Raw genomic sequence first — 72089 nt, 5'->3', positions numbered from 1 at the left:
CATTTGAAATGACCCATATTGCTCATGAGGTAAGGAATTAAGTATAAATTGTACTAAAAAGTACTCATCCACGTTCATTCCCAAAGTCCTTAATTTTGCTGCTAAATTGGTCATCTCAAGTATATGCTCATGCATGGTACGCGAACCATCATATTTCATGATGGTCAGTGTGCTCATCAGTGTACCAGCAAGTGACTTATCAGCAGTTTGAGAATGCTCTTCCACAAATTTCATAAATTCCTTAGCATTATTAGTCTTGGGAAGAGAAGTCTTTAAGTTGTTTGCAACTGTCATTCGCATGAACATTAAGCTCAGTATGTTCGATCTTTCCCAAGCTTTATGGAAAGAATTTTCATCATCGCTACTTTCATCAGTAATAGCAGCTGGTTTCTCAGCTTGAAGCGCTAAATCAAGATCCAGGACACCTAAGTGAAACTGGACTTGTTCACTCCAATCAGGAAAATTTATCCCATTAAATAAGGGAACAGATGAGGCGCGCGAATGGAGTGAAACATGTACAGATACTGCAAATGTGCAAGAAAATACTCATACATTAATGCTTTGAGAATATCACATAATCAGATTCAAACTAAATGACACAAGTACATCATAGTTCTCTTTTGGGCGATCCTATGATATACAAATATATATAAATCATAATGATGCTAATAACTTTTATTTGATAATTGTAAATATATCTTATTAAAATTTATTTGTTATCTTTGGATATACAAACAAATTTAACAAATCATATTAATTATCAACCATCATGTTCATGAATTATAAGAAAATAATTAACATTTGGGTTAATCCCTAAGTTCTTATAATAAATGAACTTCAATATACCCATAACTCCAATAATGATATAAAACATATCAATTTCATATATAGCATCAATTAATCATGGGTAATTGAATAAAATAATTTACAATATCAAAAAATTCAAAACAAAAAAAAACTTCAAGGTTTGGCCACTTTGGTGACTAAGGGTGCGTTTGGCTGGCACCTGTTTCTGTTCCCAGGAACAAAAATTTCTATTTTTTTGTTCTTTTGTTCCCAGAAACAAAAAAGAAACAGAAATAAGAAACAAGAAATTCTTGTTTCTTATTTCTCAAACATATTTGAGGAACAAAAAGAAACAAAATCGAACTTCTCCTGCGAGCCTCTCCTCCTGCAAGCGTCTCCACCGTCGTCTTCTCCGGCGCCTCCCACTCTCCGGCGCCGACAGCCGCCTCTGTCTCGAGACCATCCGGCTTCTCCACCGTCGTCCTCTCCGGCACCGACAGCCGCTGCGAGCGTCTCCACCTGTGAGCGGGTGACGGAGCTGGGTCGCGGGTCGCTGGGCGGCGGCGGCGGCGGCTACGGTGCAGGGCTCGGCTGTGGTGTCTCGAGCGGCGGACGTCTAGGAGCGGAGCGGCGAGGACGGCCGGTCGAGTCGTGGGCCGGCGCGGGGTCAACGATTGAGCGGATCTCGAAGTCGTGGGTCACGGCGCGGTGAGATCTGATGTGGCGGTGGCGAACGAAGGCTCGAGACCTGCAGATGCGTCGATCGGGCGTGAGGCGGAGGGGCGGTCGCCGATGCGGTGGCGGCGAGGAGGCGTCGAGCACGGTCGCCGATGCGGTGGAGGGAGACGACGGTGTGGCTTTGGGTCATCGTCGGCACGGCGCGGCGAGGCCGACCTCGCGCTTGGGCGGGCGAGCTCGATCTCGCCCGGATCCGGCGAGGCCGAGCTCACCCGGCGGCCGGCGAGCCTCGCCGGGGCCGGCGAACCTTGCCGTGGCTGGGCGAGGCCGCCGGCCCTCGTCGGCCGGTTGCCGGCCATGGCCGTGGCCGGCGACCGGCCAAAAGAAGGAAAAAGGAAAAAGAAAAAAAGAAAAAAAGACAAAAGAAAAAAAGGAAAAATAAATAAGAAAATAAGAAAGAAAATAGAAAATAAAAATAAAAATATTAAAAAATTAAAAGAAATAAAAAAAATTATAAAAACTTACCAAACGTGTTTCCATTCTTTTTATATTTCTAGAACAGATTTACCAAACGCGTTTTTTTATTCAAAAATTGTTCCCTGAAACAGAAATACTTTTTTTTATTTCTGTTCCCAGAAACAATTTTTAAATAGAAACGTTACCAAACGCACCCTAACAAACCATTCATAATATGAATTTTTAATATTGTAAAATATAAATATTTACCAAATTGCACAGAAGGATAAAATGCAATTAAAGCATAAGGGCAAAATTGTAAAATCCTAATTCCATAAGGGCAGAATCATAAAATTATAATCCAGGGGCAAAATGGTAAATAATCAGCAATGGCAGAATTTTAATTATTAATTAAACAAGGGCAGAACAGTAAATAAATTGCGAGAAGGACAAAATGAGAATTTTAAAATGACATAGGGGCAAAAACGTAAAAAGGGCGCGCGGGGACGTCAGGCGCGTGCCCCGCACGCGCGCGTCCAACGCACGGGCGCGTGTGTTGCATGCGCGTCCAACCCGCGGGCGCGTGCGTTGCACGCGCCTGCAACCGCGTGGGAAGCCCCGTGCGCGTGGAGCCCACGCGCCTTCTTCCTCGCGCACAGACGCGATTTTTCGCCGGTTTTTCGCCGTTCCGCCGCGGTTTCGCCGGCCGTTTCTTCTCTGGTAGCCCATCCCAGACACAAATAAAATAATGGGTTTTCTGGAGTATGCCGGCACGACCACATGGGTTTAAGTTTCGGCGAAAATGACCAAGAAATTGGCCCCAAATCAAAGCAAAATTTCCCCAAAACGCAAACCCTAAGCACCGCGACTTGCACCGCTCGATTAGCCTCCGGCGAACACCAATATACCGGAAAAACTCATAACTAATGTTCCTCATGGCAGTGCGACGGTGTGGGTCCGAAATCAAGTGGTGGGTTACCGGATTTTCCCCGGAACCGGCGAGTTTCTTACTTGCCCTCAAAATTCCGAATTTTTCCATTTTCGTCCTTTTCTTCGCCATTTTCGTCCATGAAGAATGTTCCATCATTCGGATTGTCTTTATCCATAATCATCCGAAAACATTTTAACAACAATAAATCATACGAACAGGATCATTCAACGAATCATCAAACATAAACTATAATCATACTTTAAATGGAAAAATCATGAGATCATAAACCAAATGCTCTGATACCGACTTAGACAATTCATATAAAACTTAATGCGGAAATTCATAACAAATCAGTGATCTTTTGATCTTCATGATTTTCACAATTAGATGAAGACATACATTTCTCCATAATGTTGCACTTGATGATGATCGTTGTAGAAAACTGAAAGAACTCGAACCAAATGAAGAAATCCGATTTCTCTCCCTTAACCCACTAAACCTTAATGTATTCAATTGATGGAGGAGAGAATACGTTCTTTTAGTTACTGTTGTTCGTTTTTGGTGGAGAGAGGACCGGACTCTTTTCTACGTTCGTTGAAAATGTGCCTTCCATCAAAGCGATATACCATTTCGTTTTATTAAAGTCGTACCTTCTCATAACCAATATTATTTATAGCATTTCAATAATTATTAAACCATATAATAAATCACATAATATGGGCCACAATAATTCTTACACTGCAATCCTAGGAGGTATTTGCTAAATACTTCATAAAGCTGCAGCAACCCTCTACATAATTGAAGCTGCTACGAAAATGTTGTATAAAAGAATCTCTAGATGGCAAAGAGGGATCTCGTACCACGCCTATGTCCTTCAAACTTTGTAAATTGCTTTGAAATGAACCTTTTCATATCTTAGTCAGCCCTCACGATGAATCTCGTGGGCAATAATCTTCGAATGCACACATAATTTAGAACTGTGCCTTTTTTGAATCATTTTTTTTTATTAATGAGTTGTAAATATGGGATAATTTGAAATATATTGAATTAAGATTTCATATTTATCGGTGACGTTTATATCTTGTCATCTATCAATAAAAAATGAGAGATATCGAAGGAAGTATCCTAAATCTTTGGAATATTTTCTCGTTAACCCTATATTTGATTCCAGTAAAGACAGAAGGGTAAAAACACGCGTGCTCGCCCTTGACGCGGAGAGAGAGAGAGAGAGGAGACGCGTCCAAGTAACGCTTGCCGCATGTATGGACGTCCTAGTCATCTATCGCATCGGATCTTCGATTATTTTATTTTCGTTATCTCCTCTCCCGCGCTCTGTTCATCCAATCAGAGCAGCAACACGCGACGCCATTCTCATCTCCCCTACCACTACGTACGATCTCTCTCTTTCTCTCTCATGAGATTGACATGGCTCGTCTCTTCTGATTTTGTACTTGGGTAATCCCTCTGTCGTGCTTTTTTTTTTTCCTTCCTGAGTTTGAATGGTTCGACCGTTGAACGTCGCTTCTGACAAATGGGTATTGCATTTTCACGTTGGTGAAACGGTGGGGAGTAATGGGGACGCGGTTGATTTCGCTTCGCTTGCAACACGTGCCAACCGATCAGTATCACGCGAGTCGTTTGCGCGATTGCCGTTTTGGAGTGTTTTTGACATTTTCCTACGAAAGTCGCAGAATCTTTATTCGTTTGTCTATCATATTCATCTCATGGTATCTTAGTCCAGGAACGAGTTCTGCTGTTTAGTCTCTGCTTTTTGTTGCCCAAGAAATAATTTTCTGTCTGTAGTCCTTATGTTGAATTAAGGGGTCTAGCCTTTGCTTAGTTACTAGATGATCTTTGTCAAGCAAACAGGTCTAACATCAAACTCATTTGACAGACTGCGGTGTCGCTCGTCTCAATATTGCTTGTGGTGGGCTTGCCTACTTGTAATTTTCTCGGCATCCTAAGGCATCATTTGTCATTGAATAAACATGAGTCAAATTGCCGAGCTCTCTGCTGACAAAGGGCTTTGCTCGAGCACTGCTGGGTACACTGCGGGGCGATACGTGCACCACGGGTCATATACTTCGCAAGGATATACCTCACATGGATGTCCTCTGCACGGTTATCCACCGACTGGGTATCCTCCGCCGGCTGGATTCTCGAGCCATGCTGGGTACGCTGCAGGGCAATACATGCACCAAGGGTCATATCCTCCACACGGATATGCTCCGCAGGGGTATCCCCCACCGGCTGGATTCTCGAGCCATGCTGGGTACGCTGCGGGGCAATACATGCACCAAGGGTCATATCCTCCACATGGATATGCTCCGCAGGGGTATCCTCCGCTGGCTGGATTCTCGAGCCATGCCGGGTACGCTGCGGGGCAATACATGCACCAAGGGTCATATCCTCGACATGGACATGCTCCGCAGGGGTATCCACCAGCTGGGTATCCTCGGCCGAGTGGAGCCTCGAGCCTTGCTGGGTGCGTTGCGGGGCAATACATGCACCGAGGGTCATATCCTCCACAGGGATATCTTCAGCAAGGGTATCCACCAGATGGGTATTCTCTGCTAGGTGGTTCCTCGAGCTATGCTGGGCACGCTGCGGGGCAATATCCTTCTCATGGATATCCTCCGCCAGGTGGATCCCCACCTGCCGGTAATCCTCCTCCGCCTCCACCACCTGGGTTCTATCCACAAGTTGCTTATCCCAGTCCTTCATGTCAATGAGGTATTGATTCTAACTGCGATTATCAGACCAGTAATTGTATTATGAACATCTTAGTTGCAACTTGTAGCTGTTCTTTCATTTTTTGTCCTTTTTCTTTTATAGAAAATGGTCCTGGTATGGTAACAATGGTAGCTGGGGGTTCGCTGCTTATGGGGCAGAGCACACGCAGCAAAAGCTCTGAGGGCATCATGATATATTTGAGTAAAATGTAATTGGTTTTCTTGATAAAAGGAAACTAGTAAAGACGTTTTTTTTTTTTCCTTAAATATGTACCTATAATTTGTGATCTTGACCAGTCTTGATCTAATGCTCCCCCATTTCTTAATCAGTTAAGGATTAGTTTTGCCAACCTTGACCAATATTATATATGTGTATTATACAAGAAAATGAATTGGTGTAACAAACTTATTTTACATAGTGTGCTACCAATAATCTCAGTTGACATAATATAATGACTCACGCTCTTAATACATTTTATAAAAGATAAATTGATTCCTTCAATATCCCAATTAGTTCTAACAAACTTATTTGTGCATTGTTGCCAATAACTTTGGCAACAATGCATCTTGAGGACTTTAAAGGCAGTGAATGGTATCCAGACACCGGTGCGATAGCCCACATCACTACAAATTCGGGTATTGTTTATAACTTCTCTAAGTACAATGGGACCGATACAATTATGATAGGAAATGGTTCATGCCTATTTATTGCTTACACTGGTGATGCTTTATTACATACCGAAATCGATTCATTGCCTCTAAATGATGTGCTGGTTGTTCCTGAAATCAAGTAAAACCTTCTTTCGGTTTCAAAACTGACAGATGATTATCCCTGCTTATTTGTTTTTGATAAAAATGGGGTCTATATAAAGGACAATCGCACCAACACAACAGTGATGCTCCGAAGGAAAGTTAGAGGACTCTATTGAGTGGATCCACAAACAACAGAGGCCCTCTTCACCCAAAGACATAAAGCTATAGGGAAAGATGTGTGGCACCAGCGATTAGCTCACACCAACTTCCAAACATTGAAGTATCTACAGAATCGGCAACTGATACACTACAATACAAGAACTCAAACTATGTGTAGAAGCTGTCAAGTTGCCAAGAGTACTTCATTACCAATTTTTTTTTATCAGAATATGCATTTGATGTTCCTTTTGAAAAGATTCATTGTGATATTTGGGGTCCTTCACCAGTTAATTCCTTTCAAAACTTCAAATTATATGTCATATTTGTGCACAGCTTTTCCCGTTATAGTTGGATTTATCCAATGAAGTTGAAGTCAGACTTTTATGATATCTTTGTCAATTTCCAGAAACAAGTAGAGAACCAATTTGATCACAAAATCAAAATATTTTAATGTGATGGTGGAGGAGAATTCACTAGCAACAAGTTTCAGAACCATTTACAGACTTGTGGCATCAAACAATATGTCTCTTGTCCTTACACACTAGAACATAATGGGATCTCCGAAAGAAAACATCGTCACATGGTTGAATTGGGGCTAGCTATGCTCTATCACACTAGAGTTCCATTAAAATACCAGGTGGATGCTTTCATGACACCTAACTACATTGTCAATATACTTCCCACACCAAAGTTACAGATGCATTCGCCTTACAGCAAACTTTATCGACAAAAGCCAAACTATAAGCATCTAAAAGTCTTTAGGTGTGCCTGTTACCCCTGTCTCGAACCATATGCACAACATAAATTTGATCCATGATCACTCACATGTGTATTTCTGGGATATAGTGAACGACACAAAGGATATCATTGTCTTGTGCTTATTGATGGTTGCATATATATTAGTTAACACGTGATGTTTGACAAAAGTTTCTTTCCTTTTGCCAAGAAACTAACAATAGAGTACACTCAGTATACTATACTGCTCTATATCGAAAATGGGCAGAAGAAGTTAATTTTCTAGACTCTATAAGTGCAGGACAAGTGAGATATCCCTCAAATGGACATATATGACATTTACAAGATAGTGGAGTCTTGGAAATTGGTCAGTTCAATATACCATATCCTATTGCAATGCCACAAAATTCATCTACCTTACAATTGCAGTCTGACTCAGCTCCTGAAGAACCAGCAGTTCTTACTCACAGCACTGAAGCACCAATTGAGATCATCATTGACCAAGCACAACAAAATCCTTCACTTAACCCACAAAGTACAATCTCTATCCACCCTATGCAAATTCGACTAAAATCCGGCATTGTGAAGCCAAATCCCAAATATGTATGCTTGGTTGAATACAAAGTTCCTCTTGAACCACGATCAGTTAAATTAGCCTTGGTAGATGAAGGCTGGTGTAAAGCAATGCAGGATGAAATGGATGCTCTGCATGAAAATTATACATGAATATTAGTTCCTCGAACTAACCAAATGAATGTCATAGGATGTAAATGGGTGTTTAAAACTAAATTAGCACCTGATGAAAGTTTTGATAGATTGAAGGCTTGGTTAGTGGCTAAGGGATTTTACAAAGAAGAGGGAGTTGATTTTACAAAAACATTTAATCCTGTTGTCAAACATGCCACAACCAATAGAGTACTCTCTATAGCAATGATGAAGCACTGGCTAATACATCAACTTGACATTAAAAGTGCTTTCTTACATGGAACATTAAATGAGATAGTATATATGGAGCAACCTTCTGGTTTTACACATCCCCAAATGTCTCAACATGTATGTCTTCTCAGGAAGTCTATGTATGGTCTTCGTCAAGCTCCACGTGCTTGGTTTGAAAAGTTTAGCAATTTCCTTCTTGAAGCTAGCTTCTTCTATAGCACAACTAATCCCTCACTCTTTGTGCTTCGTGATGGACTAGATACAATTCTTCTGTTGCTTTATGTAGATGACATTGTATTGACTGGCAGCTCATATTAGCTACTAGCTAAACTGATCAAGTCATTAAGTCTCCACTTCCTCATGAAAGGCCTAGGGTGTCTCCAATATTTCTTAGGTATTGAAGCCAAACGTACCTCTCAAGATCTTTTTCTATGTCAAACCAAATGTACTATTGATCTTCTTACAAGGGCTAACATGACAAAATGCAAGCCCATCTCAACTCCTCTATCATTGAGACCAGTCACCATGACAAATGATGATATCCTGCTCGCCAACCCACTTGAATACAGAGGTCTAGTTAGTGGTCTTCAATATCTAACAATAACTCGCCCTGATCTTGCTTATGCAACAAACCTCCTATGTCAGAAAATGCAGCAACCAACAATTGGAGATTTCCATAAGTTAAAAAGGGTTCTTCGATATGTTAAAGTAACTGTTCATCTTGGTTTTTTTTTTTTTTTAATCCATTCTAACAGTTCAATGACCTTATATGAGTTTTCAAATGCTGATTGGGCTGGTTGCATTGACACCAAATGCTCAACTATTGGCTTTTGCACCTATATTGGTTCTAATCTCATTTCATGGTCAACCAAGAGGCAACCTCTTGTGTCTTGTTCCTCCATAGAAGCTGAATATCGAGCTCTTGCATCTACTACTACTGATCTTACATGGATCAGCTTTGTTCCACGAGACATTGGCCTATGTCTCTCTTCACTAACAATTTTGTTTTGTCATAATCGGTTTGCCATTTCTCTTACTGCAAATCCTATCTTACATGCTCGAACCAAGCACATCGAAGTCAACTTCTACTTTGTTTGGGAAAAAGTTTTATCAGGCTCACTAAGGCTACGCATGACAACGCTTCTGTTCCGGGGAAGAGTTTTTTTTTTTTTTTCCAGAAATAGTTCTTTTCTATTTATGTTCCACGGAACAATTTCTGAGTAAAAAAACCCGTTTGGTAACTACACAAAATTTCTACTCTTAGAATAGAAAAAGAATATAAATGTGTTTGGTAATGCAACAATTTCTTTTTGTATTTGTTCATTTTTTATTCTTGCTCACGGATCACCGACCGTCGGTCATCACTCGCCGCCCAACGCCGCCCGCCGCCAACCGTCACCAGCAACTGTTGCCGCAGAGTCCGTCGGCCGCCAGTCGGCAGTCGCCGGTGACGGTTGGCGGTGGGCGGTCGTGTAGCGGCAGCGGCGGGAGGCAACGGGTGTCGTGCAACGGCGGCCGACGGTCGGCAGCGGCGGGGCGGCGATGGGCGATAGCGGCGACGGTGGCAACGGCAGTCGGCGGCAGCTCCGAGCTATTGGAGGTGGCCACGGCAAGAGAGAGAAACAAAAGAAAAAAAAAACTGGCTTATTTCTAGAAATTGTTCCCGGGAACAAGAAGTAACGTTTTTTGTTTCTCAAAACTATTCCGGGAACAAAAATTAGAGAAATTGTTCCCGGGAACAAATGTTTTACCAAACAAGTTTCTATTCTTTTTCGTTCCGAGGAGCGAAAAAACAGAAATTGGGAGAAACAAAAACGTTATCATGCTGTGCCTAAGTGTTTGTTATGTCCCTAGCACTCGTTAGCTTGCTGATATTTATACCAAATCGTTATCATGATTAGATCACTCTACTATCATAACCAAATTGGGTATGGGCTTCATACCCCTCCCCAATTTGCAGGGGGATGTTGAGACTCATCGAGCACAGTCAATTGCTGCTTCAACAAGGAAGAAAAGAAATAAAGATGCTACTGTTGTAACAAAGACGAGAAGAAATGGAGTGAGCAAATCATCAACTATGTTAGCTATGCGTATGCCTGGTGTTGCTGCTTCAACTAGGAAGAAAATAGATGAAGTCGGTGGTGAATCCTCCAACTCCATGTGTCAAACTATGAGTGGTGCCTTACATAACCATTTCTCTATTTTGTGCTCTTAATAGAATGAGAAGTTGAGCAACAAACCGGGCTCCATGATCCTTCTACTTTCATTTTGTTTCTTTGTTAGATGAACTGTAAAACTACCCTTGGTTGTTCTTTAGATCTAAGCATGTAATATAAATAGAGAATAGAGCAAGCGAGTGTGCAAGCTCTCAAATGAACATTTTCTTTAGAATATAGAGAGAAGAAATCATGAAAGCTCAAATTCTTCATCTACACTCATCACTCTTCCTCTCATTCTCTTCATAAATCTTCTTAGATAGCACTAGTATGAGTTTAAGAGAGTGGCTATTGGAAACTTGCTTTGAGTTTGAAAAAACAATGAAGTCAGACTTTCAAATGTGACATCACTTTCTTTAAAGAGATATTTGTCTCATAACTTTCCTAATTGTCACCGGCAAATTTCTTCGAGGATATAATAAAATCTCGATTGAGAATAGTAAATAGTAATTCTAGTACTTCTTTAGAGTCTCTTAAAGAAAAACAATGAAATGATAGTTGTAATTTTGGAAAGAAAACTCAAAAAGACTTAAACACATTAATTCCAAAACTAACGCACTTATCTCAATCTTAATAAATAGGGAAAAAGATACCAAAAACCCCAAACTTTGCCCAAAGTGACAAATTTAACCTAAACTATTTTTTTTGTGACATGAAAACCCCAAATTTTGCTAATAGTGACACATTTACCTCCACCAAGGGCATTTTCGTCTTTTTATTTTACATTTTTCCTTTTTTTTCTTCTCTTTTCCCTCTACCAGCCATGGCGGAGGGAAGCCAAACTCAAGCAACGGCAGCCCTCGCCGGCGTCAAGCGAGGGGTGACCTCACCAGATTTGGCGAGGGAGGCCCCCGGTCGACCTAGCCGAGGGCCGCCCTCGCTTGACGCTAGCGAGGGCGGCCCTAACTAGCCCAAGCGAGGGCGACCCTCGCCCGACACTGGTGAGGGCAGCCCCTGCCTAAGTCTGGCTTCCCTCCGCCATGGCCAATGAAGGGAAAAGAGAAGAAAAAGAAAAAAAAAGATTTAAAAAAAAATCAAAGATGAAATGCCCTATAGTTTAGGATAAATGTGTCACACGATACAAGTTCGGGGTTTTTTGTGTCTCAAATTTTTTTGGGTTAAATGTATCATGGTGAGCAAAATTTAGAGTTTTTCATGTCACAAAAAAAGGGGGAGTAAATTTGTCATTTTGGTAAAGTTGTGGGTTTTTGGTGGCATTTTCACTAATAAATAAAAACAATCCTTTGGGAAAGGTTGCAAAGTGAACAAGTACGTTTTCAAAGGTTACTTTGAAAAGATATATAAAATTCAGAATATAATAATAATAATAATAATAATAATAATAATAATAATAATAATAATAATAATAATAATAAATAAATAATAATAATAATAATTGTTAATATCACGGAAAACCCCAAACTGTATATTTGTGACAAATATACCAATTTTATTTTTTTTACCTCCAAGAATCCCTAAACTAGTACATTTGTAATGAATATATCCTCCATTAAAATGGATTAACATCACAAAAAATCACAAAACTAGTATAATTGTGATAAACGGAGAGTAAAATCTCAAACTAATATACTAGTAAACTGTCACTTGTCATTCAACTAAAAAATTTGACAATAAAATTTAACAAAATTAACAGAGAGTAATTTGTCACAAGTGTATTAGTTTCGGATAAATTTGTCAAAAATGTATTGATTTTGAATAAATTTGTAATAGGTATACTAATTTAGGGTTTTTCATGATATTAACCCTAATAATAATAATAACGATAGTATATTTTTTTTGAATTCAAATTTCATAACTTCTTAAAATACTAATAGAATAAATACAACCTTTCAACTAATAAAGATTATCAAGATTACCATACGAAATAAAAAATAAAATAGTAAACAGAGGATTAGTGGTCACCACCCATTATTCTTCTTTTGAACAAACTACAAGACTGATACTTATAAAGTAGCCCACTTCCTCCCGATTATTATCATATGTGAGATAAATAAATAAAAACACTATTTGTTTGTTTTACAAACAAACAAATAATAGTGATCGTTACTTGGGTCCAATTGTTGGAAGGAAAGATCAAAGGAGGAGATCATCACAAAAGCCATGAACTTTTTAGTAATGGCGCAGTAATTTCTTGGAATTTGTCTCAAAAAGCACAATGATTAATTCTTTTTTCTTGGTTTAGGATTCGTAACGTGGTTGTGAAGGGAGCGCAAAACTTGTGAGTAGATCTATGTGAATTCATCATTTGATATAAGAATGTCACAATCTTCCTAACACCCCTAAGATTGTACAATCAATATTAAAAATTGCATGATCCCGTGATCCGGCCATCCAATTTTGGTAAGTTCGGTGTTGCTAGAACGCTCTTATAGAGGGTGGCCAATTGTACCATTCGCTCCTAATTTCAACGAAGTTCATTTTTAATCAAAATTTAGTCAAGCCTTAGTAAAGAGTTAGGTGTCTACAAATGCTGCTCGTAAATTAATGGATGTAAGAACAATTCAAATCAATCGTAAATTAATGGATGTAAGAACAATTCAAATCAAGATGCATGATGCCATAGCGAGATTGATTGAGGTGAGAAATGTACAAAAATTGATAATAGACTTTATAGGTATGAGTAGTCGTTATGAAATTGGATATCAATTCTCTATATAAGGTGTAAGTTATGAAAGAATAGATGCTCACATGGTGATAGGATGGAATAAAGAAAATGGTCTGTACTTCCTCTAAGAATCATTGACTAATCACCTGCAACATCTTTAGGAGCTTTAGAGAATGATGCGATGCAACTGTGGCACATCGATCTAGCATTCCCTAACCCATGCAACCTTAGGAATTTCTTCCCAAGTCGGCCTCACCCACTCAACTCACAAGGATTTTAGAGAGAAAAATTATAAAGAGAAGTTTTAGAATGTATTTCACTTGTAAATAAGATACAAATGGAGAGGCCCTATACATACAAGTACAAGGCTTACCATAACCATAGATCTCCTATTGATCTAATGGTGGAGATTGCATCTCCCCAACTATTATTTTCTCGCATTTATTACAATTGTATATAATTATCATATCGCCCCTCGAAATAGTATATTAGAATACTCGAGAAATCCCTAGGATTTTAAGGGATAGGTTGAGGGCCGCTCATTCATGAATCAGTCACAATCTTTCGTACATAAATCTTTTGGGTCATGCCATCTCCTTGGACCGTGACATTTCCCCCCACCTAGTCAAGCACGTCTTCATCATATCTTCGGCATAGAAGGCATCGATGTGCTTCCTAAATTGCCAAAGTGCTTCAGTGGGTTTCCAACTGACTTCGCTCTCTAGAAGACCTTTTCATTGGACCAAATACTCTTACTTTGGTGCACAATACCGCTTCGTGTGACTTGATATGCCATGATGCACTCAACCTCTCAATCAAACAAGGTTTTTGCCCCAAGTGATGCCTAGTGTAACTCCTCTTGATTTGGATCTTTCTCATATATATGGAAAGGCTTAAGCATACTAACACAGAATATTATATGTACCTTGAGTTTCGATGGCAACTTCAGCTTGTATGTGATCTTCCCGACTCATTCCAACACTCGGGATGACCTATCATAGTGATGGATCAACCCCTTACGCACATCCTTGTATCGGAGGGTCAAGTGTAGTTTGGCTCACACTAAGTCCCCGACTTGAAATTTCACATCGTTTCTTATCAACCCACTTCTTTATGTGCTTTAAGGCCTTATGTCGATAGGTCCACACTAAGTTCACCTGCTGGTGCCAATCCTTGGCGAACTTGTACGTGGATTAGCTACTCCCTCGGTAGCCCATGGCAACCGCACTTGGAGTAAACAGTTGTTGCTCTATCGTGATCTCAAACAGACTCCAATTTATGGACTTGCTTAGTTGTAGGTTGTATGAGAATTAGGCTACATTGATCAACTTTGCCCAATTTGCTTGTCTCGTGCTCACATAATATTCGAGATATATCACCAAGTGTGCATTTACCCTCTCCATTTGATCGTTGGTTTGGGGATGCAAACTCTTAGATTAGTTGAGGTCTAACCCTAGCAACTTGAAGAGCTTGGTCTAGAAACGCCCTGTGAATTGAGGATCATAATTGCTCACAGATCACCCACGATACTCCCCAATACTTGATGATGTACTTGATGAATAGCTTGGCCGCCTCCTCGGCTGGACAATCCTTCGTCGTGTGCATGAACATCGCATACATGGAGATTTAGTCCACCATGACTATGAGAGTTCGATACCCTTCGGACTTTGATAAGTTCACTATAAAGTCCATGGAAATGCTCTCCCATGGACGCTCTGAGATAGGAAGTGACTCAAGGACCCCCGGTGATGAGCTGCTCTAGCCTGTCTTGTTGGCATGCAAGATAGGTCTTCACATACATCTTAATGTTGTCATGTAGGTGAGACCGGTAGTATTAATCCTTCACAAGCATCATGGTGGCAGGGGGTCCCTGCCCACTTCAACTGGTGGCATTTGCACAATACTTCCTTCCTCAACTTCCCATGGAGTGGCATGTACAATCACCACCCCTTGGTGTAAAAAAGATCATTATCACACCAAAAATGTCGAGTCTTGTTCTCCCGTGCATGCTCAAGGAGCGCCTTGACCATTGGGTCATGTTTCAGCCCCTTCTTGTTGCGATCAATCCATGAGCACTCGGGTCAACTTAGAGTGACCACAACGCCCTTTCAGACTCAACTTCTTTTGGATTTGAAAGTAGCTTGTGGCCATGTTGTATGTCCTCACAATAAACTTGAATCCCAAGAGATAATGCCTCAATGTATGAAGACAATGCACCACCGCGGTCAATTTCCTTCTCCTGGACAATATACCACTATTTGGTATTGTTAAGTTTTCGAGACTCAAATGCCACCAGATGCCCATCTTGCATAGGAACACCACCAATAGCATAATCTGAGGTGTTAATCTCTACCTTAGGAGGTTTGGAATAATCGGGCAACACGAGTATCGGCTCCTCGGTCATTGCTTACTTCAACCGATTAAACATATTTTGACATCGAGTCCTCCATCCTACAACTTCTCATTTTTTTAACATATCCATAAGTGACATAGTGGTGCTTGAATAATTTTAGATGAAACGCTAATAGTAGTTTGTGAGGCCAATGAATGACCTCTACTCCATCAAAACTAGTTGGTAGTTCCTAATCCACGATGGCTCGAATCTTGGCCATGTCCATCTGCACTCGTCCACCTCTAACGATATGCCTTAGGAATGGCTATTCCCTTTGAGCGAAGGTTCATTTCCTGCGCTTGACATATAAGTCATTCTCGCTCAAGACTTGGAAAATTTGTTTCAGGTGCTTGATGTGTTCCTCAAGTGTCTAGCTATATACTATGATATTATCAAGATAAACTTGGTAGAGTACCTTGTTCATCACTATGCAGAATGTGGCTAGAGAATTGGTTAGGCCAAATAACATAACGAGAAACTCATAGGATCCATAACGCGTCGGGCAAGCAGTATTTGGCTCATCCCCTTCGACGAATCAAACTTGGTAGTAGCCCAATCCAAGGTCAAGCTTGGTGAACCACTATACTCCTACAAGTTGATCAAATAGATCTGCAATGAGTGGGATTGGGTACATATTCTTGATCATGAGCTTGTTCAACATCCATAAATCTATGCACATCCGGAGTGATCCATTGTGCTTCTTTTGGAACAAAACCAAGGTGCTAAACAAAGCCTTTGACAACAAAATATAACTTGCATTAAGTAACTCCTTGAGTTTTTTTTTCTTTGGTAGTTCTTATAATTCAGGGGCCACCATGCAATAAGGCACCGTGGCGGGCAATCGAGCGTCAGGCATAAACTCAATCCGATAATCCACCTCCCTTCGAGGTGAAGACTTCTTCTAGCTTAAGAGGCATCATATCCTTGAATGAGTTGAGGACCTAACTACCTCTGTCAGGACATAACTCCCTTCACCTTTATGGACTTTAGCTTTCAAAGTTGCCAAGAAGATTACCTCCCATTTCCTTCCTCCCAAAGAAACTTGCATAGCTGATGGTATCTTTCGATCACAACTCGACTCATGCTAGATCAAGATCACACATTGGCAATGACCATCCAATATGCATATACAATCGGTGAATGTCATAACACCAGCATTTATCCTATCTAGGATTCCAAGACCCATGATAAAGTTATAATTGTTGGAAGGGATTACCACGATAGTCTCCTAGCTAGTCCATGGTCCAATGTGAAGTTCCACATCCCGAGCCACAATGCTAGTCAGGACCTCATTGGAGTTCACAGTCTTGAGCCACCCAACTCTTTTTTCGACTTGAAGATTCAACTTCTTTGCGACCTCTTCTAATATCAAGAGATCGGATACCCTAATGTCCATAAGTGCACTCATCGCAGTTCCTCTGATCTTCACATCCCTGAACATAAGTCCCTTAGGCTCCTTTGCCTTCTTGGACTTGATGATGCTTGGGATCCGCAACAAACCTAGTCAAGTCTCTTCCTTTGCCTTTTGTCCTCCTTGAAGAGGACCACAAGCTTGACCATATTCGGACAATCTCGAGTCATATGTGGGCCATCACAAAAGAAACACTTATAAGTGCGTACATTCTTTTGTCCTCGATCGCTCCACTCCAACAAAGCCTTAGGAGGGGGTGTTGATGTTTAGCCTTCACTCAAACGGTGGAATTTGTTTCTCCGACCATTGGCCTTGTCCTTCAAACGGGAGTTCGGCTTACTTGTAGAAGGTGGCTTGTACTCCACAAGGGTCTTAGCCACAATCATGGTAGTTGTGAGATCCCTTGTGTTGCGTTGCTTGAGCTCTTGCTTGACCTACAGTTTGAGGCCACCCATGAATTGATAATACTCCTCCATATCGCTCATCAATGGGATTTAGAGTAACAACTCCAAGTATGGCTTGATATACTAGTGAACTCTTTCCTTTTGCTCTAGGTGACAAAGCTCATTGTGAGCTTCTTCCTCCGCATAATCTCTGTTATGACCATGAACAGATGCTCCTGGAGTGGTCAAAAGCCCTAGAATTACACACGAGCAATCCTGAGCCAAATCTTGTTCGGGAGAGTAGTTTCGTCGAAATTCCTCACAAACATTACCCAAGTCATGATAGGGTCACCACTCCCATTATCGTGCCAATGATGCCACCACAACAATACATTATCAACCATGTGTATAGTTGTAGTGTTTACTCGAGATGTGACGTTGATTATTCCCATGGCTCGGAAGTATAATTCCATGCACCATAGGAAGTTGTTCACATCCTTGGCCACTTGCGGGCCCTTGAACTCCTTTGGCTTGGGCGTGTCCAATCATGGATTTGATTACATGGTGCTCACTCTAGTCACGCGTGCCACTTCAACTTCCGTGAACTTCCCCTTAAGCTTGGCTATCTCTATGCACATGACTGCCATCCTAGCATCCAAGGCATCATCTTGTTGTTGGACTTCTTAGGCCAAAATCCCCAGCACCTCTCCGCAAATTCTATAATGCATGTCTTGAGCCTCTTGCACCTCGGCCATGAGCTCCTCCCTTCTGGCCTCAACTCCTTCAATGGTCTAGGTCAAATCCTCAACCGATCCTTGGACTTTTGAGACAACAAGGTCCATGTTCACCACCCAGTGCTTCAAGTCACGCATTGGATCCCTCAAACTTGAGTAACCATGGCCCTTTTTTGCCTTGGTGCAAACCTTCTCAACGACCCTTCCACAATCCTCACCATGAATGATCAAGACATCATAACATGGATCAACCATTGCACCTTCGAACGACTTGCTCGAGTACCACTTATTACGGGTCAATCGATCTAGCATACTTATCACGAGTCAATCGATCTAGCATTCTCAACCTATGTAGTTTTAGGAATTTCTTACCAAGCCAGCCTTACCCACTCGACTCATAAGGATCTTAAAAAGAGAAACTCTTAAGAGAGAAGATTTCACTTGTAAATGAGTCGGAAGCGCCCGATACTCTACTGTTCATCTCTTTTCTCTCTAGCTGGTACGCACGCTACTATTCACCGGAACTAGCTGTTGTTGGCTCCGACCAGCTCAGCCATCCGTTTGAGCTCGTTTTTGGAGACGAACCCCACCTAGACCCGATCTACATCTCCACCGAAGGATTTCGCCTAGTATGGCCTCCTCTTTCGGATTTCATGGACTATGTGATTAGGTTTTCGGGTTCTGGTTTACGCCTGCTGTAATGGCGTCGTCCTCCTCGATCTCGGATGGAATCTTGGGTAAGCCTCTTCCTAAGGCTTTGAAGGAAGCCTCTGCCCCTCCCCCTTCTTCTCGCATCCCTCATGGCCGTCAATTTTCTGCATTGAGGGATGCCCGTGGCCAGAAAGGCCGATCGCGAAGCAGAGGTCGAAGCAGAGCAAGGAAAGCTCGATTTCAGCTTGGTGGGCTTCCTTTCTCTCAACCTAGTGGTGCGAGCCCCTCCACCTCCATGGCTCCGAATGGAAAGATTAAAGATTCAGCCATGAGTGGTACTCCCATGCCTTCCTATCGTCTTCCTCAGGCTCAGCGCACTGCTGTTCATCAAGGATCGCTTCTACTTATGGTAAGGCTTTTGTCACTCAACAGGGCCCTTTTACAGAAGCTCCTCAGCCACCCCCCACCCGTTCTTGGGCGGCGGTTACTCGGTCAAGTACAAAAGGATATAGCTTATCCTATTTTCCTCCTGCCGTTATTGATAATAAAATTGTTGTGCAAATCTCTGAGGAGATTATGCAAGCTGCTCACCCAAAATGGGAGGAATGCCTTGTTGGCCATTATATTGGGAAGAGACTCCCCTTGATATGACAAAGGCTGCTCTCGCTTTGCTTGGGGTCACCATCTAGTTGAAGTAATACCCGCGATCCGGGTTACTACTTCTTCCATATACCAGATCGTGCTTTTAGGCGGAAGGTTCTTGAAGGAGAACCGATTATGGTTTCCAAGATTCCCTTGGTCTTCCAACAATGGTATCCAACGATGGAACTCAAGAAGGCCAGCCACAGTTCAGTCCCTATTTGGGTCTGACTCAGAAATGTTCCGGTCTCTCTTTGGTCAGCCTCAGGTTTTAGTGCTCTTACTAGTGCTTTAGGTAAGCCTCTCTATGTGGATAGTCGAACTGAAGAAATGACTGTTGTGACTTTTGCCCGTATATGTGTGGAGATTGATGCTTCGAGCACTCTCCTAGAAGTGATTGAATTCACGTTAAATGATGAGCCCCGCTATGTGTCTGTTTATTACGAATGGGTTCCTTCCATTTGCCCATCCTGTGTTTGTTTTGGCCATCGATGTGTTGATCCTGCTATCCCGGTCTCTCCTAAAGCTGGCAATACACCCGCTAGAAAGCCTGTTCCTCTGCTTGCTAATGAATGGCATGAAGTTCGTGGTAAAAGAAGATTTCAAAATCCTGTCATTCATCAAAACTTGCCGGTTCATAATATTATCCCTCCCTCTCGTGGCAAGCAACCTCAAGATATGGTTCTAGTCGAGCCTGTTCCTAAGGTAATTGCTCCTCTAAAGATAAGAATTGATGATAACCCCCAAGCCGGTATTATTGGAGCACAAGGCGATGCTATGGTGGATCCCGCCTCCCCCTCGAATGTTGAAGTCCCAGATGAGATAAGTTCTAATGGAAGTGAATCGGATTCTCCCGATGTAGTTGCTTCATCCATCCTTGCGGATCCTGACCCTCCCCATCTTCCCCCTGAACCGACCCTTGCAGCCCTTGTGAGGCAGAAAGGAAATCTTCGACCTGCGTCAGCTGATGTGCGTTTCCCTTTGAATTCTAAACTGATGCCACCCTCGGAGAAAAAGCGAGGTGGCAAGAAAAGGTAACTTACTCTCCTTTTTGGGTCCCATGTTTTTTGGTGTTTGGAATATTATGGGTCTCGGCACCCCCCCTTAAATAGGCCGAAATTAGGAATTTTGTGAGAACCAATAACATTTGCTGTATTGGTATCTTGAAGACTAAGATCTCGTCTAATGTTTTTTCATCTTGTCTCTCGTTTGCTTTCTTTCTAATTGGAATTGGTGCTTCAATTATGTGCATTCGGCAAGAGGTAGAGTTTGGGTGGGTTGGAACCCTGCCTATGCCCTTTTTATTATGTCCGACTGCTCCTCTCAGGCCATTCATGGCCACTTGAGATCTATCACTAATGGCACTTCCTTCTACTTATCGGTGGTTTATGCGGAGCACTCATTTGATTTGAGAAGACCGTTGTGGGCTGAGTTGAATCACTACAGCCTTTTGTACCCGAATGAGCCTTGGATCGTTGCGGGAGACTTCAATGCTATCCGGTATGCCTCTGATAGGGTGGATAGATCAAACTACTGGATTCCAGCCTTTGAAGATTTTGGCAATTGTTTCATTCAAGCTGGCTTGGATGATCTTAGGTTTGTTGGTAATCGCTTTACTTGGGCAGCCTCTTCTGGACCTAATCGCAAACAAAGGAAGATCGACAGGGTTGTTGTAAATTCGGCTTGGAACTCTACATTCTCTTATTCTAAGGCCTCCTTCTTGGCGCCGGGTGTATCGGACCATTCCCCGATGGTTGTTAGGATCCTCCCTACTCCAAACAACCGTAAGCCTTTTAAGTTTTTCAACTTTTGGATGGCCCATCCGACCTTCTTTGAGCTGGTAGCACAGGTATGGGATTCTTCCTTCGTTGGCTCACCCATGTATATGCTTTGCTGCAAATTGCATGCTCTAAAGTACAGACTTAAAGGCCTAAACATGACAACCTACTCGGATATATCAACTCGTACGGAGGAAGCTAGAAGTCTGTTGTTGATTGCCTAAAATGCAATTCAATTAGACCCGCTCAACCAATCTTTAGCTGATACAGAGAAGGAACGCCTGCAGGCTTTCTCAGATCTTCGCATACAAGAAGAGTCATTCTTCAGACAAAAGTCTAGAGTGCGCTAGCTTAAAAAAGGCGACCGAAACACGAAATATTTCCATCACTCGGTCAAGCGGAGCCAACTCTGGAATAGAATATTATCAATTATTGATGGAGATCTCAGTTCGACCCCCTCGAAGTTCAACAGCTCTTTATCTCCCATTTTTGTAACCTTTTGGCGGCTTCCCCCCCTGCTGTAAAGCCTTCGTCTGATGATATTCGTGCTCATTTAAATCATACTATCAGCGATGCTCATTTTCTTAGCCTCTCTCGACCTGTTACGGATGAGGAGATTCGGGAAACCATGTTCTCCCTTGCAAATGGTAAAGCCCCTGGCTCGGATGGATTCAACGCAGATTTCTTTAAGCGGTCGTGGGACATAGTTGGTCCTTCGGTGATTTTGGCGGTTTGAGATTTCTTCAACTCGGGCCACCTCCTTCGACAGATTAATGCCACTATCATCACCTTGGTTCCTAACATCCCGAATGCCTCGACAGTCAATGACTTTCGCCCCATAGCTTGTTGCAACACTATATATAAATGCATCACCAAGATTCTTGCTAACAGGTTAGCTTCCATTCTTCCTTCCATCATCAGCCCTCCCCAAAACGCCTTTGTTAAAGGCAGAAGGATTAGCGATAATATCCTGTTAGCTCAGGAATTATTCTGTGAATTCCATCATGAATCGTACCGGCCTAAATGCATCGTTAAGGTTGATTTTTCTAAAGCTTTTGACTCGGTGGATTGGAATTTCATCGAACTAACCCTTAAAGCTTTTGGCTTCCCTGGTGTGTTTATTGACCGCATCATGGCTTGTATCCGGTCACCCATGTTCTCCATCTCCCTAAATGGTGAGCTTCATGGTTTTTTCTCAAACGGAAGGGGAATTCATCAGGGTGACCCGATGTCTCCGTACATCTTCACTCTCGTTATGGAAGTATTCACTGGTATCCTTAACCGCCAATCCAATAAGCCAGGCTTCGATTACTTTTAGAGATGCAAAGCCACTAAGCTCTCTTCTTTGCGGATGATGTCCTATTATTCTCGAAGGCCGAGCTTGACCTTGATGCAGATCTTAATGGATGGGATCCATCTCTTTGCTGACTGGTCAGGCCTATTACCCAATCTTCGCAAGAGTGATATATTTATCTCGGGAGGGCCTACTTCTCTTACGGATGCCCTGGTAAGTGCCTCAAGCTTCCAATTAGGATCTCTTCCTTTTAAGTACCTTGGTGTGCCTATTATTTCTACTACACTTAGGAAAGTAGATTGTGCTGCGTTGGTGAAGGCTATCACCTCGAGAGTCCAATCTTGGACCAACCGATTCTTGTCCATGGCAGGCAGGTTGCAATTGATAAAATCGGTCCTCCACTCTATCCAGGTGTATTGGTCGAGTGTCTTTATATTGCCTTCTTCGGTTATTAAGCGAATTGAACAAATCTTTCGACAATTCCTTTGGAAAGGACCTACCTTGAGTTCGGGTGGGGCTAAGGTGGCTTGGGATGATGTTTGCCTACCTAAGGAGGAAGGTGGGTTGGGGATTCGATCCATTCGAGTAAGTAACTTGGCCGCAATGATCAAACACTTATGGATCCTCTTTATTGATAAAAAGTCTCTATGGTGTAAATGGATCCACTCAAACTTCTTAAAGCGTAAGAATTTTTGGATTGTGCCTAAGCCAACGTCCTATTCATGGGCTTGGAAGAAATTACTTGGTCTTCGTGACTTGATCCAGCTTCAGTTTAGATGGAATGTTGGCGATGGCTCTTCAGCCTCCTTCTGGTTTGACTATTGGCATCCACGTGGCCCTTTCTATAAGATCTTCTCTAATCGTGATATCTATTGCTCCGATATTCCACGTCTTGCTACAATCAGAACTAGTTTGGCAGCCCTATCCACCCCTTCCACATTTGCGGGTGTTATTGCGACTTGGGAGGAGCCCCTTCCAAACCTTAATGGGGAAAATGACCGACTAGTTTGGCTGGGTCACCCGTCTGGAACCTACTCTTCAGCTTCTGCTTGGAATCTCCTGAGGACGAGGAAGCCATTAAGTCACTGGTACAAGTTTATTTGGAGCCCCTCTCTCCCTCCTCGTTATCAAACTCACCTGTGGCTGATTACTCGTAATCGTCTACCAACTTAGGTGAGGTTACTCTCCCATGGAAGAATCTCGAATGTGTCTTGTGCATTTTGTTCAATTAGACCGGATTCAATCGATCACCTTTTCTTTGGCTGCTCCATTACTCGCAGCCTTGCGGCCTTTTGGGCAGCGAAGTTTAATCTTCCTTGGAGAAACCAGACCTGAAAAGTGAACCTTTTGTGGGCTATTAATCACTTATCTGATCCAGGGTTCCACCAATCAATGGTTAGGTTTTCCTTTGGTGCCTTATGTTATCTTGTCTGGAAGGAGAGAAACAATATCATCTTCCGCAACCAACAGCTCTCCCTCCCAGCCATGAAAGCCCATCTAATCAAAGCTGTTAAAGACAAGGCCCTTACATTCTCCAAGGTCCTGGATATCCTCCGCAACAAACGTCTTCAACTTAGTTGGGGTATCCACCCTTCTATCTTTGAGTAAGCGTTTCGGCCTCCTACTGAAGTGATCATTTGGCCGTCTTCGTTCGTGTTTTCTTTGCATTGATGATGCTCGTGGGTAGCCCCCTCTTCCCCCTTGTTTGGGTGGTTCTCTATCTCGTCTTTCCCCGGGTATTTCGATTCTTTGTTGTTGCTAGTTCCGTTCACCCGCCGCGCTTTCATTTGGTTGTATCCCGGTGTTGTGGGGTTGTATTTCGCCCTCCCTTTTCGTTTATTATTGGCCTCGCTTTCTGCCCTAGCCGCGCTGTTCGTTAGCCTTTTTTTAGCTGCCTGTTATTCTCGTTTCCTATATCTTTCTCTCGTAGCTCGGGTTGGCACCCTTCCACTCGAGTGGTACTCGACATTCGAGTGCAAGTTTTTTTGCCGGCTCTTCTCTGTTGTTCTTTGTATGGCCTCCTGGTTCTCTAGTCTATCTATAATACTTACCTTTTACCAAAAAAAAAAAAAGATTTCACTTGTAAATGATACATCAAAAAAGGGGGAGGAGGCTCCCATACATACAAATACAATGTTAATCATATCAGTAGATTTGCTCTTGATCCAACAATGAAAATTGCATCTTCCTGACTACAATCTTTCTACATTTATTACAATCATATACAATTACAATATTGCCCATCCCTAGGAGTATTTTAGAATACTCAAAAAAGCTCTAGAACTTTGGGAGATAGGTTAACGATCCTTTGTATAGAAACTCCGTAAGTCGTGTCATGCTTGTGGACTGTGGCACATAGAGTCAGGGCACGTGAACGACAGCGGATGACTATTCTAAGTGAAAGAGGACTCCTAGAATATGCAAAAACTGGGAAGTTGAACTTCAATGGTGTTTTAGGCCAAACATCATAAGTGAAGTTTCAGCATCGCAATGTACTGGAACAACACTTGCGGGACCTCCACTCCCATCCAAGAGTGCCACCATCCAATAGTGCTGCCGCATGTACCGCTCTTTTATGATTGGTTTCGTTCGGAAGATCTAGGTCTATTTTATGATACACAGAGAAAGGTCCTTGGTCACATCAAATTACGATAGGCAATGATCCGATATTAAATAAGTAGAAAGATCGAGTGCACATTTCAGAGAGATCAAACATAATTTTGACTATAGTTAAATAACTTCTTCCACTATTATTCTACATTGAAATCTCAAATAAGATTTTCTACTGTTCTTAGATGTTTTGGCAAATGACCACTTAATATACGTTCATAGATTATCTCGAACGTTACAATTTGTAAGTTTACACAATAATTGTCCATGGGACCTTTTTCCTCATTCCAAGGAAGAAATTACATTACTTTTCATATCGAGGGCAATTGGTAAAGGAAGCAACTTCCCCCACCAGTCAGGCGACGATAATTTACTTGCTAAAGTCGGACGCAATATAGTAGAATGCAATTCGACCCAAAAAAATATAAAAATAAATAGTAGAATGCAGCAGTACGCAATGAGAACCTAAGCGAGTCTGAATTACAAAGGCGATGCATTCTCGACTCCCTAGCTTAACATAAATGTAAAGCCCGTTTGGCTTTTGAAAATTACCAAAGAGAGTTTTCAGATGGATCCATCATAAATAAGAGAATGAACCAAGTCAAGACCCCAAATTTACCTCACAGGACGCCTAAACGTCAACTCCGGTCCAGAGAGGTAACAAACAGGAACTGACTTAAACTTAACCACCAAGCGAAAAGCCTTTGATAAACACGTTTCTTCCTGTAAACATCTGTACATTCCGCCGCCCCCAGTTTGTCCCCCCTGACAGTGAACATATTACATTTATCCTTGATACATTACCCAAAGCTTTCACTTTGCTACCCTAATAAAGAAAAACAAAATAGAAATAATCAATGTTTTCTTTCCCATTTTCCTTCACGTCTGCCATCACGTTCCCTTCTTTCCACCACCTGCCTCGATTTGCTTCCTCTAGAGCCATGCCTTTGGGCAGATCCATATAAACCAGGTTGCCCGTCAAATGCCGACACCAACTCCCCATCCCCAACACTACCCGTGTCACCTGAGTCCTTGCTTCCATCGAAATTTTCTTCATAATTACTGCCCGAGTCATCGGCTCGGTCACGAGACTGCAAAATTGTGGGTGGCTGCCCAGCAAATGGACGAGATCCAGACAACACAACCGTTGACATTGTTCCCATGGATGAGCTGCTGCCAGCATTTTCAGGCTGCAAACTCCCACCACCTGCTCTTGTGCTTCCTTCATTAACCAGCCTTCCATTATCCCTCTCACGATATCTATCCCGTGAGCGACTGCACATTTCATCAAGGGGAATACTAAAATCAAAAAACTATCAAAAGCCAGATATCATTTCAAGCACAGCAATTTAGGGGATGAAAGAATTGAAAGGCATCATAGGAAAGGGATCAAGAAAGAAGGAACAGAGTTACCCAACATGACCAGTAAACGCTCAAATAAACACCTGGCCTGAAAGAAGGGCCATGATAAACACAAAATGACAACTCTAACTACGAGCCCACTTTGCCAAACACACTGCAAAGCTCGCAAAAAGGATAGTGCTCGGTGGCCTAAGAGGGTCCCCATTAAATTGACTACATTTAGTGAGAGACAAGGACTGGTGGTTGTTAGTTGTAATAAATAATATAGACAAATATCTGTAGTCCCATCTGATTGAATGAATTTGTGTACAAGCAACAAGCAAAAAGCTTGCAACATTATACTACCTTTAAATTTGATCAAGGACTGGTATTTAGAATCTTCAACAGCTGGATAGAAAATGAGAATCATCTTTAAGGTTCACATGTGAAGAACCAAAGTGATACCTGGACTGAGCGGAGGATGGAAATTCACGCCTTGAAGATCGTACTCCTGATTCGATCTGCTCCAATTCTTGCTGAAGTTCTCTCTACAAGCAGTGCCATAATTATTGCCAAAGAAGACTCAATCAGCCAAGAAAAAAATGATTCTGTTGTTTTTATTTGAAGGGCAAATCATATCAGTTTAGAAATACATTGAGCTACCATAATTAAGAAAATGGTATGATCTTTTGGTGTGAGTTTCATCACTAGGTTAGTATAATTTGATGATACCATCTCACTAGGAAGAAAAACAACTTCCTAGTTTAGTGTTTCACAAGCAGCACTAACTTCCTCTGCCCCCACAAAATAGGATTAAGTAGAAGGTAGATGCCCTAGTCGCACTAAAAAGAAAACTGGCAAACTTAATATCAAAGAGGCAAAACATCTAGCACCTCCAAACAAGATGGATGCAGAAGACTACAAACTTTGCCAGGACGCCACTCTAAGCTTGGGAAAGAACACAAAATTTACCATTTACCATATATAAGAAGAATGTTTACCTACATCTATACTAATAACCTGCTTTTCCATAGATTATTTGTCTAGCTTTTAATTTCAGTAGCTGTTGTCACCTATCAAAGCCCGCACACCTTTAATTTCAGTTTCTTCTTTTTATTCTTTTTTTTTCCCCAAGGTAAAGAAATCTCCATATACTTTTTAAATATGGATTAGAAAGGTTTCCAAGTATGAGGAGTCAATTAATGAGCATCTCAAAAATATGAAATACAGTCTCACATGATAACTAAATCACAAGGATTCAGTTGATGGATTGGAACCAAATTATTGATGGAAGAAGTCAATTTACATTACAAATGACCCAAACCGTAAGGGGTCTCTGGACAGTTTTTTCATTAGTTTTTCAGCACATCATCAAGAGCTTGTCATGTTCCCACTACTAATGATTCTCTTTAAACAATGTTTTTGTTAGATGAACACTCTTCCATAGATATATTTCTCTGTGTATAAAAGAAAAGGGAAGACAAAAAGCTTCAGAATTGAAAAATTGAACGATAATATTCTAGTCATTTATGACTATAGCATGTCCAACTGCACAGCCCCAATAGGAATCAATAAAGAAACTATCCACCCAAGGATTGCCTTTATTCAATCATTCAGAATAGCTTAGTCATCAAATGAGGAGAGAATTGAAAATAATTTGTGACTTCGCAGAACCACAGCTGCCGTAAGATCTATGAAGTACCTAAACTTTTTTAGGTAGACAAACGAGTGAGAATTGAAAGTAGCCAAAACTATTTTTTATGCAACAAAGTAATCTCATAATGAATGATTAAGGGCACTAGGCACTAACAAAAGCTGACAGGCTTCTCAATGAAATATACAATTACATGTTAATTTCTCTCCATATATAGCATATTTATGTGTTATTATCAGCACAAAACATTTTAATTTTCCAGAATTTCTCATACAATGCCCTTCATTTGTGAATTGAGGATCAACAATAAAAAAAAAGTAGAAGAATTAGTCAGAACCTTAATAAAGCCACTGGAGTTTGATTGGCTTATTGTGAACCAGCGGCAGAAAAATCAGCCAGTACTATACTAAAACTACTAGAATTTTGTTGACAGAGTGGTTAAGGACCAAACTTATGTTAAAATTATGCAGAAAAGAACTTTTGCCACCAAATGCAAATTATTCCACATTTGGGCCATCCGCCCAAGCTTTTAAACTGCATCTTAACAGGTCCATGATGTTAGTGGGGTATTTCACGGAGCATACCATTTGACTACAATGATTGAACAACTCTGTCAATGGAGTATATTAACAATCATAGCTTTGCTATTCAAATGGATCATCTTCCATTAATAGAAAGTCTGATATGAAGTGGATGATTCACATTAGCTAAGTGAATACACTGGTAAGTTTGCATGCCATTTAGGTTGAGTTTGTAGTTTCAAAAGTACTTTACAATTGGCCAAAAAATAAAAACTAGAAAATGAAAAGGCATGTGTAAGGAGCTTGAATTTATTCAACTTGAGAAAATTTCAACCCACACACGCCTCTCCATTCATGGGTATGTTTCATTGTCTATTTCATAATTATTTGGTCATCCAGATAATAAGATGTCGATGAAGATCAACAAAAGACTTTGAACAATGAACATGTAAAGTTAATGTGCAATTCAAAGTTTTTCTCAGCTTAAAATTCTCTCAGCAAACCAAGACGAGGGAAAATTAACATATTTAGGGGGTCATTTACCAGGCTCCCTCAATACAGGTCACTCTTAAGACCTGAGACTCCAACATTTTTTAAAGGCAACCCAAAACTTTTAATGCCAGGAAAAATAATTAACAGCAAGAGAAATACCAGTTGTACAGATTAGCAGAAGGATTGTTTATCAAAGGATGTGACAAGCATGCATTGGATGTTTTCAATACAATAACAAACTTACCTGTAAATCCCTTGTTGGGGAACAGGAACTCTTTCTCTAAACATCAGTATATGCACATACTTGCCTTTTACCATATCATAACAAATTTGCAAGGGCTCTCTAAATTAATTGATCACCGTTAATGATTAATTGCCTACAACTATAGAAAGACCTATGGCATGCTTGAGCTGTAGTGAAAGATTTTCTTGCCTGTGCCTGCTTCTCCTTTTCCAGATCAAGGCTGTAACGCAACTCCCTGGTTCTTGCACGTTCAATTTCAAGCAGCCGTTGTCTCTCAGTCTCTTTTTCTACCTCAGCTGTCTTTTCCCTGAGAAAGGCCATCAGTAATTTATATAAACATGAGATCATTCACATTTTAGAATTGAGCAAAGTCAAAATCACTAAAGGCATCAATATAAGGGGGGAAAAGAACCTATCAAGCTCCTGCAGTAATTCTGCTTCTCGTACAGCAGCCTCTTCCAGGAACTTCTTGCGAGTGTGTCTCATAAGGAGTTTCTTTTGCCGGCGAGCTATTATTTCTTCTCGCAGCCTTGACTTCTCACTGCCGAATGAAATTAAAGCTGGTGGTTATTCAAGAATTGCTATCAAGCTAGCCTCAAAAGAGCATGTTGTATTACATGCTTAAGGAGCCTTCCTTCCAATTTACCAGTAAATGCTTAGCTGGTGAGCAATTGCAATAATTGGGTTCATCAATATTCTCAGTATAAAAAATGGCTGTCACATATAAAATCAATTTTAATTCTTTCTTGTTCAAATGATTTTTTCCCAATTGATATATGTGGGCATATAAATCCTCTGTTCATGGATTAATGAAAATGGGCAAAATCTCCAATTGCTTGTGCCATTCTAGGAGTCTTTTCCTTTTTGCGTATGGCATTGCCCCTCCCTTCGACATATCCACTAGTTTGGAACTTCACTTGAAAGCCAAAGTTTGACTCAGATGACTTCAGGATGCTTCCAAAAACTAACAAATGTCAAGTGCTTTTGCTTCTGGGGCATTGTATCAACACAATTAAACTATGAATATATAAGAATCGGTTATATAGTTGATGAAGAGCAGCCTGTAACCTTGTTACATTTTTCTGAATGGTTTGATTAATAACCAGCTACTAAGAGATAATTCTCTGTTGACTTCACAAAATTTTCCTCTGGTACTACATCTATTCTAAAATAATGACCGACCACATGTTCTTCCCTTTCATTGAACTCTTCAATGAGTTCTTCCTCTCCCTATGATGTCAAAAGTAAACTAATTCAACTAGGTGTCTCATTGTGGAGGAGCCAGAGAAACTACACACTGCCCTTGCACCAAAGACATCTGTCATACTACTTGATGCGGTCCACCAGTTAAATGATTCTATAGTTATCAAAACATTGACATCATCACTCATTTTGGTTAAGATGAACTTTTTCATAGATCCATGGAAGACATAATAGGATTAGAATTCTTCTCCTAAGGATTACTATCAAGTGTATATTCCTAGTTAAAGCAGTATTCCAGGGTTTTTAATCTTTAATAGGAGAAGCATTTTCAAAGAGCCTCTAACAAGACCTTACTTTTGAGGAGTCAATGAATGACATTTGAATTTAAACAATTGTCCTCTTGGGAACTGACTTATGCAATTTTCAAGAATGATCCTGAAGAAACCCTAGGTAGGTTGTTCAAGAGCATTAAAAATATATTTACTCGTCAAGAATTAGCATTCAAAGAAAGTTTTTTGCCAATTTCAACATAAATAAGGTGCACTCATGATCCATCATCACTATGGAGCTCTCTGCTGTATCATGAGGTTCTATGGCACACTAAACTTGAACACTTTAAGTGCCACCAGCACACATAAAGTGCATCATTTGGGGAAAAAAATGATCAAAAATACATGTTGTGCTCATTCGGATATGCATTTGAAACGGATGTTAGAGTCACCAAAATTCAACTGTATTACCCAAGAGTACTAATACTTCCTGTCCTTGTGCATACTTTGATCACAAGAAGAAAAAAGATCAAACCAAGTCCTTGTGCTTCCTCAATCTGACGTAGGAGTTGAATTGATTGGTAAGCAAGGAAATGAAACTTACATTGACTGAATAGAGTTCTTGATTTGTTGAAGACGATTCTCATCCTTCATCAGATCTGAAAAAGGAAGCATAAATACTGGAAAAACAAATTCTACAAGATAAAGAGGACAAGGACATACGATCACCAGCTGAAGAATTTAATTGAGTGCTCTCTTTGGAATCTCTGAATTGATCTTCTGCATGATTCTCATTTTGAAGAACCTCCAACTCCATTTCAGCTTCTTCTTGCTCCTGCAATACATCATATTTCAAAAAGGAAAAAGAGAGAGAACAACAAAATCCTAAATGTGAACCATGGATCACATTGAATCTGAGACTCACCACAACTTCTTCAAGTAGTTTTCCAGAGAATGCTTCTATGTATGACTGAGCAGAAGTCAGCTTTGTGAGTACCTGAAATAAGTCAGTGCATAAAGCGTTTCTCAAGGGAGAAGCATGATGAAGCAATAATATTAAATGTTAAGATTCCACATCTACCACTTCTTTCCTATGTTTTAGCAAACTTGAAAAAATGGCGAAATGAAGGCCAAACAAAAAATAAAAATGCATCAGGGTGACAAACAGAAGAATCGGGAAAGATGAGACATCAAAGCTCCGTTTGTTTTGTAGAAAATGAATGTTTTGGAAAAAAATTCCCTAAAATGAATACTTTATATCCCTTGCAAAATGAATGAACAAAAAGTATTTTCATCATTTATTTTCCGTGAAACAAACGAATTAAAACTTCCGCTTACCTTTTTCATGATCAATCAAGAACTTTCTTTTAGCGAAAGAACTAGAGCTACTTCGTAATTGATGGTCATATTTAGTGGAAAACTAACTCAAACATCATATGCAGAAAGTGCTAGATTCAACCGGTAGATCCTTGTGACTCACAATCCTGTCTGTCAAGATGGTAAGAATATAAGTCTCCACTTTCCAAGGAGATCCTTCCAAAACAGTATCGTGCATCATCCCCTGTTCTCGGATAGCACCCGCTCCAGTAGAAATTGTCCTTAGGCATCGTGATGCAATCATATCACATCTCAACTGGGTATGTATACTTAATCCATAATAATGTTTGGGGTCCTTCACCCATACCAACAAAAACCGGAAAACAATGGTTTGTTACCTTTATAGATGATCATACCCGTTTATGTTGGACATACTTGATGAGCGCCAAGTCTGAAGTTGAGTCCTTGTTCAAAATTTTTTATCAAATGGTTATGACTCAATTCCGTACTACTATTAGTATTCTTCGTACTGATAATGGTACTGAATATTATAACCAGTTTTTGGAGAGTTTTTTCAGAAGAAGGCATCCTTCACCAGTCAATTTGCCGAACTACACCCCAACAGAATGGCATTGCTGAACGCAAAAATCGCCATCTCCTTGAAGTATTGTGTGCCCTCTGTTTCTCGATGCATGTACCTAAATACTTATGGGGGGAAGCTGTGCTAACAGCATCTTATCTAATTAATAGGTTGCCTACTCGGGTATTAAACTACACTACTCCCTTAAATTGTTTCAAAAAAATGTACCTCACAGTGCATATTTTTTCTGATATTCCTCTAAGGGTGTTTGGTTGCACTACATTTGTCCATCTCCCAATTCAGTGTTGATCCAAATTAGATCCTCGGGCTGAAAAGTGCGTGTTTATAAGGTATGCACCTAATCAAAGAGGTTACAAGTGTTACAATCCACATACTGGTAAAACTCATATCACTATGGATGTAACCTTTATCAAGTCACAACCGTTTTTTTCTAACAAATCTCTTCAGGGGAAGAATGGCGAAGTTAGTGAAGAGATTAAGTCTCCTGTCCTTCCTACTCCTTTGTTTGAATCTTCGAAAACACCTCTGCCGAATCTTGATGTGTCAAGGATAGGGGGATAAAAAGTTCAAGATCACAATGTGATTAACAAGCCCAGGCTTCAGGTTTATACTAGAAGAAAAACTCTTCAAAATGTTGCAGATCAGAACTTTGTCTTGGAGCCTCATCCGTCTGCAACCCCGAGAGACGATCTCTTGCCTTCATCATCAGGTGATCCTAGTAGTACTCATTTTCCCTCCATTCCTATCTTAAATTCTGATACTAATGCTTCTAATCTTGATATGCTTATACCTCTTAGAAAAGGAGTTAGATCATGTACTCAACATCCTATATCAAAACATGTGTCATTCCAAAAGTTGTCTCATCATCATAGAGCATTTGTGTCAAATCTGTCTCACATGGTATCAGAGCTAGGAGGTCCTGAGTTCAAATCTTCAAAGCCCCTATTTGCCTCCCCAATTAAATTTCCACGCTTAGTACTAGGCAAAAGACTAGACTGAGCATGAGGGGGAGTATTAGAATATTTAAATAATAAACCACGTCTTCATCTAACAGCTTAAGCTTTTAGAACAGTTGGCAGTGGTCTCACAAAATCTCACAGTATTTTTCAGGAATGCATAAGATTTTCTTGGTTGAGATACAAATAAAAACTAAAACCCACTGGCACTAAGCTAATCTGTAAAGTTACTCAAACAACTACCAACGGTTCAAAAGATAAAAGTAAATGCCCAGATATAGATAAATCCTGTTATCATAACAAATTACCCAAACTGACAATTTAAAAGCAAAAAAAAAAAAAACTGGACATAGATGTCATGTCTCACTGATTGACCAAAGTAGCAATAGTGTTCTACACGATTGTTAATGGCAACATACAAAGAAGCATCATCAGCTTACAGCATCACATGCTTTCAAGACCGGTCCTATCTCCTCTATCCATCCACAAAATCGCTTTTTTCCAGATATCCTTGACTCACAAAATGCGTACAAGTTAATAACTCGAATTTCAACAAAGGTTGAGAAAACATGGGTTCTAGAAACAACTACCGTACATGAGATTAATGTTAGCTGACATTGCAATCTAAGAAAAACTAAAGGTCCCAACTCGAGTTCAAAACTCGTTGATGATCTAATACAATGTCCACAGCTATTTATCTGAACTTAGTGACAGATGTCTGGTTGCAAAATTTGGCCTTTAAAGCATGTTGGATCTCCAAAAAGAAAAAACAACACTGGCGTTTGGAGGTGCATTAGAGAGGACTGAAGTGAGTTTTCTCTTCAAGCTGCATTAAAGTAGCAATGGGAATTGGATACACTTTTTGGCTCAACAGTGGCAAAATGACTGTAAATGCTTTGTCTTGCCATTAGGCTCTTTTTTGGTTTCTTGAGCTTTTTGTGCTCGAGTTTGCACCCCATTGGTGCCATATATGAATTGATTTACCTATAAATTCAGTTCACTGCCTGCTGTAGACTTCAGATTGGCCACTGTCAAGCCTTAGACATAACCAAAAGAGGAAGACATACAACTATAAAGTTGCTCAGTTATGTTTATGCAATATGACATTAATATGAAACAGCCATAGAAACACTTGCTACCTGAAGAATTTCCTCCCGTGTGCTGCTGAAATCAGGATCAAGTTGCTTGAAACCACGGGCAGAAAGAGCTTCTCTCAGGACCTTTTACAGTGAAGCATGGTTCAGTAAAACACTTAATATAAGCTATTAACTACGTAAAATTCAGCCCATGTAAAGCATTCAGACAAAATTCTTTTGATCCATCCTGCATCTAATAAAGCCTCTTATAAGGTAATGAGCTCCATAGAAAATGATAATTACGACTCAATTCGATCGCTCGTAGATAATTCATTAAATCGCATCAAGGATGCACCTCCTCTATACAATATACGTGTCAGAAGAGATATCTAAGAACCGCAAAACAAATCAAGTAGAAAAAGAACCACGTCATCAACCAAAAGAATAGAGTGGTCCTTGATTCCACCTATTTGACTTCACTCCAGAGACCTCCTATAATGCAGAAAATGAAAGCTGGGACTAAACCCAGAATTCTTTCACCTATTTTCAAAAAACATCAGTGCTGACCAAGCTAATAGTTCTTCCTAACTGACTGTACCATGATCTGATTTATAGGAGCGACGATGCTGAACATGAACATCATTTAAACTCAAAATACAAGAAAAAAAAGATTAAAAAAATCATCTTCCACTTACCTCTTTCTCCTCAACCCCTTTATCTCTCAACCTACATAAGGCTAGGCAAATTTGCTTCTCAAGATATCCAATCTTTCCTTCTGCAACATATATAGAGTTCCCAGATCATTTGAAAACAAAAGAAAACACACACACACACACACATACACACACAGGGTTCATTCTAGCTTCTCTCTCTCTCTCTCTCTCTCTCTCTCTCTTTTTTTTGGTTGCTTCTTTTCATAATCAATCATCTGCCATTTCGTTTCTTTCTAGGGGAAAGGTGCCAGGAGTTGGAATGACTCTTCAAGAGGCTAAAATCAACAGCAATATAGAAAACTTCTTCATACCAGTCTTTGAAGAGCCCAAATTCTCAATCTCAACCCATAGGTTATCAGGAATCAAAGAAATATCTTCCTCCGAAGAGTACAGGCAAGCACCTGCAACAAGTGCTAAAGAGAGTTGTAAGAAAGGGCTCTCAAGCATTGGGTGTGCAAGTTTCCCTAGGCCATTTAGAACAGCATCAGCAGATGCAAGAAAACATTGCAACTGCTGACGACCAGCAAAGGGAATATAATCTACTAGTAGTGCCATTGCACGCGTCCTCAGAAGCAAAGATGTATCTGATGATCCCATAAGAGCAACATGATCCCATGTACTTGAAACCAGAAGAGGGAGAACCGACTCAGAAGCATCAGTAATTGAAACAGGAGAAACTAACTTATCCTGATATCTTGAAAAATCCATGACTGAGATTCCATCAATGTCTTGACCAACAATCTTTCCTAAGTGCTTAAGTGCTATTAGCCTTTGCTCAGGTTCATTATGGCCAAGCAACCTACAAAATAGCTCCACCACTGGAACCTCCTTTCCACTAAAGTTATGGAATCCTCTACCAAGCAACATCGTCAACCATTTATCAGATTGTAAACGCCATGAAAGTTTAGGAGCACAGCAAGAAAACCTTGTGATTGCTATACATAGGGTTTCCACAATATCATGAATGGGCAAAAGAAGTGGTACTGCAAGTAGGCAGTCAACCATCACAGATGCAACAGTCCAGCAATGTCTTTCTAGGAGAACCAAAATAAATTCACTAAGGCCCTCTAGACCAACCCGCCAATGCATTGGAAGCTCGTTCGACAATGCAACTGAGATAGGAGAGTCATCCCTTTTGCCATCATCACATAAATGAATGTTTTGCAGAATTGCAGATAAGCACCTCAAGTATATAAAGCTTTCTGCTGATGAAATAACCAACTTCTTGGTAAGTCGATGATGAAGCATCCAACATTGCTCCAGTGTTGGACTAAGTTTGCTAATCAGACGCTCCACGTCCTCCACGAACTCTTTTATTTCCTCCAAAGACAAGGACTTAAGTTTACCACTAATGCTACCAGTATCTGGAACCTCAGATGTAAGTGGATCACGCAAAATGTCATGGAGAAACCAGTCAATTGATTTTCTGTCAGCATTGTAGAATGCTTTTACACCATAATCAGAAGATAACTTAAGCGGCATAGCGCCATAGACTTGCAATGCTTGACGCAACAGTAGCTTGCAGTTGTCCATAACACATTGGAAAGCACAGATGTAGTCACGGTAGGAAGATGTGGGCTCAAAATAAGTAAAATTAACCCACAAGAGTAAAGACTGCAATATGTCTCTCCTATGCTGGAAAGAGAGATCAGGAAAGACAGATGCCAGTATGAAAATTGTCAAAGCTCTTCCATGTGAGTTAACAGAAGAATCAACTTCCCCATTGCTTCTCTCCCCAATGGTCTTGAAAAGCTCATCAAAACACAGTGATTCAAAACTGAGGCACGAATTATCAACTAATGCAAACTCATCAGACACTTTCTTTAAAGAATATGAAATAATTGGCTTCAAAAGGGACATCACCGAATCTAACAAAAGCACATCACAATATGAGGCTCCGCAAAGAGAAACCAACATATGTACCAGTCTAGGTGTCTCAGCTACCATAGCTTCCATATGCTCACGTACGAGGGCTTCAAGTATGTAAAGGATAATTGCTTTTGCATTTGTTGCAGCAAAACCTTTTATTTCATTTGGACTAAGTTGAGAAGCGTTTGATTCCAGAAAATATGGCTTTGAACAAAGATCAGAAAACCAGCACAAAACATCAGGGAATACACTGGAAGGAAGAGATCTGAGTTGCAAGCCAACAGCCTCCAAAATGATTTCTCCAAATGATTCAAATTGCCTTTTCATATTAGGAAGAAGTCTACAGAGATCAGGGTAAATGACGTAAAAAGATCGATTTCCATTTTGTTGAACATATTGTTCAGACCCTTTACCTGATGTGTTCTCTGGTTTGGCTCCTAATTGCTCAATACCTGTCTCATCATCTTCTCTCTTAAAAACTTTATCTCCCATGGACAGATCATCGAAGAAAATGGATAATAAATATCTCAGCTCAGTTAAATCTGAGACAAGGAAAAGATGGTCCTTCACATATTGCTTTGCATTGCGTGATACTGCCATCCAACCAAGAAATCGGACAAGAGGAGAAGCAGAAATTGAAAATGTTGATATCTTTCGAATCCACACTGAAGGTGGAAGCAAACTTCCACTGTTGGTATTATTGATGCTAATTTTGAACTCTGAACCTTCAGTACCAGCACTGGTGGCAACTACCAATTTCTTAAGCAATATCCAGCGCCGTTGAAGCTCGTACACTCTTTCAGCATCCAAATGTAGGTTACCTTCCTTTAACTGAAAATAGAAGGAGGTCAACATATTATTTAAGTACTCAGCAGAACCTAAGATGACATTGATCACAAGACCTGGGTCACAACAGAGCTTGGTGGATGAGTGCAATAAGAACAGAAGACCTTCCATTAAAATCTCTTGCATTGAATGTTGCTCTCTTTGCAGTCGCTGGATCAGAAAATTACACAGCAAAACCTGGTTTTGTCTAGCCAAGGTGACAGCATCAGCAGATTCTACATCTTCAGGAGATAACTCAACAACTGGTTCATCAGATAATCCTGTATGATATGCCTGTCCATCATCTGAAACTTGCTGCTGATAATTCCTGTCCAATTCAGCAGCTTTTAGTAGTAACTGCAGCACTATTTTGTCTCTTTTCTTTTCAAGGTGAGCTATACTTTCGAAAGTATTGATATCACCAGAGTGTTTCCTCATGTCTGGAACGGTAGAACATGCAGGAAGCTTGATGTTGCTGCTGGTTATTTCACAGACAGCCTTCAAGCTGTGTCTGGAAGACATGAAAAAAGGATTGATATGACACTCAGCAGCCAAAAGCAAAGCATCTATAGCAGCATCATGACCCTCTGCAGTAACCTCATGCTGTGAGTGCAAATCCATAGCCAAACGTTGAAATTCAGAAGCTCTGAGCTCGCAATCCCTATAATTGGCAAGTTGAAAATAATCTGCTTGCAAGTTGAAATACTCCAAATTAAAATCTGCATCTAAAACAAACCCATTCTTGGACTGGTCAGTTAAGCTTTTGTCAAGTATATGCTTTTGTTCTGAGCTGTTATCTTCTTGCTTAGTATCTGAGGTATTCTGATCATGAGTGATGGACACACTTAGCAGTGCAATGTTCCGCAGTTCATCGGGGACAAAAAGCATCGTTGCATCTTCAGTGGCATCCACCTTAGCAATCGCATCAGATACCTCTACCTTCCCATCATGGTCCTCCAGGCTACTTGACTTTGAGGAAGCTCCACCACGTCGGACAGCAGAGGCTAAAGAAGAGGATGTTACTTCCACCTCATTAACAGAAGCAGGAGACTTGCAAAGGTCAATGTTGGGCGGTAACTGCATGTGAGGTTCCAATATTGAAAGAAGCACACTGCACATACATACGAACTGTTATTCCATGCTCTAGGTTCACTATTTAATTCAACAAGCCCAGGAAAAAGGTATCACGGTGCACAAGAGCTCCATCATTTCTTGTACAGCAAAGGTCAGAATGTAGCCTTTACAACATAGGAAGTAGACTATCCCCAGGACTTTAGTACATAAGGTCCTGATCTCATGCATTAGCATTTTTCGCTTCACTCGGGTCCACTCTCTAAAGAATGTTCACAAAAACATTCTGCTTTACCATACAACAAAGAAAATAACTCCAATTACCATTTATAAATCTCCATTATGAAGGAAAAAGGAATCTATTTTTTTCCTGCTTCTCCCTGTGTATCAATATAAAGAATATATTGACTATATGTTCATGATTACAGCAAGACCATTTCATCATGCTTTGAACCATGATATTATAAAACAAATGCAGAACACGAGTGGAGGTCTCAAGATTATCCTGGCTAATCATGCAGATAACTTAATTTCAACTGATGTGATGGTGGGAGGAAAAATTACCTAGGAGCAACTGATCCAGATCTCCATTCAGATTCCAAAGAAGGAAGTATGGCTGGCTTCCATACAGCTGTGCGGATGATGTTGAGGGCAGTCTCACAATTGCTTTCCTGCTTTTCAACAAAATTCGGAAACACATCTCCAAAAGCTATTGTGCTCTTGAATGTGCTTATGGCAGGATCAAGGAAAGGCTCTAGCATCTCTATAAGGAAGAGAATTCTATGCTTGACTTCCTGAAAGAAGCCAGAAGAAAATCTCACTTCTACACAATATCCAAGTAAAACTGGAGAAACTTTGAGAAGTAATCCGCAAAGAAAGCTAGGGCAACTAATGTCTGATCTGAAAAAAGAAGGCGAGCATGATAGAGTTTGCGAGAAGGTTATTGTCAATCTTGATTCTCGTCATCTGGGACATAAGGCAGCAAATCCAATATATGAATGGTCATATAAATGGTAATGTACCTTGTATTTCCCCAATATATCATCCAGGTGGCCAGACAAACCAAGAAGAAAGTATTTGAGGGCAGTTCGTGCAGGGCCAAGAGAATGACGAGAAGTCTGATCAAGCAATAATGAAAAAGCCTTAAGATACGACTCTCAAAGAAAGCCGCTAATAAAACAAGAAGATGCAGGCCATAAACATTCAAAGCTTGACAGACAGAACAACCAAATTTAACAACCCTCAAGAAGGCCATAATTCATGGATATATGTGCAGTTTCTATCAGTTAACAGAACACATGCAAAACTAGAATAAAAGGAAATTTGTAATGTCTAACAGATAGCGAGCAAGTATGAAACTTTGCTGAGGCACTAAAGCTGTCCATAAATTTCAAAGCAATCATTTCAGCAAAAGTTAAGAGACCATTGCCTACTTATCCAGAAACTTAAAGTGATAAATGAAGGTTTATTTCATTAACACTCCCCCTCAAACGTGACCTGGGAATTGGCCAAGACTTAAAGCATGGACATAGACTAGGAGGACAAAGATGAGGGACCTTTGAAGGATTTGAACATGGAACTCCTACTCCAATTCAAGGTAGAAGCTGTGAGTCTACCATCAGCTTATCTAAGAGTTTAAGCAGGTAGATAAAGGGATGGAAAAGTAGTTAAGGGCCCTAAAATCTACAAAGCAAAGAGAGAAGCACTTGATCATTCATAGAGCACCATTATCATTTGAAAACAATAAGACGCTTCACATGTCATTCTACATCTTTTCCATAGTTCATAGAAAGAGATAATTTAAATGTTGATCCACTACTCCTTTATTATCTGTTTATAAAAACTCTTCATTTGGTCCATAAGGATGCCTCTAAGCTGCTAAACTGGGTGGGAAGTTGTGCAAGAGCAAGTGCCTTTCATGTGCACAATATGAACAGCATTTCCAGCATAGATCTCCTACTTGATCCTAGTCATGCTGATAATATTGTGATCATTCTCTAAGCCTAGGTAATTATGGATGACAAATCCACTCTAGACATCCCCTCTCACATATAATCTCAAGTCCATTTTTTTCCCCTTCCTTTACACCATCGAAGCTCCTAGTGAACATTCCATCCAAGTGGTTCAACTTATCCATTCATGCGAGATTGTTGATGAATTGATACTTGAATAGAAATGCACGCAGATATACTAAATAACTAGTGAGAGACTTACAATTATGTGCATATCTCAAAATTGTAAAAATATCAAGTTGCCTTGGATAAATGGAGAAATTCACACTTAACACTACCAAGAAGTTGTAGCTGCACTTCTAGTGCACCTTGGATTGTGCAATAAATGATGAAATCATGAAAGCGGTTCCCGTCATTCAGTTAGCGGGACAATTACCAAAAACCATTCTCAAGTTTTTCTTTTTACACACTTTACACCTTCTTTTAAAACCCTGTCCATTGCACCCTATGGTTTAAAACCCTGCCCAGGGCTTTAACACCACTAGGAAAATTATAGAAAGAAGTGCAAAGTACAGGATTTAAAACAAGTGGATACAAAGTCTAATCAAAGAGAAACAAGAGGATGGTTTTGTAAATTTTCTTTAACGAAATGACAATGACAATAAAGAAGCCTGAATGAGAATATTTGGATATGCAGCTGATGAGAATATGAATAGTGAAGTCAGATAAAATGTAAGTCAATGCTCAGTTAACAAGGGGATGCGGTAAGTTAAGGCTAGTATGCTGTAGGTTAACCATTAGGCACTTAAGACAATGTCAACACATATGTAGAAGCAAATAATGGTAATTGTACAGATTCGTCTTGAAATATAAATACTGAAGGAACACACATTAGGGTTAAAACCTCAGTTTTCAAATGAATCCTCCCTATATTATTTCTTACTCTCTCCATCTTGAGAACTAATTTTTTGATAATAATGAAGAAAGAAGACAAGAAAAGAACTGAATCAGAATCAAGTCATTGAATTTCCAGAACAAAGAAGAAAGAAGACTCTGGCCATTTTGAAAATGCTATGCACGTGGTCACCATCTGAGTTTAAATAGTCATCTTAATCTAGGTGATACACCAATCTGATCGGCGTACACCATTTTTGATTGAAAAGCTAAATAAGAATCTGAAAGGGGTGTATGCTTAAATAAGGAATTTCTCTAAATGTCACTATAAGGTATATATGACCTTTTCCTAAAACAGAAAAAAAGAGTTATCAGTTATTCTTAACCAATCAATCATTTTAATCAAGATTGAAAAGAATCTTGACTAGTGCAGTGATCATAAGAGGCTTCATCATAATTGGGCTTTTGAGTTTGCTCTCTGAGGATTTGTAAATTTATATGGCCTTTGGGCCTTATAAATCAACTCTCGCTCCTCCAGAAACAAAAACGAGTGAGCAAAAGAAGTCCCAGCATTAAGACAAGGGTACGAAAATAAAATTTAACCCACAAGAAAGGAGAAATAGAATGAATAGTTATAGCACTGAAGAAAGAGCAACAAGATGTCAAACCTGTATTATGCCTAAGAGGTCCTCTAGAAGTTCCACACAAAGATCAACCTGCATCATTGAGAGTTCAAATGGTAGTGAGAGTGGGCAAAACAATTAGCACCAAAGGAAATATACTTGCAACTGACCTTTGCAATTACTTGAGGCATCCATGGAGCTAAAACACTTGAACAGAGATCAATCAAAACACAAGCAGCCTTAACCTATCCAAGAGTCAGTAAAAATGGTTGAAATAAAAGTGAGTTGAGCAACCCTAATCACTAAAAAGTACGAGTTTCATATACAACAGTATTAGATATGAACGACAAGCACAAACATGTGACTGCGAAAATGATGAAAGATATCCGGCAGTGGCATGGAGTAATGGACGGTACAATGATGAAGATGTCATCATGACAATCTGCATATGCAATTAGTGGCGTCAGCAGATGTAACAGAAAATAATTTTTCAAAAAATGAAGAAACCTTTGCCAGATGCAACCTGAGACAAGGCTCGCTGGACATGTGGTTGTCCCCACTGGGAAAAACTCTCACTATAATGATCAGAACTGCTCACGGAAGGACGAAGGGCTGTATTACATATAAAGCCAATTAATCAAGCCTATCCAGAGATAATGTAAAAAGAAGTTGACAAATAATGTACAAAGGTTCATGGGAATGCATAAAAGAGAAGATATTTGAGTTAACTGCAACTACACCCCACACAAGGGAATTGGAATGCCACACTTAACATTTCATTTTTAGTAATAAGCCACCCAATCTTTCAACTTGTCAAAGGTTCCTTCCAAACATCGGTTTTTCATCAAAAGGGCATTCTGACCATATGAAAGGGTTGACATATTGAAAAAGGCTTATAAACCATGCTTTAAAGGTACAGAAGTGTCTGTAAACCCTCGCTTATGCTGCTGCAAGCTGGATCTAATCTACTCCTATTGTCATGTCAACCAACCAAATTCCTTCCATTATTACCCCTTGCAGTATTTCACTGGGGCATACTCTAAGACAGTGAATGTAAATTTAGAAAGCTTGATTTCATTGACATATGAGTTCTTTATTTATTTTTCTTTTTGGCTCGAAAGTCGTTATAACAATCTCAATAAAGTAGATTCCGATTATGCAAGCAAATGTTAAAAGGCCCTGCTACTTGTTCAAGTAGAAACCCATGTTTTCTTTCTGTGCTTCTAAAATATTTTAAAAAAAAATTGCTAACACAAAAAATTTAAACATTAGTTAGTAATATTGAACCCAGGCAACAGAATAGATTAACTTTGAAAGAAAAACTAGCATTAAGGGCAAATTTGCCACAAAAAAAGAATGAGAAAATAATCTAAGAGTCAAAAGGATAGAAGAAACATAAGTTTTAGAAAATTGGAGAAGTTCAATAAGAACAACTAAATTGTACTATGTCTATTCACACACAGCATCCCATGACAACTGCAAATCTACAGTTCCAAATGTCTTCAAGACTACAACATCATTTCTCTAAAAATAAATTTAGAAGCAATCCTAAAGGAATTCTGATTCATGGTGCTCAACCTGGCAACAGTGCTTGCATAAGTGGTAAAGCTGACCAAATCTCCACAGAGTTCTCTGCTAGTTTTCTGCAAAGCTGGGGCTGCAAAGTATATAAAGTACAGCAAAAATGACAACTAGATCCACAGACCAAAAGCACAATAAATAATGGATTTCATGAAAAGAGAAGCATTGTATGCCTAAAACCCAATTGACCTGTGACGCACAGGCATAAAGCACATGCATAATTCCTTCTTCCACTGCCCATATATCCAAAATGCTGAGGTAGCTAGAATCTGATTGATCATCAGGCATCTGGAATTCCTCTCCAAATAAGCTACAGAAATCAGTTAAGGAAAAAGGATTGCCAAATGCAGGCATTGCATTATCCTCCAAACCCGGTGCTTCATCACGTGAAGGATTAAGTGTCTCTTGCCCTACAGCAGGCTCAATGAACTTCTGCAGAATCACAGAAGCCTGCAAAATTTGAACAAGAAAATCATACAAATTACAACAGGTTTAGGGTTGGGACCAAATATTGAAAATAAGTACGAGCAGAGGATGATGTTATTACTGCTTTGCAGACAGTTCCTAAGTCCGAATCTTTATCGGCCTTCCTAAGAAGCACAAAAACTGCATCCGACCGGAAAACAGTACAGCTGGATGTAAATAATGGTGATGCACTCCGAAATCGCCGAGGCTCCACATGTGAAGAAAAAAAGAGAAATTATGTTGCCCGCAATCAGTACCATAAGATGATAACAGTGTTTTCTGAATAAAGAATTCAAAAGGAAAAGTGTGTCCTACCTTTGAATTTGGAAGATGACCAAAAATATAGGGATCTTAGCTCACAAAGCAGGAGAGAAATGAAGTTTTCAGCAAGTAAATAATTTCACATACAACAATTATGTATTGTTGTGATAGGTGGATGTTACAAATAATAAAGGTGTCTATTTTCGCCCACAGATTGTGTCTGTTTTATCAACTTAAGGGCATATTATTAAGTAGGTCAACCCAAACACAACTTATATCTAGTTAAACTTGTTGAAAACTCCTCCTGAACAAGATCCACATATTAAGTAGGTAAATCAAATATGACTCACAAAACCTGTTTATTTAAATAGGTCAAATTGGGTCAGTCCAACCCCACCGAGACCCAAACAACCCTTACAGCTTCTTGATACAATTTAGTTTTTATTGCCTTTATTTATGAAATTGACAAGCTTAATATGATTATTTATCAAAACCATATAAATTCAGAAAAAACCAACAAAACTGTGGAATAATTTCTTATTTGGTTTAATTTTCAAAAAGAATTCAGCAGTAATCCTTATTTACCAAGAAAAAGTTTTCAACTATAATAACTTATTGAAATTTAGCAATCATTAGCACCAATATTCACTTTTAACGTATCCATTAATAGTAACAGGATACCAAAGATTAACCTTATTGAAACTAAATAGGTTATGGTAGGTCATTAAACCGTTTATCAAATTGGCACAATATATTTCACTGAAGAAGTCGGACTACACTTCGGGTTATGCAAGTTCAACCCACAAATGACCCAGTTTATTTATTTTTGTCAAACAGGTTCACGCAATTATGACACGAACAAAATGACACCCCTACATATCACTAATATGTCACCATATCCTCACTTTCAGTTCAAGAGTTATGTAATGTAATGATTATGGTAGACAATCTATCCATATGTATCACTAAGTGGATAATTCTCCTCGCTAAAGGATCCCAAAACCTTGCCAATGACAAAAAATATGACAATCATGAAGCCACCTAAGAAAGCAAAACCAGAAAAGAGATGAATGCCATGCATGTTTCGCTAATAAGTATAGGAGAGGACAGGGACTGGGCCTGGGCAGGGGAAAGAGGGTGCTAAGAGACAGTCTTTCAGGAAAGCAATCAGTGAGGTTATGAGGCTGCAAATCAAAAATAGTCTAGGAAAGGAAAAAAAGTACCTCAAAATTTGAGGAGACAGTTATCACCGAAGATGGTTGGTTATTTTTAGGAACTTCAGCATCCGTGACATTTGACAAAGACTTTGTCATTTCACTGCATCACAATATCACCCTCCACAGCTCAGTTCATAATTCATCTATAGCAGATAAAATTACACATGCAACTTTAGCATAACCTAGTTAAATCACAGATCCATACGATACAGATAATTTTAAAGCAGCAAAATACAATATGTTCAGCTTTTCAGGACAGGATTTTTCTATTTTTAACTAAGGTAATTGCAGGACCAGAGCAGTTTCCAAAGCAGAATCTCTATGGTTGCGTATCTTCAATCTCTTCAATCGGGTTGGTTTAAAACCTGATCAACATGTATCTAAGTTGCCATCTCTAAATTCACCTCCATCTTCTTAACATGCCTTCTGTTATGTCCATGTAGCTTTATAGAACAGTTTTCATATAATAAAATTCTGGTTGATGATTATATCACTCGTACAGCATTCTCATGCATTAGTCTTTCTGGTTTAAGAAAACCATAGCATTATGCAACATTCTTCACTGATTCAACTTGTAGGATCTATTTTATAGTAGATCCATTTGGTGGGTATGTTTAGTTCGCCACATCAACAAACTATAAGTATTGTTTTAATGTTGAAGACTATTTTCACTGAATGCGTACCAAGTGGGTAACACCCTTGTACAAAGCTAGATACAAGATAGAAGAGACGTTTTATCAATTCCAGTGAAGAAAAGGTGTCACTTTAGTGATTTTTGTGTGGGCCAGAAACTAAATAACTTTTTACCCATCTATTTTACACAATCAACACTAGACCCTTTGTTTTTGAAGCCCTGTGATTTCATTCCCTCAAAATTGTCCAAAAAAATAGCTGGAGGGATGGTGGAAAGCATTACACTCTTCCCCTTAACTTGGTGAAAAAGCAGACGATTCCACACCCACATTTCCTCTTTGCTACCAGCATATTCAACCCGAGATATAGGACCCATTTGGTTCGGCTTTTGGGGAATGCATTTGCGTATATGCAAATACCTTTGGGTGAAGGGGGTTTTTCGAAATGCAAATGTCGTTTGGTAAAATTTGCATTGAGAAATAACTTTGGCCAAAATACCGTTTGGTAAAATTTGCATTTTTAATTAACTTTTATTAAATTAAAAAAGCAAAAATCTATTTATATTTTTTTTTTTTTTTAAGTCCGCCACTGGACCGCCAAATCCGTGGCGGGAACCGCTTGAATAAAAAATATAAAAATATAAACATAAAATATATTTATTAAACATAAAATATATATATAAAAAAGATATGTTTATATAAATATATATTTATATAAAAAAATCGGAGAAAAAAAGATATGTTTATATTTATAAATTTTTTTATTTATTTATTTATTAAACATAAAATATATTTATATAAAAAAATCGGAGAAAAAAATAGATATGTTTATATTTATAAATATATATTTATTTATTAAACACAAAATATATTTATATAAAAAAATAGATATGTTTATATCTATATAAAATATATTTTATATAAAAATATAAACATACTTATTTTTATATTTATTTTTATTCAAAAATAGATCGATTTCTCCACCGGAGAGATGAACAATACTGGAAGTTGAATTCTAAAGATGCAACTTTCCAAAGGACCTCAAGAGCTGCATTGGGCTAAAGGCCCTTAGAGCAACTTGGAGATGCAATTACATCTCGCCAAAGTCACGCAAAAAAACGAACCAAACACCTTTGCATTTGGTCAAAAAACTTTAGAGCCCAAATGAGCATTCCAAATGCTAAACCAAACAGGGCCATACACCCCATTGCCAAGGTAGAATGCCAAAATCACCTCATCCAATTACAGCGTAGAAGAAGGTGACAAACAGATTCACTAGGGTATTTACATAAAAACACCTATTCACCAAGTTGAAGTCTCTCCATCACACATTGTCAATGATCAAGATATTCCACCACATAGCCTCCCAAATAGAAAAGCGACTCTAGAGAGGACATCTTCTTTCCATACTAAATCACCTGGGAAAGCTCCACTTGGAGATGTTGAGGAAATGCATGGTAGAAAGATTTAGTAGTTCCCCACCCTTTAATAATCTCCAACAAACCACATCATCTCCCTGTCCCAGTTTATCAAACTGAAAAATCTCAAGAAAAGCCCTGAAGTCTTTTGATATCTGCATCATTAGCCCATCTTCTAAGAAGCATTGCAGATAACACCCCATCAGAAAGGAAACAGAATAAGCTACTAGCTTTTTCCAGCAGGAAGCTATTCTGAACAAATCCGAAAAAGCCGTCTTCAAGGAAGGTTCGTGGACCAACCTCTCATACCAGACGGAGGTCAAGGAGCCATTTCCCACTTTGAACTCAATAAAATGCACAAAACTAGGCCTTGACCATCTCCAAACTCCAATGCCATAAGTTTCATTATTCAGTTGAGTCACCAATAAGAAGTTGATGACATATATAATAGTCAGTAATTCTCACCCTAGTTGGCCTGTTAACATTAAGTTTCTCCACAGCCACTTTCCAAGGAGATCCTTTGAAGAGACATTTCCTGCAGCCTTCATTGAACAGAAGGACATTTGACCTTGGCCCAAATTACTATGTGAAAATTTCTTGTCTTTCTGAACTTTCCCACAAGAATCTTTTTGCAACATCTCAATTCTTTTTGGTTCTTTTTACCACTGAAGAAGGAAGGAAATAAACAAAAAGGCAGGGTAGGTTTGAAAGGGTACTCTTGAATAAAGTAATTCTCTTTCCCTTAGACAGATATTTCCCCTTCCAACCAGTTAACATCCTCTCATCTTCTGAATTACTGGATTCTATATAGCTGAGTAATTCAATTTAGCCCCCAAAAGGAAGCCCTAAATACATAATCTGCAAAGTACTTTACTCTGCAACCAAGTAGTTGTGCCAGCATCTGCCTTCTTCAACATTTGCCACTGTGCCAGGCATACCGTTATTAGGCCACTTTTGATAAGTTAAAACTTCAAACCTGATACAGCTACAAAGCAGAGCAAAGTTCTAATATTCACAAGATCCTCCTCACATGAGCCAAAGAAAACCATAGTATCACCAGCAAAAAAGAGGTGTGAGATATTAATGTGACCATCTTTAGTCCAAACATCTTAACAAACCTGACCGACTGCTTGCTCCTCTAGCAAGCATTTTATTCAAGACCTCCATTCCAATAAATAAAATAAATGGGGAAGTGGATGCCCTTGCCTAAGAACATAAGACTTCAAAAATAAAAATAAAAAATTAGCTTCCACTCATCAACACATAAAAGAAGAAGAGGAAATGCAATCTTGAATCCAAATCGATAATGCCATAACAAGCCAGATCCCATTTTCTCCGAGACATGGAGCAAAATACGACAAGACATGTCACCATAGACTCTTTAGATGTCTCATTTGCACATCAAGCCTTTCTTAGTGTACAAACAAACACCCAAAAATTGGAAAACAAATGGTGCTTTCATGAATGGTCATGGTCAGTTTTCTAAATAGAAAGTCTTCCACTTAATTCATGCATCTTTCTTGCAAATTAGTTCTTAATGGTAAGCACAGCTCGTGCCAATTATTGAGACTTCCTTATGAACCAACAATAAGCAGCAGCAGCTTAACAAGAATGCCATTTCAAGTTAAGCAGTGTCACCAAAATCAACACTTTTGCACCACTTCCTAATGTACTTGTCCACATCTTCAGAGACCTCCACTTAATATCTTTTAATTATCCAACAGAAAATCTTCATCACTAATTTGATCGGTCAGTGATCCTTGTATATCAATCTGAAAAGACAGGTAATTTCAAGTGAACTAACCGTTCATTGACAATGTGAAGTATAGGGTAAAATGGACCCGCAACCATAGCAAGAAAACGCAGGCTAGGCTCAGGAGCATCGGAAAAGCTGCTCAGGTCTCCCTGGAATTAAAACTCCATGTTACCCAACATCAGGATAAAAAGGAGATGATTTATAATAAAATATGAGATCAATAAATCACCTCAAGTTGGGGAAGGAAAGGAAGCAATCTGCATGTCATGTATTGAAGTAGCTACAGATCAACAAGCATCAGATACAAAATTAAACAATTTAAAACAAGACACCAAGTAAATATTAGGTGGCAGAATATGCCATCCACCTGAAGGTGCAGATCGTGAGCGTCTTGCTTGTGGGCTACGATGTGTGGCAACAAGTGACTGACAACTGGTTGGAACTCTGGTTCGAGACCAGGCACAGGAACTCCAATTAACTGCAAAATATGGTTAATTATATAATCAGTGATCAGTCATGAAATAGATGCTAACTCATTCATAAGACTTTTAAGCGCATTTAAGGATAACAAACAATGAGGAGAGACCACAATAATAAAAAGACACCATATAAGAACAAGCAGTTCAAAATCTGGAGAAAAAAATTCTCCTAAATAGATAATTGTCGGATTCAGAATCTTGAATATCCAACTGTAGTTAAATCAAGTGAATTTCAAAAGGGCAAGTGCCAGGTGGATCTTCACAACTAAACCTTGAAGATTCACTTACTAGGCTTTTCATCCTGAACTGTTTCAACATTTCCTTTTAGAGTGAGAAATGATGCTGACTTTTCTGGCCATGTCAATATGGTAGAGGGACGATTTTCCTTTGCATTTCATCAGTAAGCACTCCACTAGGCCTTTTCTGGATCTAGGCAGACACAACCATATACCATTGTGTACAAAGGACATACTACCCAATACATGAGGGGAACTGTGGAATCCTCTGTTTTTTTAGTAACTTTCCACCATCAGACTTCGTGGATATAACGGACTTTAAGTAGCTCTATTGAACTTCACTATGTACTAACTGATTCATGATTATGTTGTTTTTGGTCTTGACTCTTGTGCTTCTGTTTTGGAAGGGGGATTATGGGTGGAAAGGATAAAGAGAGGAAGATGAGGGGAGAAGAAAAGTACAATCCTTGTTTGGAAACGAAAAAGAAAATGAAAAAGTGATATTAAAAAAAAAAAAAAAAATCCCTGGGTCCATCAATCTCTTCCTTCCCATTTTGGAGAGGAAGTGGGGCGAATGTAATTGAAACTCCACAATTATCTTTGTGACAAACGAAAATGACCCATTAGAAAGGGAAAAAGGTAATAAATTATTGTTAACTAATTTGCAAACAACTTTCTTTTCAATTTCTTTCCCTTCTTCCAAACAACAATTATACCTTTTGATTCTCTCTCCTTCCAGCTTTCATCTCCTCCAATATCTCCTTTTATTTTCTTTGCCCTCTAACTTTTTACCCCAAACATAGTGTTATAGTGGTCAGTGGGATGAAAGCTCTTTGAGAAATCTATCCTAGAAACCCATGGCACTAAGCGTCAAAGGAAATAGTGTTAAATGAACTTGCCTTCCTTATGGTCTGGTGTTGCTAATAACTTGTATGTTACATGCCAAGCTCAATCAAAAGACCCTTGCAAATTAGGAATTCAGAGTACTGAGAACTCCAAGATCTCACTGCATTAGCCCAATTTCACAGGACCTTAGCTCTTCGGTTGATAATAAATTAATAACAAATAATGATAGCATAGAGTAACCCACCAAGCACTTAAAATTAAGGGTGTTACAGCTACAAGCATTTAAAATTTCTTCCATACTTATGCAATTCCATGATATGAACATGGCTAAATGATTTGTTGAATGCTAAACCTTATAATTTCATAAGGTCTTAAGGGAATCTACCCCACACAAAATTACAGATGAAGGAATTCATAAAGTACAACAAACTATTCAAATTGAAAAGTGGTCTTTCACTAACCCAGAAACTCAAAATCCGTAACTATTTACCCTTAACACAAAGAAATTATACACTATACTCTCCAATAGAAAACACGATGAACAATGTTTCAGTCAAATAGAAAACAAAAAAACTACTTACTCAGTTGGCTGAAATTTTACCACCAAATAACACTAACTATATCATGTCACTTACCTGAATAAAAAATATAGCAATTGGATTTCCTCTCAAACACGATATCCGAACATAGCGGGATGGTGTATAATTCATAAGGTATGTCATTTCCCTGCGTGGTGCTTCACAACGAGGACGCACTTTTGCAAATGTCTCCGGCTGGTACAAAATCATAACAGGTCAGATTACCATTCAAAATTTATCTTCCACAAACACCTGACAAGAATTCCCATTCCAAACAAGATATTAAATAGCTAGAAACCACCAAAAAGTCATATATAAACAGCATAATCAAATGCCAAGTTATCTAAAATAACCATAAATGATAAATGAGTAATGTCTTGAAAGCTGTAGATATACTAGGACCAATAAATCCACTTTAACAAACACAACTACTAGATTAGAGGACACTAAGGACTGAACGATGCACAGATTTAGGAATATCACCTAAATTCCCTTATGCTTCAAAAAAATTAGTTTTTCAAATTTTAATCAGAAAAGGGTAGAAATTAGATGTGACTAAGTGTTCCACAGAAATTGAATATAGAACCATCCGACTTAGAGGGCATACTATCATAACCAGATTATATTAGAATATTATCATGTGCATTCTGCAGATAGGATAACTCATTATACATAAGTAGAACAAAGAACCTTATTGAAAAATTAAACAAAGGAATAATAGAGAAACCAGAAAAAACCACAATAATGCAAAGATACATCAAAAGTCAGTTAATAAGTTTTGGGTTAATACACAGAAAACCCCAAACTGTGCCCATCATGACAAATACCTCAACTTTTCTTGGTGTCACTAAAAACCCTAAACTTGCCATTGTGACACAATACCCCAAACTTTTTTTTCGTGTCATAAAAAGCCCGGAACTTATACCAGTGTGACATGTATAAGTTTAGGCTTTTTTGTGACACAAAAAAAAAAAGTTGGGGGTATTTGTATCACAGTGAGATAAAGCTTAGGGTTTTGGTGACGCATAAAAAGTTAAGGGTAATAGTGTCACAGTGGACATAGTTTGGGGTTTTTGTAGTATTTGCCCATAGTTTTTCAGGAACAGCATCAATGACTTAAAAGAAGTTCAACACTAATGTAAGCCAAAGCATGTAACCTTGTATCTTAAGCCGGCTGCAATCTCCCACTCAAGAACAGACTTATTGTAGATCCTTACATGTGACAAAAGACAAGGTTCCTGAAAATGAACATAAAAGATCAAAATAAGTATAACTGGAGAGAGAGAGAGAGAGAGAGAGACCACTCCTTGCCAGATTCTGATAATTGACATGTACATTTCCTCATTCAAAACAGAAAATCAAGCTTTTATATCGATGCAATATCTACGGTTCCATGATTTCTTCAACTTATGGGAACCTTTTTCTGTTTTCATTTCTTACGGGACTCACATGATACCAAAATGTAAAAAACAAAATGAAGTCAGTTGCACTGCAGGAACTAGTTGAAGGGAAGAGACTAACTGATCTCTTGAAGGAGGCATTAGAAGCCTGTCTTTTATTTGCAAGGTTAACGAACTAAAATAGAAAGCCATATTCTTGTTTTCTTCTTCTAATAAATAATTTAAAATTTGCTAAGGGCAGGGGAGTGGCCAACCTGTTACATGCAAATAACAAGGAAAAAGATCCAATTACTCTAGAAAAAGTGTATCAAATGACTTGCCACTACAAGACCAACATAAAGTGTGGAGAACCATCTATCCTTCACAACACTCTGGGGGCTTTTTCATTCTCAAATCCCTTCTACCCCAAATGATCCAAATATGGACGAAGGAATTGAAACAAAAGTATTTCGTCCTTCTTGCAAACCACTTACACAGAAGAAGCTTTAAGTATTTTCCTAACGCAGAACTGGCCAACACCCAATCGAATCATATGAGAGCTAGAGATGAGTGTTCCATAGTGTGCAGAAGCCCAAAAGAAGATGATTCATAGTCTCAGCATCCCATTTGCAGAGACAAGACTTCTAGCAGGCATCAAACCCCCTTTTGTTAAATTAAAGTAGTTAGAATCTCCTTCCAAGCACATTCCCACATTAAAAAACCCACTCTAGCAAGCAACTTAGATTTCAGTAGATTTTCCTATAGAATCAAATACAGGATGTGTCAGTGCTAATAGCCCACTGCCCTATCACTAAGCTCAGAGCACACCTGAGAACTATGCACTTAATCAAACAAGTCAAATAAATGTTCCAATGCTCAATCTTTTGCAGATTTTAAGAACTATACATATTATTTATCCTTCCAAAAGTACATTGATTCTTAATGTTGGCAGACACAAAATAGTCCAAGTTCCTATCTATCCACTTCCAAAGGCTAGTTCCAGTGCCACCACTTAGTATATGAAATCATTACGGGGAGTACCATATTTGGCAGCTATTATAGTCCATAAGAAACCGCCCCTCTTTAACATGAGGTGCCACTGCCATCTGCAAAGAGAGCTTTCTGAAAATTGTAATAGTCTTCCCTTATTGTACATCTGTTAGGCACTTCGCCAGGTTATATTTGAACTCTCTATATGTATGACCACTTGAAATCTTGACGGATTGCTTTCCAATCTTCTTGATCCAAAGCAAGGAATAACAGGTGGTAACGTACAATCAAGATAAGATTAGAAAAAGTACTCCTAATGAGTGCCATTCTACCAGCCTTTGATAATTACCCGTGTATCTAAATAGTTAGCTTTAAGAACTCTACAGCTCCGCTATATGTTCCTATACCTCATTCCAGAAACCAGAGAATAAACATGAAACTAAATAGAGAAGGACCCAAAATAACAGCCCAAAAGATCAGCAATGGTTTAAATGCCCAGCATTCTCCTAAAGGGATGTGCACTTTAGCAAGGTTAACTTTAGGATCCAAAGTAACCTAAAACAAAGAACAATGCATCCTTGGTTCGAAACATGCGCGACGTCTCTTCCCCAAAAATTAATTGCATCCTCAACAAAAAGAACAGTAGAGGTATTTGGCAGATACTTAAGACCACTCAGTAAACAGCAATCTGCCAGTACACATTACACATACGCCGAACCCTTTGTCAAACAAACATCACAAAACGAAATCGCATTACGCATATGACTAGTTCGCAAAGACCGTTGGCTAGTGATAGCTGCCAGCTGCTCGGGCACTATTTTACTACCATTCGCCATAATCAGTAAAATATTTCATGTAAAATTCGTATGTCTCGCCCCCAAAGTCGAGATTTTTCCGCCCAAAAGGTCTTAGCTTTCCCTCCCCCGAGCTCAAATTTCCGGGTCCGCGACCGGCGACAACGCGGGCACGGCGCGCAATCTCAGCAGAAAAGCACCAAGGCACGGAAAACGCATATCGAGTCCAACGGGGTGTGCGGGCGGGTGAGAGAGAGAGAGAGAGAGAGATACATCGAGTTCGAGCAAGATCCACTCCTTGGTGTTGGTGCCGGTGGACCAGTGAGTGCGGAGGTCGGGGTCGAGGATGTGGGCTGCCTTCTGCGACGGCGATTCCTCGAGGTCGCCTTCACTTTGTACCCCAGCGGCTTCACCCGCGGCTCCAACTCCACCTCCATCCCTCCACTCCTCCTCCCTCTGGCTCGGTCGTATCCGCGACCAGCCTGAGATTTGAGGATTCAGGTCTTCAAACGAGGACGAGGATGGGGGGAATTCGGACTGTCTTCTTCTTCTTCTTCACTGGAACTCGATGGTGATGATTGAGCTCCTTCTGTTCCCTTCCACGGTTTGACGCGGAGCCGCTGCTCAGGCTTTTTCACAGCGCGTGTGGGCTCTTGGGTTTGGGTTTGGGTTTGGGATTGGGGTCGTAATTACGAAAAGGTCCATCTCGTTTTGCCTTTTTTCCAATTTAACTCGCCAAATGGACGTATTTGTCCATCAATTCTTAGGTTGCATTTTGGGAAAATGTTACAAATGATCCTTACACTTTTACTCAATGTACAATCTCATCCCTCAACTTTTGATTGGCTCAATTTAGTCTTTGAACTATCAATAAATGTCCGATCTAATCCTTAACTAATTGAAAATTGACCAATTTCGTCATTCTAATTAACGGAATTGGATATTCCGTTAGTTAAAGATAACGAAATTGGGCATTTTGGTATTTTTCTTTTTCTTCTTCTTCTTCTCTCTTCCCTTCGCCAGCCATAGCGAAGCCGGCGAAGGGAAGTCGGCATCCGGCGATGGTCACCCTTGCCAGGGCTAGGCAAGGGTTGTCCTTGCTAGACACAAGCGAGGGCGACCCTTGCCGACATCAAGCAAGGGCTCCCTCTCCAAATCGCGTTAGGCGAGGGGCTCCCTTGCGCCCAACGCCGGATACTGAAAGGGCCATCCTCGCCGAACAGGGCGAGGGCCTCCCTCGCCAGATCTAGTGTCAAGCGAGGGGTGCCCTCTCCAGATCTGGCAAGGGCCGTCCTTGCCCGATGTAGGCGAGGGCCGCCCCTGCCGGCATTGAGCAAGGGGTGCCCTCGCCAGATGTGGCAAGGGCCATCCTCACCCAATGCAGGCAAGGGCTGCCCCTATTGGCGTCAAGCGAGGGGTGCCCTCGCCAGATCTGGCGAGGGCCATCCTCGCTCGATGCCGATGCCAAGGCGAGGGCACCCTAGCGCCCAAGGCGAGGGCAACCCTTGCCTAACACGGCTTTCCTCCGCCATGGCCGTTGAAGGGAAGAGAGAAGAAGAAAAAGAAAAAGAAAAAAGGAAAAACAAAGTAACAAAATAACTAAATCGGACATTTATCAATATTTCAAGAACTAAATTGAGCCAATCGAAAGTTCAAGGATGAGATTACACATTGAGTAAAAGTATAGGGACCATTTGTAACATTTTCCCTTACATTTTTAAATAGGTATGTGAAATGGGCTCGAGGACCTCCAAAGGCCTTTATGCCAAAGCGAAGGCGTCCGAGCCAAGGCTTCCGAGCCAAGGCTTTTGAGCCCAAGTCGGCATTTCGACTCTTACCCCAATGCAAGTCATATCCGATTTTGATTTTGAGCATTTTTGGAATACTAAAAGAAAAAAATTCCTTGTAACTTTAGCCTCACTTAACTATCTAAATTTCAGTTTTTCCCTCACATTTTTGCCATGTAAGCATTGTCGATGACCCAAATCTAGTGTGAGTGAGCCAAATCTAACAATTGGGAGCATTGTTTAAGGTTGCTGACCTCTAATGGCCTATGACATGTGAGAACTTTCAATTTTTGAAATTGGATTTAAATTCGCAGTTAATTTCACTCCAGCGCGTTTTTAGCGTAACCTAGGCTAACAGGTACTTTTCAAAAAAATTTAGTGCAAATGACCCGTGGTCGATTTTCTTCGAGCCATAATGAACCCCTTCGACACATTGGCGACTCTCAGTTGTCATAAAAATTTCGAGATTTTAAATACGGACACAAGATACCAAAACGATAAAAAAATCAAATTAGTGCCAGTCGATGAGAATTTTGCAATTTAGTGGAATCACCTACATTTAACTATTCATCTCAGTTGAACCAATCTATCTCTAATCTCTAATCAATTTACATATGTGCCGTAATGATCTCGACAGATAAACACGGTCGAGCAACCGATTTCTGGTCGAATCCTCAAATCTATTTGCCTTAAAATCCTTAATGGCTTCTATAGGTAGTCTAGTTATCTCACAAGTGATCAACTATAAGAATAGCACTATTGGCACATCAATGACATCCTAGAACTTGCTATTTTCTATCCACGATTTGAGCCGAGACTTTCAACGTATGACACTCGATCATCCACGTCCAATTCTTTGAAATTGAGCACGTGGATCGGGTTAAGCTCATACTTTCTTAACATCGACACGTAAAAGACGTCGTGCACTTGCGCCAATCTCGCGTAATGCTAGATGATACACTAGAATCTTGATTTTCAATTACGAGGGTGGCCATAAGACTCGAAAGGTGGCTTACCTCAAACTTGAATACTTTGAATCTCGAGCTCTCTCGATTAAGTTCAATTCCTTAATCGGTATATGAGCAGGCGAAGACTCTTGACTTAAAGTATCGCGACCTTGTTCACCTTTCCCAAGTGATATAGAATATCCACGTCATAGTCCTTCAACAATTCCATCCATCGGCGCTGTCTCATATTTAACTCCTTTTGAGAGAACAGGTACTTGAGACTTTAATGGTTCGTGAAGATCTAGAATCTTTCCCCACACAAATAGTGTCTCCAAATCTTCAGCGCAAAGATAATCGCTGCGAGTTCTAAGTCATGCGTCGGGTAGTTCTGTTCATGAGGCCTCAACGAAGGGAGCGTATGCAACAACTCGGCCATGTTGTATCAACATGCAACCCAATCCTCTAAACGACGTATCACTATAAATCTCGAATTCTCCAAAACTAGATGGAATGGTTAGCACATGCATAGTAGTTAGCTTTTCCTTCAGCTCTTGGAAACTACTATCGCACTTGTCAACTGCACAAATTTCTCATCTTTCTTAGAGTCTTGTCAAAGGCGATGCTAGTGATGAGAACTCTTCCACAAACCGTCCGTAATAATAACCTGCCAAACTAAAAAAAAAAACTTCTTATCTCTATCCTTTGTAGTCGGTCTTAGCTAGTTGATCACGGCTTCAATCTTGCTCGGGTCCACAAAGATTCATTCGCTTAAAATCACGTGACCTAGGAAAGCAACACGAGTTAACCAAAATTCACACTTGCTGAACTTGACATATAGCTGATGGACTCTCAGTGTCTGCAGCACTAATCTCAATTGATTCTCATGATCTTCATCACTTCTCGAATACACCAGAATATCATCGATGAACACAATCACAAACTGATCTGAATATTCCTTGAATATTTGATTCATCAAATCCATGAAGGCAATTTGGAGCATTCGTCAACTTTCGAATGGCATCACTTTGTGGAACTCATAGTGACCATACCGAGTACGAAATCTTTGACTTAGGAATGTCCTCCTTCCTAATTCTCAGGCCTGATGATATCCTCCTTAAGTCGATCTTCAAGAAAATCGATGCTCTTTGCAATTGGTCAAACAAGTCATCAATCCTCATGAATGGATACTTCTTCTTGATCGTTACTTGATTGAGTTGCCGATAGTCGATGCATAAGCGCAACGAACCATCTTTCTTCTTCACAAACAAACCGGTGCTCCCAAGGTGATGCACTAGGACAAATGAATCCCTTATCCAAAGTAGCTCTTGCATCTCGCACCTTTAGTTCTTTCAACTTAGATAATGTCATCCGGTAGAAGGAACCTTAAAGATTGGCTCATTGTCCCCCGGTGCTAGCTCAATCACGAATTCAATTTCTTTCTCTAGTGATAATCCTAGCAATTCCTTTGGAAAAATATCTTGAAATTATTGCACCACGGTAATGTCTTCCACCTTCAGCTCCTCAACTGTCGTATCCACGACAGTTGCTAGGTAACATTGGCAACCCTCGTCTAACAAACAAGTTGCCTCAGGTGACGAGATTAAGATAATCGAGGGTCTTCCTCGATTCCCGACAAACTCAAAGCTCTCACCTCTAACGGATCAAACTGAATCGCCTTGCGATAATAATCTATCTTAGCTTATTGCTTGGTGAGCCAGTCCATGCCAATTATCAAATCAAAGTCATACATGGCTAGGACTAACAAGTCTATTTTCCTCACTCGCTCACCAATCGCTAAACTTGCAAGAACAACCTAAAGCGGCTATCACTTTATTCTTCAATGGTGTAGATATGCTAAGCCGCCAACTCCAACAATTTTGGACTTAATCATAACAACTTAACATATTGCTCGACAACAAAGAATGGGTTGCTCCTGAGTCGAATAAAGCGTAAGCAGGATGGTCATTTAGCGAAACCATACATGTGATCACGTCAGGCGTAGCCTTTGCTTGACCTCGTGTGATGGCATACATCGTGCCTTGGATTGGTGGTCTCAGCTATCCTCCTTACGGTGTGTTCTGTGGTGCATACCGCCTAATCGACCCATAGGTGGCGGTGGCAACTACGGTTGTCCTCTTGGTCTCTTAGGACAATCTCGGCCATATGACCTGCTGGCCATATTCAAAATAGGCACTTTGTTCTTTGAGGGCATTGGTTTACACCATGTCACTTTCCATAAGCGTGACACAAATCATTCCTTCTTGGCCTAAACTTGCCAACTCCATCCTTCCTATTGGGCGGGATCTAAAATTTATCTCCAGGGCATAAACCTCTTTCCCCGACGGATCGCATCTCTTTGAATTAAACCTTGACCCGGACGAGCGCAGCTCTCTCATTCCGATCTCTCTCGATCATTAGGGCCCCTCATAAAGGTCATTGTAATTTCTCGGATTCAATGAAATCAATGTACTCCTCAAGTTCAGCCTAAATCCGTCCCCTGAATCTTCTCACTCGGCTCACTTTGGATTCTAATCTAGTTTAGGAGCATAATGATATAATTCAGCTAATTTCGCTTCATATTGGTCTACGTCATGGAGCCTTGGCTCAAGGCGCTAAAATTCTGCCATTTTCATCTCTTTAGCCGAGTCTCTAAAAAGTATGTACCATTGAAAGCCTTAAGGAAAACGTTCACTTCGGGCGACACCTTGGGAATATCGCTCCCTGGATAGTTTTTCGCCAAATATTTGCAACTCCTTCTAGCCCGGTAGGTTGCAAGAACAACTTTCTCGGTCTCATTGCACATTAGTAGTGCAAAGGTCTTTCTAGTCCTTGGATCCATAAGCGGCGGCCTCGGGGGTCTCCCGCCCTAGTAAACTTAAGTGGATTCAGCTTCAAAAACTATTCCACCAACTTATGAATTGGTCTCCTAGCGACCACGATTCCTAGCGAGACTTCAGTAGGTGCAGCGGCAGATGCGGCAACAGCAACAACAATAGCAACGGCAATAACGGTGGTTGCAACGGCGGTGGTAAAGGCGGCTGCTTGGTTCAAGGCTTGTTGCCCTATCATCTCTCGCATGGCATCCAAAGCTTGGGTAATCCCAATGGTTCCTTGATCACCGGGGGCTACTACTCCAACACCAACGGGACGTGGTACTACGCCACTTGCGCTTTTTTGTGCTAGCGCTCGACCTCGCCCTCCTTGGGTACCGACCTGGGTGACATTCTACTCCCGAGTCACGGCCTAACGATCCTCTTAGTATGAGTTCACTGCTCCTAATTACTCATGACTTAGCTTTATCTACTGAAGCCTACTTCCAATTCCATACCGAATTAGAAACAGAGTGATCTAAACCATAAGCAAATCTACTAATCAACTCTCATAGACATGCACCAGTATAAATTTCAATGTCATTCCTACCATTATCCCATGAATCATCGCATCTTATCACTCAACTCCCTAACCATTGCTCTGATACCACTTAAACGGAGATGTCACACCTCGATCCTTGGGCGCGCGCCCATCCCTCTCCTGGTTGATTAAATAGCGACGTCTTAGAACGCATCGACCCTTTCATATTAATATGCATGCGGAAGTAGATATAAAATCACGACCAATAAAATAATGGAATAGAAAAGTATGACCAATTTTTCACAAAAGACCTTTTATAAACACACAGGTTTATATACAGAAGCCTACAAAAAGGGAATCGACTTTCACCAAAATAGAATTGTCCTATAACTAGCTAGTCAGACAAGGATGCCAATTCTTCGGGCTTCACCTTCTAACTTCGGGCCTCGGGTCCTCCACCGATGTTAACTAGGAACTTGGAAATTATTATATAATAACCAGTGAGATAATGTATCCGCAAGTTTAACCTCCTAAGACCCGATTATGAAGCAAATACGCAGGGGCTGCCTAAGCACAAATAGGCATAAAAGAACTTACCTTGGCCTCAGATCCTCCCTACAAGTCAGTTCAATTTGTAATTACTGATAATCATATCATCCAATCAATCAGATCAACTCATCAATTAATCAACCCAGTCAATTACATGTCACCATGACCATCTCTTGGTCGGCCCATTCAATATTATCTATGAATCCAATCAACATCCAAGACTACTCACCCTAGGCGATATATAGGTAGCAACTTGCCCCAAAGGCTAATAAATAGTATATCGTTCATTCTCTAAGATGACATACAATTTATCAAGTTAATATAGTATACTATTCTTTCTCAAGATGACATAGAGTCACCGAGCCATTGTATCATACTTGTCCTTTCTCCATTATGATTTATAGAGCCATCGAGCGGTATACATGTTATTCATTCTTAAGATAACATATAGAGCTATCGAGCCGTTAAATCATATCGTCATTTCTCTCAAGATGACATACGAGCCATCGACCGGTATACATGCTATTCCAATCGTACAATAAATTTATCATTTTTATTATACCCGATAAAAATACACGTGTGTGAATACATGACCGACTTTAGTCAAAATATAATGTTTTCACTTTTGAACCTCCCACTATTTTTCAGCAGCCCCAAAATAGATATTTGACACTATAGACCGACGTCCGGTAATTCAATTAATTACCAAAATTATCCAATTTATGAATAAAATTCTAAAATCACAAGGCAAAGTTAGCACAAATTAAAACTCAAATAAATAAACAGATGGTACTACAATAACCAACATAAAATTCCGGTTACTAGCTATCTTGGTCTAATTTCTAGAAAATAAATAAATAATTAAATAATTATGGAAAATATTAAATAAATGCAATAAATGCATACTTAGGCCCGTAATGCCTAATTATATGCCGAAATGGGCCCGCAAAATTTTCGAGACTCGTTAAATAAATATTAGAGTTAATTTACTCGTTAATTGCACTAACTAACCACATAACATGCATCAGGAATTATCTAAATTCACTAATCTAATTTAATCTAACCACTAATACATCTTAACCTAAACTAATCAACCCTAAACGTGATTAACCTACTAAGCAAGGATTAGTGAGTTAAACTTACTTGTTCAATGATCGATCGGCTCAAATCGTCGAGGACGTAAGCGGGACTCACTTTTCTCCAAAGTGAGTCTAACTTCGAGCTCGGGGAATGATTTCAAAACGAGGCCACGAACACTTTGTTGGGAACCCACTCTATTTGCTTCGTTCTTGGCTGGTTGGTGGTTGAAAGGTGAGGTGGTTGCTCAATTGAGGCGGAAACGGATCGACGGAGCAAAATCGGACCTAGGCGAGACTCGGCGGAGCTCGAACGGCGGCGAGCGGTAGCTCATGGCGGTCCAAGTGTCCACGATAGCTCGGCCAGGCTCGGCGAGGCGGTGCGGTGACGTGGCTAGATGGAGGCACGCGGATGGGCGATGGTGGCACGCGAGGATGGTAATGGCGTGGGTCCGGCAGTGTGTGGGTCTGCTCCACGTGTTGGTCAACTTTTTCTGAGTTGCTAAAGGTGTTGAACAACAGGGAAAGGAGGGGAGAGGGCCGGCAGTCTTGAGGAAGAAGAAGAGATGAGGGGGCAATGGGGGGCCACCAAGGCTTATTTTCTCACAATTTGTCCCCCAACCTTGGCCCACCACACCAATTGTAGTCCTCAGCCACTCCTCAACCATTTCTAGCCTTCTAGAAGCCTTTTAGGTGGTCCAAAAGTCATGGCAATGGGGCTGAATTTGCATTGATCTTGCTTCAATTAGACATTAAATCCTTCTTAATTTAATTCAATTTGGCATCTATAAATTCACTTAACCCACCATCGATCATTTTGGTATTTTTCCTCACCAATACAACTCACTTGATTTTCAGATTTGCGATAAATAAAAAAACAATCCCAGCATTTTCCGGATAAAAAGAGTCCTAGGACGACTTTTTCCTAAAAAGTCTTGGTTTGCAGAAAAATCTTCTGAGATTGAGTCGATGTTCCTAAAATGAACCGTGACATGACAAAATTTTCAATTTCTGAAATCAGATTCAAATTCACGGTTAATTTCACTCTGGCGTGTTTTTAGTGTGATCTAGGCTATTTGATAGTTTTCAAAACTTTTTAGTGCAAATGACCCATGGTCAATTTTTTCGAGCCACAATGAACCCCTTCAACATTGGCGACTCAGGTTGTCGTGAAAGTCTCGAGATTTCAAATACGAACACAATGTACCAAAACAATAGAAAAATCAAACTAGTGACAGTCGATGAGAATTTTGCAATTTAGTGGGATCACCCACTTTTAACCACTTATCTTAGTCGGCGACCTATCTCTAATCTCTAATCAATTTACGTCTGTGCTGTAATGATCTCGGCAGATGAACTCAGTCAAGTAGCCGATTTCTAGTCGAATCCTCAAGTCTATTTACCTTAAAATCCTTAATGGCTTCTATAGGTAGTCTAGTTATCTCACGAGTGATCGGTTTTGGAGAATAACACTATAGCGCGTCGATGAAATGCTCGATTTATTCAATTGAAAGAAAGTATCGAAAATTTAGGATGTCACATGATATGTGTCCTCCTATTCTACTCGTCTGTCCAATATCACACTTGTTGTTGTACATGATGAAACTCTATTAAATTTAGAATGAGAAAGAGCACATTACAACATGTTAATGACTTTAGCAATCAAGGCAAGTTGTCTTGTCTGCTATTCGAAATGGCTATAGAAAGGTGGGATTTGGAGTTGGCTTTGCAACATCGCTAATGTTGCGGGAGCCATAAGCACTAGGATTCTTTGTGGTGGTGCTTATGGTCCTCTCTTGATGACATTCCACATCTATGGATTGTACAAAGACTTATCGGCATTTCTAGTATATATAATAAATATTGTCTAACACTTGGCAACTTGGAAATTGATTGGTATTCACTAAATGACGCACCAATGATGTTAGCCATTAAGATCGTTATGCTCTAAAATATAACACTTCAAAAACTAAGCAAGCTTTGTTGAAAAAGGACATTCCAAGCAGATTTATAATGGTTCAGCATTCCACTTAACCTCCATCCACTTTCCTAAACTAACAATCGCAAACCAAGACTAGAACCCACTATTTTAGAGATGTTACGGCTTGTAGATGACGTTGCTTCTACACTAAGAAGTAGCTCGATATATATAAGCACCACTTCCACTATAAACCACTCTCTATTCCCAAATTACAATAAATACAACCATCTTAGATAATTATTTGACACCTATTTTTAGCAAATCTAGAAAAATAAAGAAAATAAAAATTGCATTGGAACAAGTAAAAAGGAAAAATGAAAAAAAAATGAGGGAAATTGATTTGATTGATTATGCATAGAAATTTGAAATTCGATGAGCATTCGGATTTTCGTTAAATGCAGAAATAATTTAAAAATCAAGTGAATAAGAGGCAAGAATTTTGCAAAATTGAAGAAATTCGAACAGGATCGGCGGTGCGAAATCATGCTCGTTCTCCGATTTAATGCGACAAAAGATGGAAACTCGAAAAATGCCATACAAAGTGGCCGTTCGGGAATTAGTATAAAGAGAGCTTCATTTTTTCGTAACTAGGGGCGAAAAAAAAAATTGGGGTGAATTCAAAAAAATTGGAGGGAAAATTTTTGCGATCATCCATCTTAGTCAAAGGGAAAACCATTTTCCCCTCCTTTCTCTGACAAGAAAAAGTCAAAAAGAAAAGACAACAAAGAAAAGAGACAGAGAGAGGAGACGTAGGAAGTGACGTGAGGGAGAGAAAAGAAAAGAAAAAGAAGAGGAAACGCTACTGTGTCGTCTTCTCCAAAGGGGCCTCCGTCATTCCGGCGTGCCAGCCATCCAGCGCGCCGGTGCCACCTCCGCGTCTCCGCCGTTACCGCTCCGACGCACTGCACCCCCGACCTCCGCTGCATCTCCGCCACCGCACCTCTCCCCCAGTGATCCCTGCTGCCCGGCCGACGCCGGAGCTCAAAGCTTGCCACTCTGACCTCGCCGCGCCACCACGCCGCTCACCTCAACCCGGCACCGACACCTTTGCATCCATGCCTTGACCGCCCATTGCAGCAACCCGCATTGACCCCCACCTCCCGCTGCAGCTGCACCTGCTTGCCCCGTAGCTTCGAGGCATTGCTCTTTGTTCTCCGAGACAACCCAACGACGTTGCCTCTGCTCGCTTGTCACCGCGCCAGAGTGCTGCCCGATTCGCCGCACCCCTGCGCCGGAGCTCGCGCCGTGCCGCCCGGCGGTCTGCGACGCCCCGACACCAGCCGAGCCCCGTACAGCTGCCGACGTCGCCACCCAGCTGACCCACGGTCCAGCTCCACCTCCGCGCTGCTCCCGAGCTCGAGCCCCTCATTGTCGCCGTCCGCCAGCTCCCACGAGTCCCAGACGCCGGCCACTTTGTCCGTCCGGCGCCCATCAACGCTACAACAAGCCCTCTTTCTTTAGGTGGTTTAGTTTTTTTCTTTTTATTTATTTTGTTTTATTTTATCTCATTTTAGTTTATCTATTTAAGTTGTAATATTTGATGTCAATAAATTTTGTAGGCTTATTTGTTAGGATTTTGTCCGGAATTAATATAATTATTAATTTAATCAGAGACATCGGATTATTTTTTTAATTATACTAATTTTAGTGCTTTTGGTAGAATTTTAATTGTTAAATCATTATATTATTAATTTGATCCGTAAGACTTCGGATCATTTTTAATTATTTTGATCTCTTTGTCGTGATATTGGGATTAAGATAATCGCTAATTTGACTTGTAAGACAACATGTTATTTTGATTATTTTAATCATTTATTTTGTTGATAGCTTAGGTATAATATTTATTTAATAATTACTTATCTTTTAAAAAAACTAAAAATCATCAAAAAATCAAAAAAAAAAAAAATCAAAATTCTGCATGAGCATATAGGTTTAGTAAATCAGACATTGTAGGTTTAGTAAATTGGAATTTTCTTGGATTACATTTTTAGGATTGCATTTTTTAGGAATAAGTTAGGGTTGAGCCTAAATATTTTTTAGGGTTCTAGATAATGTTCGCATATTCTAATTATCTCATTTTTCCAAAAATAGTTTTCTAAGATAGGATAGGGTTTAAGTCAAATTAATCCCTAGAATAAATTAGAAAATTATCATTTTTAGATAGATTAATTAAGGTTTTCATGAATTCTGAATTTCAATAAAAAAAATTCAAAAATACTAGGTGCATGTTAACTAGTTTGCATAATAGGATTATTTAATCGGAACTTGTTAATTAGTGAAGTTAGGTCATGAGGTGCATAATAATTAGTTTGCATAATAGGCCCATTTAATTAGAATTTGCATATTAATAAGATTAAGTCATTTAGTTTAAAAATGCATTTTTATAAAAAAGAATTCTAATTTTAAGAAAATCCAAAAAATGATTGCTTGCTTTGTGTGATGCAATTTATTTATTATTTTTATTTGAATGTTTTAATAATGGATGAGCACCGTGTGGTCATCACATTTGCATGATAATAATTCAGGTTAAAATAAATCAGCGCCCATAAAAATATCTTGAAAATTAAAAGAAATGGTATCGAAAAAAGGCATTAGAAAATTCTAGTGTAACCAAGTCCCCGTACCCATGGTTTGATTCGTGGAGTAAAATAAATCTCCTTTATTTTATAGGTATCTAATCGACCTACCTAAACCGATTAGTGGCGACTCCTAGAGAATAACCTCTTGCATGTTAAAAACTTAAACCTTAAGTCGCGGGTGGAATGGGCTTGGGAGGCCCGAGCTAAGTTAAAAAGCTTAAGTAGTCCATTAACCTAGTTTTAGGTGAGTGCACCCAAAAAAAAATAGGTCGCGACAATAATAAGTATAAGTGCGAGAGTATGATTGACGGAGAGAAAATAGAAGTTCTTCATTTCCATCCAAGTCCTAAGCCATCCTTTTTTACTTTGATTAGCCTTCCAATCTTCAAACTAACCTTTGAAACCCATCTCGAGGTCAAAAGAACCTTGGGACCAATTTGCGTGTTCGAGACCTAAAAATGGTATGTCTAGTCTCCTGTTCCTAGGCAAAGCAAAACTTTTCACAAATAGAGGCTTTTTGCTTCTGGTTGTTTGACTCTGACGCTTGACAAAAAGGAAAAACTATAATGATCTTCTCCCGGTTTGCTTTTGTGGATTCCGGACCTTAAAAGTAGTTGCTAGATAATTTGAATTCAAACCAGTTTGGAAGAAGATTGGGTCTTTTTATCCGGGGAATGTAGAAGCACTTAAACACATCTTATACTCTATCTATAGCAGGGGCTGCTTTCGCAACCCTCCTTCCGGCCTTTTAATACTTCATATTGAGTTATTTGTTTACCTTCTACACTTTGGTCCTTCGAACATAGTAATGATTTCTAATTCTACGCAACTGTTCACATTATACACGAGGTCCATCTAACTTTAGAAACCCTTTGCTTTCGATATTTTATTCAAATTTTGTAGAAGCAGTTTTGTTGAATCAAAGCATCACTAGCCTTTAGATCTTCCTGGTCCATACACCAATTGTACATTGGTTTTGCATCTATAAGTTGGTTCTTATACAACTAGGAGATGCAGTAGTAACCTTTGATTATTTGGTCAATCTTTAAAATAATACAAGGGATTCTCTCCACACATGACATAATGGAACTTTGATGATTAGATGAGGGGGCAATTTAAATAGCACAAGTAAAATGCTGCATGCCATGAGGAGAATCTTTTAAACCACCGCAATATACCACAAGAGCATGGAAATCACTTTAGATGTTTCTCATGCGCAAACACATTACTTTACCAAAGACTGAAGATGGGAAGAGTGGTGACGAACTGAGTATTATGCCAACAAATAAATTTTACTCATGACTGAAATTGAAGTATGGTGGTGAATGGATCATTTTTTGTAAGAGTTTACTAATTGTTTAAAAACTAAAATCACAAAATGAAGTGAATTTTGTAGCAATATTACAGTTGGGGCTCAACATTATCCATTGCGAGGAAGATGATTAGCGTAGTTAATGACTCATAGGTAAAGTCGGTCAAGAAAAGGAGTTTGAAGTCACATTGTAGAGACTCCGAGGCAAAAGCATCGACATTTCCCAAGAAGTAGCAGAAATAAAGTAATATCTCCATTTAACATATCAGAATTTTTCCCTTTTCCTATCACTTTCTAATATTTCCATTCATATTGTCTTACGGGACTATACAGAAACCTTTGAACGGCAATCCCAGTCTAGGATTCTCGATTTGTTTCAACAAAGATACGCTCACTCCCTGATAGTAAGCCTTTCTAAAAAAATATTCGAATGGCTTGCCATTTTTTTTCGCTCTTAATTTTCTATTTCCTAATGTTTGCAAAGCTTAGATAGGAGTCGGATTGATGATGCTACAACAATTTGAAGGGGCGAATGCATTTGATTATTATGCAAGCGCTATATTTAAATCAACTGGTAAAAGATCGTGCTATTAATTTATTACTTAATCATAAAAGAATGAAGACTTGGTAATCACAACTTATTATCCTAATAGACTTTTCAAGCAGCATTGGTACCAGAAGGCTGAAGCATAGCTATTGTCCAAGTAATCGATTAACAAGAATCGTGCTGGAAGATAATTTCGTTTGTCCCATTTTCAAGATTCCTCACCTGTTTTGCAGATCCCAGCAAGCGCTCTTAGTGTAATCTTGACAGATAAAGTTGGAAGAAGACCACTTCTATTGGTGACTAAATTAATACATATTGACGTAGCCTCTAAAGTTGCTCATAAGCATAACCAAATCTGACCTTCGTTTGCAGGTTTCATCCGCTGGAATGGGCTTCAGTTGCTTTCTTCTGGGATTCTCATTCTTCATGCAGGTATTCAAACACTAGCTAAGCCTACTCATTCTTCTTGATGTCATCAAGTGGCCATATCCTTTGTTTTAATACCTTGCTGTTAAACCAGGACCTGCAGTATTAGAAGAAAGTCACTCCCATTTTTGGCCTATGTATGCATTTTGGTAAGCATCTATAACAAATACTTTCTACTTTCTTGTTTTTCAACTCTTATACGACTAGCTCCTATAATTGAGAGCATAACAAGTTGCGGGCTCAGTTCTACTTCTCCAGGCAATAATACATTGCCAGAGCACACTTCGACAAAAGAGAAACAAGATTGTTTTGCGCTTGATTGTTTTTGTTCAGTTTTAGAAAAATCTATTGGAATGAATTTCGTTTTCAACTCATTTCTCAATCTGTCTGGGACAAGATGGGGAAAGAAAATGAAAAATGTTTGACCATGTTCTCTTTCAACATGGAAGCAACAATTAGCTGAATTCTTCATTCAATATTACTGCTTCCTAAGTCGTCAGCCGTCTTTCCAGGACTAGTTGTGTTGAAGTTGCTGACAGATGATTATTGCAATTAGGTGTATTCCATAACTTACTCACTAGGCATGGCAGGTTACCGTGGGTTATAATGTCTGAGGTAAATAGATACCTTCAGTCTAATATTACACTCTATAATCTCTATTTCAAGACCACGTATAGGATTAGAAAACTATCTATTCTGATGGACGTGTTCCCAATAGGTATTCCCAATAAATGTTAAAGGGTCAGCTGGAAGCGTGGTGACCTTCTCCAGGTGGTCCTGTTCTTGATTATTACCTACACCTTCAACTTCATGCTCGAATGGAGTGCACCTGGTAAGTAATTCTCCTTTTGTTTCCTTCTTGTTTGGTAGTTTTCATCGGGCTATGCTTCTATGGAGCTTAAATACCTGAACCGCATGTGTTCTATGTCGGTTGTATGTACTAACAAATCTATGCATTGACTATGCTGCTTGCAGGAACCTTTCTGATTTTCGCATGCGTTTGCGGTTTGTCTGTTGTATTCGCTGCGAAGCTAAGGCCGGAGACCAAGGGGCGAACATTAGAAGAATTACAAGCATCACTTGCCCATATCCTGCATTGATTTGTACTTTGTTGAAATCTGAATCGGGTGGGTCAAAGCCTTGGCGACCACAGAACGCATTGTGAGTCAGACAAAACGCAATGTTTTCGTGGGGCCCAACAAGGTCACTTAAGGAGTACGACCACATGAGACATTGAGAATACGGAACGAGTATGGTACAATTCCTCCAACAATAGTTGAGAAGATGCGATATTTAGGAATTTAAGTTATAATTCATAGATGGGAAAATTGTCCAAAAAGTTCAAAACATATTGTATTTTTACTAATTCAATCATAAACTTTTACTTTTATCAATTTAGTCATAACATTTTCACTTCTTACCAATTGAGTCCATCCGACTAATTTTTGCCGGAAAATACTGACTTAGATGTCGGCATGTGCCACATAGGACCGATAGCGTTGGCGTGGACAAATTTGAATAATATTTTAATATTTTTTTGAATTTTTCTGATTTTTTCTTTCTTTTCTTTTCTTTTGGCTTTGCTTTTCCTTTTGCCGCGCAGCAAAATAATGTTAAAAAATATTAAAATATTATTGATTTGTCTACGTCGCGGCGCGGTCCCTAGAGCATCACGTCAACATTTTCTAACCAAAATTAGTCAAATTGACTTAATTGGCAAGTGAAAATTGAAAAATATGACTCGAATTAGCAAAATTATAGGGTTTATGGCGGAATTAGCAAAATGTATAATAGGTTTAGGGCTTTTTGGACAATTTTCTCATTACTAGAATCATAAGATTGATGCATTTATTTAAGAAAATACGTGATGGCTCTCTACACATTTAATACCATTGTCTACTATGATGAGTTTAAATCAGATTAAGTTGTTCGTATATTAAGGCTAGTTTGGATTGCGTAGCTGTAAGATAGGTTCTTTCGAATAAGCTGTCAATTTTAATAAAAAGTTACGATCATACAAACAAGAAATTGGGATTCTGAGGAATGGGTTACGATTCTAGTAATATGTACGAAATAGAAGGTCTCCTAGTGAGGTATTTGAATCTTTAGGGGGAGTTCTAGTGAGATGAGAATGGATCTTAGAAAACTAAGTTTGAAATACTAAGCTTGAACTTTAAATTGGGAGTTAAAGTTCAAAGTAAGTTATAGGTATGGTCTTGCTAATTATGTAATCGGTGTTATTAGCTTGCTTAAGATGTGCTTTTCTTAAGAATGATTTAAGGTGAGTAGTTAAGTTATTGATCTAAGAAGTTTGTAAGTGTTGAATCTTAAGTGAAGATCCTTTGAATGACGACACTCTTTTGGAATTCGAATTTAGGAAT

General features: G+C 39.7%; 2 protein-coding genes across 3 annotated transcripts; one reads left to right on the top strand and one right to left on the bottom strand.

Annotated features, from left to right (window-relative positions):
- The first annotated feature begins 4184 nt into the window (after positions 1 to 4184).
- Positions 4185 to 5943, top strand: LOC120292682 (annexin A7-like). Of its 2 annotated transcripts, none has more exons than XM_039310986.1 (3): positions 4185 to 4241; positions 4746 to 5584; positions 5687 to 5943. In XM_039310986.1, the coding sequence occupies exon 2, from the start codon at positions 4840 to 4842 to the stop codon at positions 5581 to 5583; it is 744 nt and encodes a 247-aa protein (XP_039166920.1). In that variant the 5' UTR covers positions 4185 to 4241; positions 4746 to 4839; the 3' UTR covers position 5584; positions 5687 to 5943. The 2 variants fall into 2 exon arrangements, with proteins under 2 accessions (XP_039166920.1, XP_039166919.1); XM_039310985.1 differs by having other exon boundaries at positions 4190 to 4306.
- Positions 5944 to 25412: 19469 nt separating this feature from the next.
- LOC104441275 lies at positions 25413 to 60956 on the bottom strand. The gene is made up of 28 exons (XM_039310813.1): positions 60840 to 60956; positions 60552 to 60753; positions 55427 to 55635; positions 53148 to 53228; positions 52048 to 52185; positions 50219 to 50329; positions 50081 to 50131; positions 49900 to 50000; positions 46052 to 46145; positions 44650 to 44775; positions 44292 to 44552; positions 44100 to 44178; positions 43045 to 43133; positions 42880 to 42963; positions 42692 to 42766; positions 42567 to 42614; positions 40075 to 40170; positions 39617 to 39846; positions 35599 to 39092; positions 35270 to 35349; positions 34638 to 34718; positions 31550 to 31621; positions 31348 to 31459; positions 31229 to 31283; positions 29565 to 29693; positions 29342 to 29459; positions 26707 to 26789; positions 25413 to 26175 (listed from the first exon to the last, which is right to left on the bottom strand). The coding sequence occupies exons 1-28, from the start codon at positions 60954 to 60956 to the stop codon at positions 25755 to 25757; spliced, it is 6837 nt and encodes a 2278-aa protein (XP_039166747.1). The 3' UTR covers positions 25413 to 25754.
- Between the last annotated feature and the right edge of the window lie 11133 nt (positions 60957 to 72089).

Source organism: Eucalyptus grandis, chromosome 4, assembly GCF_016545825.1.
Source record: "Eucalyptus grandis isolate ANBG69807.140 chromosome 4, ASM1654582v1, whole genome shotgun sequence".
NCBI classification, from domain to species: domain Eukaryota; kingdom Viridiplantae; phylum Streptophyta; class Magnoliopsida; order Myrtales; family Myrtaceae; genus Eucalyptus; species Eucalyptus grandis.
Note: the sequence above shows the minus strand (reverse complement) of the source record. Positions and strands in the feature narration are given on the sequence as shown.

Bases quoted from the DNA above. Each gene is read 5' to 3' on its own strand.
- LOC120292682 (XM_039310986.1), top strand. From the start codon at position 4,840: ATGAGTCAAATTGCCGAGCTCTCTGCTGACAAAGGGCTTTGCTCGAGC.
- LOC104441275 (XM_039310813.1), bottom strand. From the start codon at position 60,956: ATGATAGGGCAACAAGCCTTGAACCAAGCAGCCGCCTTTACCACCGCC. The intron at 44,553-44,649 runs GTAATAACATCA...CAAATTTTGCAG, and splicing joins TAGGAACTGTCTGCAAAGCA to GCTTCTGTGATTCTGCAGAA. The intron at 34,719-35,269 runs GTAAGTGGAAGA...TCACTGTAAAAG, and splicing joins AAGGGGTTGAGGAGAAAGAG to GTCCTGAGAGAAGCTCTTTC.